General features: G+C 42.3%; 10 protein-coding genes and 1 pseudogene across 13 annotated transcripts; 3 read left to right on the plus strand and 8 right to left on the minus strand.

Annotated features, from left to right (window-relative positions):
• Window positions 1-8136: 8136 nt before the first annotated feature.
• Window positions 8137-8313, minus strand: LOC139328067 (U2 spliceosomal RNA; annotated as a pseudogene).
• Window positions 8314-15160: 6847 nt separating this feature from the next.
• Window positions 15161-22564, minus strand: LOC139352115 (ETS translocation variant 5-like). Of its 2 annotated transcripts, none has more exons than XM_070994204.1 (13): window positions 22452-22564; window positions 20890-20955; window positions 20695-20779; window positions 20410-20457; window positions 20149-20199; window positions 19024-19132; window positions 18668-18934; window positions 18305-18582; window positions 17295-17360; window positions 17133-17201; window positions 16879-17033; window positions 16604-16705; window positions 15161-16347 (listed from the first exon to the last, which is right to left on the minus strand). In XM_070994204.1, the coding sequence occupies exons 2-13, from the start codon at window positions 20935-20937 to the stop codon at window positions 16141-16143; spliced, it is 1485 nt and encodes a 494-aa protein (XP_070850305.1). In that variant the 5' UTR covers window positions 20938-20955; window positions 22452-22564; the 3' UTR covers window positions 15161-16140. The 2 variants fall into 2 exon arrangements, with proteins under 2 accessions (XP_070850305.1, XP_070850306.1); XM_070994205.1 differs by having other exon boundaries at window positions 15162-16347; window positions 16879-17030.
• A 3905-nt stretch (window positions 22565-26469) lies between these two features.
• On the minus strand, window positions 26470-28600 carry LOC139352117 (gamma-crystallin M2-like). Of its 3 annotated transcripts, none has more exons than XM_070994208.1 (3): window positions 28583-28600; window positions 27539-27781; window positions 26470-26742 (listed from the first exon to the last, which is right to left on the minus strand). In XM_070994208.1, the coding sequence occupies exons 1-3, from the start codon at window positions 28598-28600 to the stop codon at window positions 26470-26472; spliced, it is 534 nt and encodes a 177-aa protein (XP_070850309.1). The 3 variants fall into 3 exon arrangements, with proteins under 3 accessions (XP_070850309.1, XP_070850308.1, XP_070850307.1); XM_070994207.1 differs by having other exon boundaries at window positions 27521-27781; window positions 28583-28591; XM_070994206.1 differs by having other exon boundaries at window positions 27521-27781; window positions 28568-28591.
• Window positions 28601-29581: 981 nt separating this feature from the next.
• Window positions 29582-30592, minus strand: LOC139352118 (gamma-crystallin S-1-like). Its single transcript, XM_070994209.1, has 3 exons — window positions 30584-30592; window positions 30204-30446; window positions 29582-29854 (listed from the first exon to the last, which is right to left on the minus strand). The coding sequence occupies exons 1-3, from the start codon at window positions 30590-30592 to the stop codon at window positions 29582-29584; spliced, it is 525 nt and encodes a 174-aa protein (XP_070850310.1).
• Window positions 30593-32891: 2299 nt separating this feature from the next.
• Window positions 32892-34432, minus strand: LOC139328053 (gamma-crystallin S-like). The gene is made up of 3 exons (XM_070958166.1): window positions 34394-34432; window positions 33899-34141; window positions 32892-33167 (listed from the first exon to the last, which is right to left on the minus strand). Exons 1-3 carry the CDS (start codon window positions 34430-34432, stop codon window positions 32892-32894), a joined length of 558 nt encoding a protein of 185 aa, XP_070814267.1.
• Window positions 34433-35967: 1535 nt separating this feature from the next.
• Window positions 35968-37357, minus strand: LOC139327849 (gamma-crystallin M3-like). Its single transcript, XM_070957856.1, has 3 exons — window positions 37343-37357; window positions 36941-37189; window positions 35968-36246 (listed from the first exon to the last, which is right to left on the minus strand). The coding sequence occupies exons 1-3, from the start codon at window positions 37355-37357 to the stop codon at window positions 35968-35970; spliced, it is 543 nt and encodes a 180-aa protein (XP_070813957.1).
• A 600-nt stretch (window positions 37358-37957) lies between these two features.
• Window positions 37958-38977, plus strand: LOC139327851 (gamma-crystallin M3-like). Its single transcript, XM_070957859.1, has 3 exons — window positions 37958-37996; window positions 38235-38501; window positions 38699-38977. Exons 1-3 carry the CDS (start codon window positions 37988-37990, stop codon window positions 38975-38977), a joined length of 555 nt encoding a protein of 184 aa, XP_070813960.1. The 5' UTR covers window positions 37958-37987.
• A 1949-nt stretch (window positions 38978-40926) lies between these two features.
• Window positions 40927-42108, plus strand: LOC139327850 (gamma-crystallin M3-like). Its single transcript, XM_070957858.1, has 3 exons — window positions 40927-40938; window positions 41193-41435; window positions 41833-42108. The coding sequence occupies exons 1-3, from the start codon at window positions 40927-40929 to the stop codon at window positions 42106-42108; spliced, it is 531 nt and encodes a 176-aa protein (XP_070813959.1).
• Window positions 42109-44010: 1902 nt separating this feature from the next.
• LOC139327853 (gamma-crystallin M2-like) lies at window positions 44011-44828 on the plus strand. The gene is made up of 3 exons (XM_070957861.1): window positions 44011-44040; window positions 44208-44450; window positions 44559-44828. The coding sequence occupies exons 1-3, from the start codon at window positions 44032-44034 to the stop codon at window positions 44826-44828; spliced, it is 522 nt and encodes a 173-aa protein (XP_070813962.1). The 5' UTR covers window positions 44011-44031.
• A 355-nt stretch (window positions 44829-45183) lies between these two features.
• On the minus strand, window positions 45184-46150 carry LOC139327852 (gamma-crystallin M2-like). The gene is made up of 3 exons (XM_070957860.1): window positions 46124-46150; window positions 45774-46016; window positions 45184-45459 (listed from the first exon to the last, which is right to left on the minus strand). Exons 1-3 carry the CDS (start codon window positions 46130-46132, stop codon window positions 45184-45186), a joined length of 528 nt encoding a protein of 175 aa, XP_070813961.1. The 5' UTR covers window positions 46133-46150.
• A 3827-nt stretch (window positions 46151-49977) lies between these two features.
• On the minus strand, window positions 49978-54013 carry LOC139328054 (protein boule-like). The gene is made up of 11 exons (XM_070958167.1): window positions 53990-54013; window positions 53000-53128; window positions 52605-52696; window positions 52397-52451; window positions 52201-52291; window positions 51883-52043; window positions 51017-51088; window positions 50885-50920; window positions 50702-50800; window positions 50470-50562; window positions 49978-50118 (listed from the first exon to the last, which is right to left on the minus strand). The coding sequence occupies exons 1-11, from the start codon at window positions 54011-54013 to the stop codon at window positions 49978-49980; spliced, it is 993 nt and encodes a 330-aa protein (XP_070814268.1).
• Between the last annotated feature and the right edge of the window lie 15317 nt (window positions 54014-69330).

Genomic DNA, 69330 nt, shown 5'->3' on the forward strand with positions numbered 1-69330 from the left:
TTCACTTACCAAGGATAAAACAAGACAGATAATCCTTAGGAATGTGGACAAGCCGCAAAACGAGTAACAAGGATTCAAATTCCAGCCACGCTGCGCTCAGGTGAGCCTGAAACGTCACACAATCAAGCTGCGGTGGTCACTTCTAAGAATGCACTGAAAGTTAAAGCTCTTGAAGGTTTCTGTGGAAATATAGTGGAAGAGTGAGAAGCTGTCATTGTGAAGAAAAGCGGACAGTTTTGTGCAACCATAAATAACGGAAGGTGCGGCGGACGGCCACAAGAGGACGCCCAAACCCTCGGCAAAGGCCGCGGGGGGAAACTGAACAGGCTTAAAAACGAGACGAAAGGCAAGTTATCTCTGCTTACTCGTAAAAGGAAAGAGATAGAAACCCTGAAGAAAAACAGAGACAATGTTGAAGTAATTAAAGAGGAAGTACTGTTTATCTGTGGCAAGTGTTATGGACAATTTAGAGAGATTAATGCAGAACTGTTACCTCTTCTTGAGGAAGAAGATAAAAAAAGAGGATCAGGAAAACTGGTTTAAGCCCAAATGTGTGCAAATTGAGAACTTTTTCCAAGAAACGGAGGATTGGATAGAAAGGATAATGACACATCTTGAAGAAGAGAACAATGATAACACAGTGATGATGATGATGTACAGCCAAATGATAGCATTTCGGAGGTTGTCACACATCCAAAGGAAGGAGAACCGGCTCAGTGGTCAGTCGCTCATCACGAGTGTCCAACACAAGCTCTGCTCGCCTAAAGCATGAGGCAGAGCCTTAAGAACTGTTTGCACATGCTGTCTTCTTAAAGCAAGAACAAGAGATGGAAGACGAGATGGACGATCCTGGAAATATGAGGGCTGTCATCTCAAAACTAGCCTTCAAGCTAAAAGAGCAGTGGAAAAATCAATCATATGAGATCCAAGCAAGCCGGGGAAGAAGAGCCAGGTTTTCTGATGTGGTGGATTTTATCAAGTGGCAAGCAAAAGTTATTAATGACCCGCTGTTTGGTGATATCCTGGATGTTAGTGTAGAAAGAAAGGGGAAACAAAAGATAAACATTAAGAGAAGGAGCGCCAAGAGTAGTTATGTGACAGCTGTCTGTCCAGCGGAGGGACAAAATGTTGCTCAACAACCACAACAGAAGCAGCAGGGTCCAGACAAACCAGCTGACGCCTTTCAAGGTCCCTGCATTTACTGTAAAAAGAGCCACACTGTAGAGGTCTGCGAGAAAATAAAGGAACAGACTCCCAAGGACAGAATCAGGCTTCTAACAAGTAAAGGACTCTGCTTTTGACACCAGGTCATTGTTGTATAACAGTAATTTGACACAGAAACTTGAGAATGTGTTATACTGCCCTCTACTGGCTTCCTTTGAGTCTGAATAAAAAAAACAACGGGTTATGGGCCCAGAGCGTTGCTAAAAAGCTGTGACACGGAGCTTTGTGGAATACAAACAGTGTTGTGGGATTCACAATGGAAGATAAGCTGTTAATTGACAAGCTGAGCGGACCAGAGAACTGGGCAACATGGAAATTTCAGATGGAACACTTGCTGAAAGCCAAAGGACTGTGGAGCATGGTAATGGAAACGGAGGTGCTAGCAGCAGATGCTAATGCTATCGCACGAGCAGAATTTGAGAGACGGAGAGAAAAAGCATTTTCCAGCTTGGTGCTGAATGTAAGTACCCCCCAGTTGTACCTGATAACAAGTTGTCAGACCCCAAAAGAGGCGTGGAACACGCTGAAGGGACATTTTGAGAGAGATACTCTTGCAAATAAACTGTTCCTAAAGAAAAAGTACTTCAGATGTGAAATGAAGGAAGGAGAAATCTTAACTGATCATTTAAAGCGAATGAAGGAACTTACTGATCAGCTTGGAGCAATCGGTGCTGTTATTGAGGAGGAAGACCAGATTGTAATACTCCTGGGTAGTTTACCATCAAGGTATGCTACAATTGTCACTGCACTGGAGACAAAGATGGACAATTTAACATTGCAGTTTGTTCAGCAAGCATTAATAAATGAAGAGCAAAAGCGTTTGCAAGCTGATCATGATGGTGCTGCATCTGGTGGGGCATCAGCAATGTCAACACAGGTCCGTGGAGATATGCAGCCTAATTTAAAGGCAGTTGGAGCTGACAGACCCAGCTCATTCAGATGTTACAAGTGTGGGGAAGAAGGTCATATAAAACGTGACTGTCCAAGCAGAAAAAAGAAAAATAAAACCCACAAGGCCAAAAGCACGATGTGTGAAGATGAAGACTCATCTGAGAGTGCTTTTGTAGCTAAAGAGACAAACCAGGATGAGATGTCACAACAGGCTGAGTGGTTGATTGACTCTGAAGCATCAAAGCACATGACTTGTCACAAAGAACATTTTCAAGTCTACCAGCAGTTTCCAGAACCACAGTCTGTGAAACTTGGTGATGGCAGGGCGGTGGAAGCCCTAGGACTTGGAAACATCAAACTGGGAATGACATTCAAATCCAGTGGTGTAAAAACTGTCCCAATGTATGATGTACTGTATGTTCCCAAGTTATCCGGGAATCTTTTCTCAGTGGGAGCTGCTACCAGAAAAGGAAATACAGTGCAGTTCAAGAAGTCTCGCTGCTACATTCGTGGAAAAAATGGATCTCTTCTAGGGATGGGAACACAGAGATCTGATGGATTATATCAGCTGGACGTTGAGGGAAGTTCACCTGTTTGTCATGGTGCATCAAGTGCAACAGTAGCAGCCAGCCTGTGGCATCAGTGCCTGGGTCACACCAGCAAGTTGAAGGAACTCAAAAATCTGGTAACTGGAGTGGATTTTACAGCAGAGAAAGAAACCCCCTTCTGTGAAGCGTGTGTGGAGGGCAAGCTGTCTAGAAAACCACACAAGCCAGTGGGAGACATTCGCTCCAAACGTAAGTTGCAGCTGATCCATAGTGATGTCTATGGTCCCATGCAGACTGAATCTATAGGTGGAGCAAAGTACTTTGTGACTTTTATTGATGATTATTCAAGATGCTGCAAAGTTTACTTCCTGAAACAGAAGAGTGAAGTCCTTAGCAAATTCAAAGAATTTGAGAAGACATTCTCAAATGAGTGTAGGCAGAGAGTCACAAGACTGAGAACAGATAATGGTGGGGAATACACATCAAATGAATTTCAAGAATACTTGAAGGCTCAAGGTATCCACCATGAGATGACTGTACCCCACACACCTCAGCAAAACGGTGTTGCAGAAAGAAAAAAATCGAACACTGATTGAAGCAGCAAGAAGTATGCTATCTCACGCTAAGTTGCCAAAGATATACTGGGCAGAGGCCATAGCAATGGCAGCTTACATACAGAACAGGTTGCCCACATCTGTTTTGAAAAAAGAGACACCCTACCAGAAATGGTGTGGCAAAAGGCCAGACATGAGTCACATGAGAGTGTTTGGTTGTGTTGCTTATGCTCATGTCCCAGACACAGAGAGAAGAAAACTGGACAAGAAAGCTGTGAAGCTCCGTTTCATGGGCTATGCAAACAATGCCAAGGGCTACCGTCTGTGGGATGAAGAAAAGAGAAGGATTCTCATTCGTCGTGATGTCATCTTCAATGAATCAGACTTTGGTTGGAAACGGGAAATGGAGTCCTGTTCAGAGAATCAAGTAACCATCAACACAGATGAAAGGAGAACACCAGCTGACGAGACCACTGTCAACACACCTGCCAGAGAAAGTGGCAGAGTCAGAAAGCCTCCAAAGAGGTATGGATATGATGAGTTTGCTGACATGGTCACTGCTGATCATTATGCTAATATGTGTTGTGTCACAGAGCCAAGCACACTGAAAGAAGCATTGATGAGTCCTAATGCAAAGGAATGGCAGGAAGCAGCTGACTTGGAATATGAGTCGCTGCTGGAAAATGAGACATGGGACTTGGATTTACCAAAGGATCGCAAGGCCATAGGATCAAGGTGGGTGTTCAAAGTCAAGCATCACAATTCAACTCAATTCGTACATTGTTGGCCTTTGCTGTCCAAAACAACCTACATGTACACCAGATGGATGTAGTAACTGCATTCCTAAATGGACACCTGGAAGAGGAAATCTACATGGAGCAACCAGAAGGATACGTTAAACCAGGACAGGAACATCTAGTGTGTAAACTGAATAAGTCAATATATGGACTGAAGCAGTCTCCTCGCTGCTGGAGCAAGGCTTTCACAGCATTCATGAAGAACACTGGCTTTACACAGAGCACATCAGATCCATGTGTGTTTGTGAGATTTCGACAGGAGCTGGAGATACTGGCGGTGTATGTTGATGATCTGATTTTGATCACAGAATCAAAAGAAAGCATGGATGAGTTGAAAGAAGCTCTGAAGAAGCACTACAAGATGAAGGACATGGGTGAGTTGTCCTATATCCTGGGCATCTCAGTTGTCCAAGACAAAAGCAAACAACTGTGTCCTTCTTCATCAGAAGCATTACATTGAAACCATTCTCCAGAAGTATGGAATGAACAATGCTAATCCCATTGTGACACCAGCAGATGCAAATGTGAAGTTGAACAAGGATGATGGTGTCAGTAAATCAGTGAACCCAAGTACTTATCAGTCTATGGTAGGTAGTCTGCTGTATGCTGCAAGAGCCACACGACCAGACATAGCACAAGCAGTGAGTGTTGTGTCAAAGTTCAACGCAAATCCAAATGCTGCACATTTGACAGCAGTGAAGAGGATTTTTTTGATACTTGAAGGGTACAGTGAATCTCGCCCTCAAGTATGAGCAGTCAGAGTCAGGAACTTTGATTGGATTCTCAGATGCCGATTGGGCCGGTGATCAGGATGACCGTCGCTCAACAACTGGGCATATATTCTTGCTGAGTGGAGGAGCAGTGAGTTGGCTCAGCAAGAAACAGGCAACAGTTGCACTTTCAACAGCAGAAGCAGAGTATGTCGCACTCAGCCAAGCAGAAGTATCTGGCTGAAGCGATTACTGAGTGATCTTGGAATGAGTGATTCACCAACAGTGATCCTGGAGGACAATCAAGGAGCCATCGCGATCGCAAAGAATCCTGTCAATCATTCAATGACCGAGCACATAGACATTCGCTACCATTACATTCGTGAATGTATGCAGAACAGACAAATACAAGTTCAGTATTGTCCAACAGTGGATATGAAAGCAGATATCTTGACAAAGCCACTGACAAAACAGAAGTTTGAGTATCTTAGGAGAGAGATTGGACTTTGCCATGTTTAAGTATGCTTAAAATGCTTACTACTGTTTATTGTTCAATATGTTATGTTATAACTGTAAGCAAGGTAAAAAAAAAGGGAGTAAGAAAGAAAAAACTCATGCAAGTTTTTGAGTTGAAAGGATTTATTATCTTGACATTATTTGGAGATAGAATACTGATTTTTGGTTAAAATTCCTTAAGTGCTTTTATGCCAGTGTAAAATTAAGTGGGAGTGTTGTAAAACAGTAATTTGACACAGAAACTTGAGAATGTGTTATACTGCCCTCTACTGGCTTCCTTTGAGTCTGAATAAAAAAACAACAATAGTCATCTGGGCAAGGATTGTCGCAAGAGGATGCAATGCAGGGAGTGTTCAGGAAAACACCCAAGTATCTTGAATGTCACAAAGGATGCTCCAGCCTTGCCAGAAAAGGATGAAAATAAGACACACAGAAGTCACTAGCAAGGTGACTAAGTGCCTTTGTAGAGGCGGAGAATGAAAGCAGTAGAGATACTGGGGCAGGTAATGGGGAAACTATTCTCCCCATTGTTCCAGTAACGATTAAGTCCAAAAGAAGTAACCAAATAATGTAGGTCTTTGCATTTTTATTCTAAGGAAGCACGGCAACCTTCTGCACTAACCAGGTTGTGCAGCAGCTTAATCTGCGAGGAAGAAAAGCAGAGGTCCTACTCACGACCGTAAGATCTGAGAAAAGGGTGAGCACTCATGTTCTCTCAGATTTGGAAGTGTGTGGCTTGGAAGAGGAGAACCACATTGATCTTCCACAGGTGTTCACTCAACCAAGTATACCAATGAAAAAGGACAACATACCTCTGCAGAGAGATGTAGACCAGTGGCCTTACCTTCAGGAAGTTCGTATTCTTTAACACTGAAGCAGAAGTTGGCTTGCTTGTAGTCGCTGACGTCTATAAAGCCACGGAACCTCGGCAGATAATAAACAGTAGAGATGACGGGCCGTATGCAGTAAGGACATCCCTTGGATGGGTTATCAACGGCCTGCTCAGAGGCTCTACTACGGTTAACCAAAACATCATGGGTCACTCTGTAAATCACATTTCCGTGTCCTGTGTGGAAAATCTGTTGACTCAGTTGTACAATGCAGACTTCCCAGACAGAGGATACAGTATGATGACAAGTCTGAGATGTCACAAGCAGACCGTCAGTTCCTCGACTCAGTGAAAAAAATAACACGGATAGTTGATGGTCACTACTGCATCGGACTACCATTGAAAGACATGAAAATGCCTGACAACAGACCTCTATCTAAGCAGCATCTTACAAGCCTCAAGAGGAAGTTTCACAGGGACCCTGACTTCCATGAGGAATATGACAGGTTCATGAGAGAGCTGTTAAACAAGGGGTACGCCACCAGGGTACCGGAAGAGGAACTAGACCGCAGTGGTGGGAGAGTATGGTTTACTCCTCATCACGGACTATACCATCCTAAGAAAAGGATCTCAGTTTAAGATCGAAGTACAACAAATGTACTATAAGAGGAATCTTGTCTGTTGTAAGTTCAGCTTACGACCCTTTTGGGTTCCTGGCACCTTTTATCCTACCTGACAAGCTTCTCCTGAGGGAACTCTGCAAAGAGAAAAGAGCATGGGATGATGAAGTGTCTGAAGAACAGGCCAAAAGATGGAAAAGGTGGTTGGCAGACTTACAAAGGTTGTCATCTTTTTGTGTCAGCAGATGCGTCAAGCCTGCAGGATTTGGCCCCAGCAACAACGGTTATGGTTCTGTATCATACCTTCTGCTGACCAACGAAAACAACCAGAAGTTCACTTCATTCCTGATTGGGAAGTCAAGAGTGGCACCGCTCAAGCTGGTCACCATTCCCAGGATGGAACTGACTGCGGCTGTAATAGCTGTAAAAATGAACAGGATGCTTCAGTGTGAGCTCCAGCTACAGCTTGATGAATCCATCTTCTGGACAGACAGCATCACAGTACTTAAGTACATTGAAAACGATGCTGCACAATGCAAAACGTTCCGAGCTAACAGAGTTTCACTCATTTAAGAAGCTACAAAGCCATCGCAGTGGAAGTACGTGAGCACAGCAGACAACCCTGCAGATCAGGCTTCAAGAGGGTGAAGCGCGGAGAGTCTGCTGCAGAGATGATGCAGAGGTCAAAAGATCAGCCTAAGTGTCTCTGATACAAGCAGATGAGAGGTTGGATACAATGACTCATCACTTTTCAAGCTGGTACAAACTCAAGAAAGCAACGGTGAGAGACAGAAAAGAAAAGAGCTTCAAGATTAAATCTGTAACAGTGAAAACAACTCATCTAAAGCAGAGTCATTGCTCCAGGAAAAGGATGCTGAAGTACAAATAAAGCTTTGAAAAACAAACGCTCACAATGGAAGATCTTGACAAGGCAGAGTTGGAGTTAATTCGCCTGTGTCAGAAAGGGAAAATATGCAGAGGAGCTCAAAGCCCTGCAAGAAGAGAAAGATCACGTAAGGAAAGATAGTCATATCTTTAAGTTGGATCCACATTTGAAAGATGGAGTACTCAGAGTAGGAGGACGGTTAAGTCGAGCTGCGATGCCGACGGATACCAAGCTCATCCTCCGTCAAATACATGAAGAGACAGGACACTCAGGCAGAAAGCCTGCTCAGCAATACAAAAACTAATCTTAAGAGTGTAGCACATGCAGAAGATTACATGCTAAGGCAGGTGAGCAAAAAATGGCAAATTTGCCAGAAGATCGGTTGTTGCCAGATAAGCCACCCTTCACCAACACCACCGTGGATTTCTTTGGCCCATTTGAGGTCAGTAGAGGTCGTGGCAGAGCGAAAAGATATGGTGTGCTTTTCACATGTTCAACCAGTAGAGCAGTTCACATAGAGGTAGCACACTCACTCACTTAATTCAATTCAATTCAATATTCCTTTAATCCCTCGAGGGGAAATTCCCAAAAATGGCTGTGACAAGTTGTAACTGGACTGGTACATGCACACATCACCGTCAAACAACAAATGTTGTCCCCTTATAGAGGACATATCAGATATTAAACTGATAAGAACAGATACTACACTTGATCTTAGCCAAAAGGCCGGGAAGCGGCACACCAGCTCACGTATTAATACTCTTTGCTGCTTTTCAAGCAGAAGAGAAGAGTGTCTGTTCTCCGGTCAGACAACAGCACTAACTTTGTTGGTGCTGAAAGAGAGTTGAAAGATGCTTTAAAAGACGAGTTAAATGGATATTTAATACTCCGGCAGCATCCCACCATGGAGATGTCTGGGTGCGCCAAATAAGAACAGTTAGGAAAGTGATAAGTCCCGTTAAAACAGCAGATATTGGATGATGAAGGACTGCAGACACTCTTATGTGAAGTAGAAAGCATCATAAATGACAGGCCCATAACAACGCCCTCAAATGACCCCAATGATTTGGAGGCTTTGACCCCAAACCATCTGCTACTGATGAGAACACAGCCAAATATTCCACCAGGTGTCTTCTCAAAGGATGATCTCTATGTGCGTCGCCGCTGGAGACATGCAATATATGGCGGATCTGTTTTGGCGCAGGTGGACACAAGAGTACCTACCCCTCTTACAGGAAAGACAAAAAAAACAACGAGAAACACAATGAGAAGGAATTTCAACGTGGGAGACGTCCTCATTGTAGACTCCTCCGCACCATGAAACTCCTGGCTGATAGGAAAGATACAAGACAATGGCAGACTCAAAGGGGGCAGTCCGCAGTGTCTGTGTCCACAGTGTCTGTGTCCAGACGGAGACAAGCACATTACAGAGACCCATTACCAAAATAGCTCTCTTGGAAGAGGCATCATGAAGCTCAAAGGAGACTGAATAAGATAAAGACATTTATCTGTTGAATCGTATAAAAATGTAGAAATTTGAAAGAACGATTTGTAGTTTACTCTTAAGAAGATGAAAAGTGGCTCTATGTTTATGTTGGTAATTGATAAGTAGTTAATCTCTTCAATTAGGGGCAGGTTATGTTAGAGGCATTTGTGCACTACAGATAACTTGATAAATAATTAAGATTTGTGTTACTTGACCTGATTAGAATTTGGAGACATTGAAACAGTCCTATGGTTTTATTGTAAATGTTTATTTGTAGCTGATAATTACTGCAGCTCTCCTTTTCGATGAGACATGTAACTCTGATCTTCTTCCTGGCTATGGAGCCAATGGCAGGAAAAATAATAGAATTTAAGGAATATAGATCGGACAGGAGGAGCACAAAATAGCAATGTACGGGGATGATGTTATCCCTTTTTATCTAACGTAACCCAGTCAATTACTGAAGTGATGGATGAGATCAAGCAATACAGTAATATGTCAGGATATAAACTGAACACAAATAAAACAGAGGTAAAAGGTCAAGCAGTACCTCAAGACATACAACTAAAATCTAAACTCAAATGGGAAGAAAGCAAGTTAAAATATTTGGGAATGATTATCCCCTGAGAGAAATCGCAACAGAGATTCATTCAAAACATGGGCTGACAAAGGACTGGTCAGATTTAGCCAAATAATCACAGATTAGGAGATTGTGACATTTGAGAACCTCTGGAAAACATTTAACCTTTTAAACTCTCAGTTTTACAAATATCTACAGGTAAGAAGTTACTTGATAAAAAATATGGGACATAATAAAAATTTAAATGACGTACACCCTCTAATTAAATACACAATAAACACACACAACAAATTTAATCCTAAAAATGCATTGGGGCAAATCTATAAAATTATCGAAGGTGAGGGAAAAGGGGAGAGAGCAAAAGCTGTGATTAACTGGGAAAATGAATTACAAATATAACAGAAGAAGAAAGGATGGATATGTGCACAAACTGCTGGAAAACTACAAACTCTCTAATTTGGAGGGAGTTTTCCTGGAAAGTTCAAAGACGATATTTTAAAACACCTGTTATTCAGTCAAAATATAATCATGGAATCACAGCAAGATGTTGGAGAAACTGTGGAGAAAATAAAGCTCACCACACTCATATATTATCTTCATGTCCAGTCCTAAAAGAGTATTAGTATAAAGTAACAAAGGAAATGATAGATAGATAGATAGATAGATAGATAGATAGATAGATAGATAGATAGATAGATAGATAGATAGATAGATAGATAGACAGACAGACAGACAGACAGACAGACAGACAGACAGACAGACAGACAGACATCAATGTAATATCACCCTGACTCAAAAACACTTACTTTTAGGAAAACCCCAGATGCGCTCTCTCTACCATCAGACAAATAGCTTTCTAAAATATTAAGAATAACAGCAATTAAACAGATTACTAAAAACTGTCTGAAACCAAATACACAAATAATAAAATGGAATGAAACAATAAAGGAAACCAATACTATGGAAAGAATAACATGTAGGATAAGGAATGAAAGTGACTTATTTGAGAAAAATTCTAAAGACTGACACACTATGAAACAAAGAGGGAACTTAGAACTTTTGCTAATTTGGGGTTAGAAGTAAGTAGTGATAAATATAAACACAAATAGGGGGAAATAATATATACATACACACACACACACACACACACACACACACACACACACACACACACACACACACACACACACACACACACACACACACACACACACACACACACACACACACACATCCAGGCCCAACCAAATATCAACATAGACATTGCTTTGGGGAGGATTTGCTTCTTTATCTGCACTCTATATAAATTTATAAACTATATAATTCATGTCTGGGAGTTGCGTTCAAATGAACTGGTACGAAAAATATAAACAGACAAGAATATTTGTTACTTGTTTGTATTTTCATTATAATTATTACTTTTATTAGTCTACTTGTGAAGATTATGAATGGACTCCTCAGTTTAACTCTCCAGATGGAAACTATAAGCTATTTTTTTACTTTATACATGTTATGTTAATAACAATGACACTCTGAAACTTCAAAATAAATAATATAAAAAAAATGAATCGGCACAAAGCTGGATCAACTGAATTTTAATAAAACAGAAGGACTACACTACAGCCACAGGATACGGCGGTTGTGCATCTCGCATAGCTGCTTTTTTTCCAGTTTCTAAAAGCAGGTGCTGAAACAATAACAGTGTCATCATGACATTCATTCAAGCCTGAAGCTCCGTCTTCTGTCCCCCATCAAAGCGGCTGGGAATATACTCAAGGCGGGCTGCACTGGTCCATCATCGTTGGACTTGCTGATATCTGTAGAAAGACGTACAGTAAACAAAGGGCGCAGCTACAACATTTATTGACTGATGCAGGTATATCTGCATGTATTTCAAAATGCATGACAAGTATTCATTTCAAAAAAGAAACGCTGGAGCCGCATTGACACAAAAGAGAATTCACAGCTATTTTAAGGACATACAGTAGGCCTACAGTGAAATTGTACTTAACGTCACAACATTGTGTAGACCTAGCAAGGATACTGCTTCGATAAGTTTGCTTAGATGTGATTAAGTTTAACATATCGAGAGCAGACATTTCCAAACTTGATTTCATTATCAGTGAGAGGAACAACAGTAACGCGGTTATATGCAAGGACAACAAGTCACTTAGGACATGAAATGGTTTTGCTTACCTTCGATTCTTGCAACTGGAGAAATTGTTGTTCCTCTCGACAAGACTCGTTGCTGAGCTCTCCCTCAGTGAGCAGAACCACACCTGACAGGCTAAAATGTTTGGGTGCGCCGCTCTAATTTACCCGTGTAGAACGTTGCGTCGCATTAGTTCTGCTTTTGGCGCACGCGTGTAAAATCAAAATAAATTCACATTTTTTAATTTGGTCAGCACGGGGGGCACACGGGTGGCCAGGAACATGTCTACAGATGCAAGGAAATCCCTCGGCCTCCGTGTAGAACCGCCGCTGATTATGCATGTGAAACGTTGTGTCTGGTTGGAAATGTACAACAGCGTACGTGCGGTGTCCGAGTGCACCTGAACGCAGCAGGAGACGTGTGATGGACATAAGGCGAAAAATAGATTTCATCTTGCTAAAACTAGAACTAAACAAACAGCCTCGCCTCAGTGAGGTGCCAGCAGCCTCCAGAGGCCACAGGTTGACAACTGACCGACTTGACGCAGTTTTCTCCCGCAGCTTCTCCGGCCCAACCTCTGCTAACATCCACCGACGGACTGTGAAACTCCTCGTCCTGCAGACAGACATGTTCAGACTTCACGTCAGTCACGCGAGGGCAGCAATAAAGTCAACTAACAGTCGATAAAGATACACAATTGAGATTACCTCCATTTCAAGCACAAATGTTTGACGAAGCGCTGAAGTTCGCTCCATCGTTGCCGCGACCGACTGAGCGTTTCACGTCCAATCAGGAACACCTGCGACCAATCAAGATGTTCACCTGTGGAATGTTCCAAACAGGCGGGTTTGGAACGTTCCACAACTTTCCCAGTCTTCTGTTGCTCCTGTCTCAACTTGTTGCTGCATCTAATTCGGAAAAAACACTTATTTCCAACAATGAGGTCAAACATGACATTTATTGTATTGTGACTCAAGTACCTGAAATCTGCTCTTCAGATGAGCACTTGGGTACTTCCTTAGATTCCACCAGTTTGCACGATATAAAACCGAAAACCAGCACAATTCTGAACTAAATGGGTTTATTCCAGCAGACATGAGACGAACTCGTCCGCTCATTTGAAACAGTGCAACAGCTCAGCACATCTGGGACATCGCATTGAGGGTTCAACGTCCCTTCAACCAGGATTGTACACTTTTTCTACTGATTCTGCTGTGAATGAGTTGAAGGGAATGAAGCGGAGTGAGCAACCTTCTCCATAAAGCAAAAGGAACTAGCCTAACATTTTGTGTTTCTATGGTTTGAGAAAGCTCCCTTTGAGTAATTAATTTAAATAATTTAATGAGAAAACAAATACTGCACTGTGTGTGAGAGCTATATTTAAGGATGCATAGAACATGTTTGCATTTGATGGTTCGACACAAGCCGCGGAAGACAATTCAACCTCTTTAAAGCGGAATAAAAAAGTAACTGGGCAGCTAGAATGACAGAATACTGTCGTTTCCTCTGATAGACTGTGACAGAAAGTGTGTGACGAGAGGAACAATATTACCAAGTCAAACAGCACAGTGCTGAAACCATAAACCACACACCGAAAATATACGGCACACACTCAGCAGCCACTTTATGAGCTGCACAATCCACAGCAGGCCAATACAACAGCTCTGCCGTCAGCTTTTGTTGACCTTGTTAAAGGCAGTGATGTGCATTATGTTGACAGGTGCTTCAACTTTTTGTCCTTTACCATTTCTTTACATAAGGGGGATAGAATATGAGAACCCCCCCCCCCCCCCCCCCCGAATATAATGCAGTCAAGCTGGCTTTAAGATGGAAAAGTGGAATTGTGTCAGAGTGTGCATTGTACCTAATAAAGTGGCCACTGAGTGTATGTATGATTCTGTCACTACACAGCTCCCAGAGGACAAAAATAAAAATATAAAGTGTTCTGAAAATTCCTCTGTAGTTCATAGTGGAGGGTCTCAAACCACAATACCTCACAAAGTCCCAACAGTCAGTTCACACGTGTCCTCGCTGCCCAGACCCTGAGTGCCAGAGGCGCACAGAAATGTGGTGGTCAACAAAGGCCTGAGGGAGAGCACGGCATCCTCACCAGAAATACAAACACACCTCATGCGTGCGCTGCTCAGGGTGGTCTGGCTGTAAGCTCCAACCACTGTGGCTGACAGAGGGGGAGTCCTGCCAAAAAGTGATCTTCAGCCAAAAACTGACTGCTTGATTTGATTTAAAGACATTTAAACACGTAAGACAGACTAATTCCAAGCTAAGCAGGTAAAAAGATGCAGGTGACATCATGTAGGATAATTGTGCCTGTGAGCTGATTACAAAGGATCTTGATTTTACATAAAACCCAACTGTAAATCATATTAAATGTAGTCTCATCTCCAAATGTAGAACTAAACGAGTGAGATGCTTCATTACACTGTTTGGCCACAATTCTTCGGTTCCAAGAAACATCACCAAGTTTCCCAAAGGCAGACCTTTGCTATGAACGTGCTCATGAAGTTTTTGTCAGACGATCACTTCCTGGCAGGACGGCCACCCTCGCTCTGTAGAGATGACCCAAATGAAAATACACCACGCACGAAGTGATGAAGGGGAAATTTAGACTGTTTATCTGATTGATAAATCTGATAAATCTATCTGATTGATAAACAGTCATGGTTGAGGAGTGACGGTGGCTTCGCTGGTGAAGAGGAGGAGTGTGGCTGGTACTCACATTGATGACGGCGGGTACGTTTCAGTGAACAGGTGCGTGGCTGTCTTGCAAAAACAGGACAAAAAGGTCATGAGTGAATCTGCCAATGACTCATATTTTTACAAATACCAAAGACAACTTATAAGAAATTCAAAGGTGCTGTCAAACAACATGCCAAAGTTCTATTATTGTGTGTATTTGGTTATTTTTCTGTAAGCAGATTGTTGTTTGACTTGTTTGCTTCATTTCCTTCTTTATGCCATTAATTTAATTACTGGCTTTGTTATCCAACAAGGCAAGCAGGTAGCCCCCAGGAAAAATTTACTTTCCCAGGATTGCATTGGCGACGTATGACCTGCCCTACTCTATCTCTGATTGGTTTACCCTGATATTCTTACGCAACCGACCAACAAAGGCAACAACAAGTGGTAGCCAATCAGAGGCAGGGTAAGGTGGGTCATGCTTTCGCTATCCATACTAAATGGTGTGCATCAGAGGGGATTTGTCAGTGGGTACACACCGTGTACCCTGCACGACACCACTGACTGTCAATTACAGCAAGTGCAGTGAAGTACTGTAGGAGAGAACATGCAACCCCACACCTCCAGTGTCCTGAGCCCCTTCTCGCAATCTGACAAAAATCTGAACAATTAAAGAGTAAAATAGTTTATTGTATCTGTAAAAATCAACAGAAGGCACACATATAGTATCTGAGGGTCGACTCACACCAGTGTCAGTATCTTTCACCAGTCGCCAGCATGCACTATCTCCCCCATTCAGACCACCATGTGGTCTTACAGCAAAATATACAGTACCGTGACAACCAGTTTCTTTCTGCACGACTCAGAGGGTACAAGTCAATCCACCTTGTGGAGGCTGAAACTGATGCAGTACGTTAGCAGGCTAAAGACTGCAGCTCATAGTACAACATAAAGCAAATGCAGCCTTTTGAAAAAATATATTCATATATAATTATACACCTCTTCTACACATTGAAGCGAATCAACTATACAAAATGCAGAAAACTATCTCAGTACAACAACCGGTGAGACGTTTGTAAGAAAGTCCATGCTTATTATTATTAGCGTTTTAGTGGCAGTGTTACAGAATCAAAAATAGGAGTAATACCTTTGTCATAAAACAGTTTAGGAAAAATAATGCCAAAAATATTAGCTTTGAAAACAAGTACACAAAAAAAAAACACATTTCAATATACACGTTTATAGGAGGACAACGACGTCTGGAAAATACAAGTGTGTCCCTTTCGAGCAGTATAAGTCAAAAAATGATGATAAGCACATTTTTAAAGGAGTGCCATGGCTTCGAGATAGTTTTTGGTTGAAATACAGATCCCAGAGTTCACGTGCATGGGGACCACGGCGACGGCCATGCTACTGAATTACAACTGAGCATTTGAGCCACTGTGACAAAACACAAAAAGAAAAAAAAAGTCAGTTATTTTGAGAAAAATATTTAAATATTGACCAAAGAAAAAAGTGATGATTTTTAAAAAATCCCCAATCTTTTCTGTGACACACATAATGCGGGTAGACAAGGGGAAAATCTCAAACACCACTCAGAAATTGTGGTTACTCCTATTTAAAAAGTCTGTCTGTTTAAAAAGGCGGAGTCTAGTACGGGTAGCCGTCGGGGAAAGCCAGCCCCTGGATGCACTGCTCCCCTCCTTCAGACAGGTACAGACCCTCCTCCTCCTCGCTGGGAGGCAAGACGGCGTCCGGGTCGGCCTTCAGGGTCAGCCTCTGGTTGTCGGGGAAAGCCATGGAGAAGAGCGCCTCGGGGTTGCATACAAACTTGTAGACATACCTTTCCCCGGCCACCTGTGGGATGAGCCAGTGAGAGAAATGAATGACGCTCTGTGGGAGATTAATCATTTGAGCATTTTAATGGAAATTTCAGCAAATTTCAAATGTGTATTTCACTGTCTGTCACATGAAGCGCTGAAGATTGCAGATAGTTCTTTACCAGCAGGCCATCATTACACCATGCACCGTAATAGCAGCTCCAAATATAAAAAGAAAACCCTTGGAAAGAAAGATAAAATCCAAATTTCATACTAAATTTGTCTGCCTTTACCTTCTGCATGATGCCCTTCTCGTAGTAGTATCTCAGTGAGCGGCTCAGCTTGTCGTAGTTCATGGCCGGGCGATTCTTTTGGATGCCCCAGAGCCGAGCCACCTGAACACCAGACAGGGGGGGGGGGAAATCCAGCCGGGTTCATATCAAGGTTGGTCTTTTTTTATTTGATGTCACACAGCAGCCAGATGCTGACGTCCAACACTGACCAGCTGCATCAGGATGAAATCCCACACTTTTAAAATGGAGCCACGTGGGGTTCGGCGATGACTCACCTCTTCGGGATCGATCAGTTTAAACTCCATGTTTCGGCCCGTCCACACAATCAAGTGTCCATTGGCCGGGTTGTCCAGCAGTGTGAGCAGGAACTGCCAGAGCTGCAGGGAGCCGCGGCGCTGGTACGGCAAGCCCTCCTGCTTCACTTTCCCTGCTGCAGAGTCAAACGGGACACAATGAGGACGTCTCTCACTGAAAACAGGTCTGTGCTTCCTTTACAGCTCAAAGTCACGCTGACCACATGCAGTCTCACCTTCCAGCCTTTCTGGCACAACACAAGTGTCGTCGTAGTACAAATGTGGCTCTCTGTCATGGCCGAACCCTGTGAAGTGAAAAATAAAATGTTATCAGACAGGCTAATGTGTGTTTGACTGACAAACATGATTGGAAAAAAAGAGCGCACACACAAACTCACCGACACTGTTGTTCTGATACAAGACTGAAGACTTTCCGAATGACGGCGGCTGGTAGGTCTGGACCTCTGGAACACACAAGGAAAGTCATCATAAGCAAAGTTTTGCTGCTGATGTGACTGATTTACTGGGATCTCCATTGGGTGGCAGTGTGACAGTGTGAAGAACCACAAAAAGTCAATCTTGGTCTAAGGCGTAGTCCTGTTTGTCCAAGTACTGTGGGGCACATGCATGCACGCCTGCACGGGTAAGCTGTGGCCTGTTCAAAGGTTATTTAACCTCCAACGGTGGCAAGTTAGCATCCATTACAACTATAACTGACCACACAGTCAAATGTCATGACTTATGAGAGACTTTTTTCATGATGATTTTCTTCTGCACATTCTCACAACCTGCATCTTTTATGAGCTTAGTATATTTAAACAACCTCCTTTAACTTAGAATAAACAGTAGTGCAGCGCCGTCTGAGGCGCTCACAGTATAATCTCTCCCCTCCTCCTCTCGAGCTGTGCGCAGGTCGGTGTGTGGATGTGTGTCGTGTGGAGGACAGGACGCTGCAGGAGTGGGAGTTCAGTTGCAGTGAGGTATGAGCGAAACAGAGAACCTACAGAGCATCTAAAAACTTAATACAACAAACACCGGAAAGCTGAGTGGTCACTGATTCGCTTGTTGCTGATAAACCCCCACCACCACCATGACTGCCAATAGAAAACAATAATCCAGATTGCATAATCTTTACTGAATATCAGACACACTGATGATCAGTTTGGGATCCTAAAAAGTTAAATATCATTCAATAATTACCCAAAATGTATCAATTGTGAATAGATGACAGATCAAGATGACACGCGCGCGCGCACACACACACACACACACACACACACACACACACACACACACACACACACACACACACACACACACACACACACACACACACACACACACACACACACACACACACACACACACACACACACACACACACACACACACACACACACACACACACCTGAATCAAAGCCAAAGTCTCTTGGCTCTTGTTTGATATTGACGTGGTTGAAGGCGGTTTGCGGCTGGGCCAGGCCTGGACCAGGTGGCCGTGGATCTGGGTACCGAGGATCCATCAGCTCCTGCTTGAAACCCCCGGGGCCGCGGGGAACCATCGGCTCCGAAAGGTGGCGCTGGTACAGCGGCCGCCCACCCCGGCTCGAGGGCTGGTACGGTGCGTTCACTCTTTTCTCCAGAGGGAGGAAAGGCAAGCAGGGCTCTGACAGCTGCCGCTGAAACCTGAAGCGTGGACGGACACAAGAGGAGGTTTGAGGGTTTGAACTGACTCCAGCTGAAATCACTGAAAGTATCAATGAGAACTCACCTTTGCTCTGTGCTGATAGGTCCACCGGGGCAGCCAATGGGGGGGTGCGGCAGAACAAACTGCTGGCTTTGGTTGGTCTGTGGGAGGCTGTGGTGGTGGGAGGGGCTCGGGGCAGGAATGTGGCTAGGGGGGCAGTTATTGGTCAGATGGGGGGCGGGAGGGTGTAACTGCCTCTGTTTAGGTGCAGGTCCAGGTGGATGGGTGGAGCCACACTGCACTGGTGTGGGAGTCAGAGCTTTGACCCCAGGTGGCTTGTTGTCGCAGGCACTGAGGAGAGAAGAGGAGACAGGAAGGAGCTGCTCAGTCCCTGACCATGAAGTGAAAGAGTGTCATCATGTCACGCTCCAATTTTCTACCTGTAACTGTAAAGGCACATGTCAGCGTGAGGCGTTCTGCAGGGAGACGGGTCTTCAGACGGGCTGGGCTCTCGCTTCACTTTGCTGACAGGCAGTCCATGAAGCATCACTGCAAACACACACACACACACACACACACACACACACACACACACACACACACACACACACACACACACACACACACACACACACACACACACACACACACACACACACACACACACACGTTTGAGCAGAAGAAAGACAGCCACCTATCTGATCTCAGCAATCCTGGAATCTGCAGGTTGTCATGGGCACACAGCGCTGACGCCAATGTGCCAATAGCGCAATCGTCACATTTATTGGGAGCACCAGGACTCATTCTGTTGAGCCAGTGATCAAGTAGCAATAAATAAACGCATAAATAAATAAATACACGTGATTGGAAAGCAGCACTAAAAGTGCCATCATTATTTTGAAGGGACAGATAGAGCCACTGGAAGTTGTTTTATAGTCATTATTTATAGCCGTCATTTCCTCTGCTGTATGACTGCTATCATTGAACTGACAGACCCACTGCGAGCATGTGTGAGGCTCATATACTGCGTTGCCAGTCACATTGAACACTGTAAACATAATTGTCTTCACAGCACTGGCCCTAGATACGAACATTGACTGTGCTCATTCACAATTTATCTGTTGCCCACATGAAGGCTGGGTGGAACCGCAGACCGGAGGGAAAAAATGCACAAAGCTAATAACGTCACCGTCGCGCCGCGAAGGCGCCATTTGAAGGCTCGACGTGTTTTTCCACTCACCTCATTTCCATTTTATCCTACTTTACACTTCTAAGGAGAATATGATCTTTCCTTTGTACGCTCTTCCTCCACGACATTTCTCTGACAGCTATGTTACTTCACAGAGTAAGATTTTACATGCAAAACACGTGATCCGCGAATCAGATATGATTCGTTATCGTTCATGGTTGGTGCTCGTCTTTTCGTGGGATTTACTGAGTCAGAGCGTTCAAATGAATGCCATCAGAACATTGAGGCATGAATAAAGAATGTGTGTCATTCCACGACATGTCTGCGCCCTGTCGTACAACCCTTTATGAATATTAGAGGAGAAGCAGCTACTCACAGTTATTGGACTGGAAATCTGGAACAAACTGTTCGTCATCGGGGACCTGAGCTGTCAGACGGGAAAAGACATGATATTACGATGACTCATCAAGCCTTCACCCTTGAATCTCTTATCAGTGCATTCTCAGAGTTACATATTGGAATTTAGTGCTTCATTTCCCTTTAACACTGCCTGTGGAAGGGGCGTGACCACACATCTTAAAATCTGAGGAGTGCACAGAGTTCAGTGGTGGTATCGCATGATGTTTGCAGGCCTCACCTTCTGCGATCCAGATTTCCTGGAGCTGGCTCAGATCTTGAAAGAGCTCTGCAAGACAGTTATGAAGCTATATTAAAAAAGGCCCCTCTGATTTACGCTTTCTTCAAACTCGCAGTTAACTGAGCGCACACGCTGAGCAGAGCTGCGCGCTCTGATCACATAAAGACAATAATGGATGCTTCATTTAAAAATTTTAACTGTTATTATGCGTCCAGTATTTAAAGGCCAAATGTCACCCAACACCTCAAATCACGAGCTGCCTCGAGGATGCCGTGACGAGCCTACCTTCTGTGTCCTGAGCCAGCTCTGTGTCCATGAACTTCCTCTTCCGGTCGCTGAGACATCTCTCAGCTTCCGCTACGGGACATTTCTGGAAGTGCAACAACAACACTGCTGAGCGAACGCACACTGTAAACCTAAACGCAGTCACTTCGAGATCCGCCTCGTATGCAGGATGCTAAATGCATGTTTCAAACTCACCTTCTCGGGGACCACAAAAGGGACCTGCTGATCATAAAAGCCATCCATGTTGCAGGAGGCTTCACCCTGGAATAAAGAGCACAGCAGTCAGGGGAAAAATATATACTACTCCATACTCCATGCATATCACTATCATCTCCTTCCTGTATCTTGGTGTGTTTGTGTTTGTTCTACCCTCCATGACCCCACAGCTGGGTTTACAGTGGCTATAAAAACCTCTTCAATGGCAGCGTTATGCAACCTCCTGTAAGTTAATCTCACATGAATAGGAGCTGCAGGAGGAAGAATCCTTCAAAGGCTTTTCAGTGGGGGATGCTACTCTTGGAGATAATCAGAAAACAGCTGTACAGTCTCATAAAATGTGACATCTAATTCCTTTCCTTCTGTCTGTGGTGACCTTACAACGAATTTCATCAGCAGGACATCAGAAGTCATTCATGCATTTTCAGGTAATCTTCGTTTTAATGTCACAAAAGCTTAACGCATAAACATAAAAACCACCACAGCGAGCAATAAAACATGACATAATGCACTGCTGAAGCATGCGTGGCTGTGACACGTCAATGTAAATGAGGATAAGTGAAGGGATAGTCGTAATACAATAAATAAGTATATTAATAATTAAAAGATTGAACATCATTTCAAACCTTATTCCAAAGCTCTGAATAGTGATACGGACTTTTCTGTGTGTGTTTTGTTTACCTTTAGTAACTCACTTAGCATAGTTACCATTGAGGAAGTAACATGAGTAACATGGGTAAAAATGTGGTAAATTTAAAATTATTCAATTATGATCCAGCAAGATTTGAATTTAACGACTGTAATTATTCCTGCTAACTTAAGTTAACCAACCTAAAATTAGTGCAGTGTGTGGGTTTATTACAATATGAGCAAACAGGTACAGGTCTCATAAGAAAAAACAGGAAGTCATAATTACGAGAAAATGACTCTTATAGAAGTCAAGACTTCCGTAGGTAAACAACACTTCTCGCCACAGCAGCTTTTGTTTCAAGAAGAGCGTGTAAATAACAAGCGACAGCTCATTTTTACGTTTGGTAAATTTTCTGTAACACAAACCCAACATTAAACCATGTGGTTGACTCAGCTTAGTGCTGTTGTCAACCTGGTCGGCTGTGTTGACAATAAAAGACTACAGCAGTAAAAATGAGGGATTTGTGAATGGCGTTTGGCGTGACGCACGTGAGGGAACAGTACGCATCGTGGGACCTCCTTGTTTTTCTCAATGAAGTGCAACCTGATCCTCGGAGAGGGGGGGCGGGGGTGCGGGGGGGTGGGTTGAGAAGTTAGCCACGGAGCACGGAGAAAGATTCACGATGCTAACAGGCGGACAGACCGCTGTGCAAAGCTGACAGATGTTTGAAAATGGACGCAATGTTGCCCGTGATATTCAGAAAATGGCGTTCGTCTCCAAACAGATATCTGCACAACTCACTGCCTCACTGCCGCCAACACACCGCGACGCTGCGGCTGGTGTTTAACAAAGAGCCCACGCATATGCGGCCATTTTTGTTAAAATTATCGAATAATAATACAGGACTCACTTGACAAGTGAAGTTTCTTGGCGGTGTGAAGAATTAACTCGACGAGACTTCCTCCCCTACATCCCCTGCAGCTCCTCGAATAAAAACTCGGCTGTGGATTTTTCTCAATGAGGAGCTCAAATCACTGGGGCTAACCGAGCCTTTTGCTGCTCTTCTATTGGCCAGAATACAAAGTCAGTCAAAGGACCAGCCAATCGTCTTTAAGACTGCTCTGACGTTCGTCCCTGTGTTTTTTATGAATGGCTGGGTTTCATTCATGGAGCCACAGATCTCTTAAAGGGCCAAAGCTGCCAACTCATTCAATAAGAAGGTAAATAAACGAATTAACAAACACATCCACATTAACTTCTCAGCTCTAAACGTAAACAAACAAATAAAACAATAGTAAAAAAAAATAGCAATAAACTAGTTCAGCTCATCTAAAGTTATATGTCACAATTACTGAATTCTAACTCCAATAAGACAGTTTATATTTATTATTATGGCATTCATTATGGAACTGATTTGTTGCTTTTAGACCATCACTCATCGGTCATAGACATGGATTTGCAAATATGCTTTGCCATAATCATAACAATGACCACGATGACATCAGTGACACTTGCAGAGGACACTTGCAGTATTATATTTATTTTCATCTACATATGGGGCCCAGATGTAGATCCATGCTATTAGAATTAAATACCTACTATTATAAGAACATTACTATTATGAATAGGATTATTTACTATCATTACTAAAACTCATAACACCAATCATCATCTATTTTGATAATCAATTCATAATTTAAGTAATTTATGGAGAAAAAAAGAACAAAAACAACAACAAACAAACAAAAATTCTCTGTCTTCAGCTTGTGTGAAGTGATGATCTCCCTTTTTCCACTCTGTGTCACGATAACTCAACAGTATTTTGTTGTTTTCACTGTTGGGTGAACAGAGCACGGCATTTGAGGATGTCACTCTGTCACTTTTCGCAGTCTTTAAATTATATTCAAATACGATAAAACCAGAGGAAAAGTTGGCTAAGGAAGCTGTGTTATCCCTCCAAGTTTCACCATTCACTGAGTAACGAACAAAAAGGTTTGGAGGGTCGACATACACACCTTTTGACGAGAGGTTGTCGAGTGACAATCAGGTGCCATAGCTACATCCACAAACTGTTACCCTGTGAGATTTCCTTGATACATGCAAATCAATTTAGACAATCATTTATTAAATACATTCAAAGGGCACATTCCTATCTTTGATTGAGAGGAACAAGTTCAAACCTCTTCTCTGAGGGATTTAGAAATGCATTATGGGAGACGTTAATTGATAACTTAAGGTTTGCTTCTACTTATAAACACAAGTTAAAGTACACAACCCAGGATAGGTGATAGGATAGTATTGACTGACAGAGTACACAACATCCCAATGTAGCAATGTGGCTGTTTTTCTGGTTATTCCTTGAATGTCCTTCTTGGGATAATAATTTTGATCTGATATGAAATTAAATCCATCCAGTAATTTCAGCTCAGTTTCAATTTTCATCTCAGCATATATTTTTGTGAGAGGCAGACATCACGTAATAACATTTCTTCTGGAATATATGAGAACACTGGTTATAATCCACAATGTTTCCAGAAAATTATACACGACATTGAACAGGACGCTTTTGTTGACATGTAGAAATACTACACTACCTCTCGATATGCACACACGCAGTTTTGTAGCTGTTCCATCTTTGATAGATTTAATGAAGGACCATGAGAAACATGACCGCTTCAAAGTCCATTCATCTCAGTGGGTGGCGGAGCAGTTTCTCCCCTTTTAATTCGACTTTGATCCCTTTCCACTTCATTACCAGTCGCTGCAGAGGGATCACAGTGTCACCTGATCATGTGTGAAATTGGGGTATTTAGTGCTTTTATAGGCCCGCAGTGAGGTTTTCATACAGTACCTCTTTGATAATTGATGGCTCTTGAAGGAATGAGATGCACAGCATGCAAACACTGCAGTTATCAACACTTTATTCCTTGCTGAACACTGCAGTTGTACAATACCGTCCCTGCAGAGAAATAATGAAGAAAACAGTGACAGTCCTATAACATCCTCAACCTACAGTGACCTTCACTGACAATACATTCAATGATCCTTTCAGTCACGCTTCTGTGCTTTTTTTAACCTTGACACCCAAAATTATGTGAACTTTTACTCATTTTTGGCCTTCACAAAGAAACTTGTGAGTGCAAAAACTGATTTGCTCATTACAAGACAACCGGCAGAGTAAACCACCCTCTGCCTCCCTGAAACCATCATTTCAAACATGGTTTCAAATGTTACTTTATTTGCAGTGATTGACGGAAACCTCATTGGCTTTTCAAAGTAAAAGTGCAGTTTTATGACTTCAGACCCAATGACCTGTCCAGGTGGGTGTTTTTTTTTGTTTTGTTTTTTTTGTTTTGCATGGTGCAGTGACTGTTTATGTTCTACTTAGAAACTGCTTGATCAGCGTTGGGGGATGCCGGAACAGATCTGTACGTGATTAAAGTTCCAGTTCAAACATCAGCTGAGTTCAGCAGCTCTGTTACTGATTTGCAGCCTCTCCTGTTTGCTCGGCCGTCACATGGGAACAACCGTGTTCATATCACATCAGTGATTTTTATTCTTCCGTTTTGGCAGATCAACAAGCGTTGATATAATGTAACACATCCTGTGTCAGGAAATCAGACTTAGGTACAGAGGAAATCTGTTTCTTATCAAATGCACCAGCAGGTTGTGTTTATGAGTCTTTCCTTTGGTCCTTATTGGAGATCTATTAGCTTATTAGCTGTATCTTTTTATGCTTTCACTTCACTTGCTTATTCTTTTTTGATTATAATACTAAATACCATGTTTTTTTTATTATTGCATTTTCTAAAGGTTGCACACAGCAATAAGGCAAAGTTACAGCAGAAGTTACAGCTCTCCAGTACATGGTGTCAACAAATTATTAGGGAGCATTCATGCATACTATCTGATGAATTGAAGTTACAAATTGGAGGGTAATATATCATAATCTGAAAAAAACAGAAAGACAGATTTTGACTGAAAGTCTTGATATGAATACTCATTACTAAGTCGTGTTTATATGAATCTTGATGAAGTCGATTTGATAACATACTGATAAATTTTGTTTGTTGCTTCAGCACCTTTTCATCAATCTCTGTGTTTTCCTTCTGAGCTTCCGTACAGAGTCAAAAACATGCTCTTCTGTTCTGCCCTGTGTAATAGAGCTCTAACACCACTAGGTGACTCTTATGCCTATATTCTGCATCCTTTGGATCATACCACTTCCCTTATTACTATGAGTAGTTTGTACAGATCATATGTCTATGAAGGTAGTTCTAACTAATAGCTTTTTAAAAAGGTTGATAGGTAATTTAGTAATACTTTTGAGATCAGCTATCAGCCATTGATTAGATCAATCTTTAGCTGATGAGTCATTCATATTCAAGTCACTAAATAAAGTCATCAACTCCACTGTCAGATGGATGTTGGATGTGGAAGATCCTCCACCATATCTGTGATACAGTAGATGATTATCTGTCCAAAAGTGGCTGCAGCTGTCCAACACACTGCACTTTTGTTGTTGTTGTGTCTGTGAACCAGCTGGGTCGTGGATTTTGTTGGACTGCTCTGTTGTTTTTTTCTGCAGCCTCTGGCACAGGCTGCCACCTCAGAACAATAGCATGCTGGCATACCGTGTTCCTTGTTGGTGAATTCTCTTGAATCATCAGTGCAGCCTTTCTGTTACTGATGATCCAACATCCAACTCACAATCGGGCACCTTTTGTCTACAACCACGATCAGGCTAAAATGTCTCTTTGACCATCAGAGGTTACTGTACCATAATGATTTAGTTTATGTTGTCCCAAAAAATGACATCACTCCAATTCTGCTGCAGTTGGTGTGCTTTTATTTGCAGGTGAGTAAAGTTAAGGGTAGTGAGTGGTGGAAGGTGAGAAACAGGAAGTGATATAAGTTTAAGATGCAGTCTACAAGTCCAAAACCCGTCTAATGGAACCTACAGACGGATGAAGGGCCCCCCACTCTGCGTGCCGTCTGTATTCACCCTTCTCCAGCAGGTACTGGCGTCCCCTGTAGTTTGGTTGCTCATAGAAGACCCAGATGCCTTCCTGGACTTGAGCTGAATGGACGTCCCGGAAGCGCCAGCGGTCCATCAGGTTGGGCACGTCGTCGCTGAACTCAATCATCTGGCCGCTGAGGTCAGGATGTTCGTAGATGCGGATCCTGTGCCGGTTGGGAGGCTTGAACATTAAACAACCAAAATGTAAGATGTTCATTGGTGAGATTAGAGGTGCTGGTTGGTTGAATTTTTAACCTTTGGAGAAAGCCAAATTAGCTGTTTCCCCCCTCTTCATGCTTTTTGCATTTACTATGACTCTGTCACGTGTGCTGGAGAAGATACCTCTTGTCTTTCAGTAAAGTTAGGCTAACTTGAAGTGGGCTACACTAAACTGACACATCAAGCACTTTTCACTTGTCATGTCATGTTTTCAGTGTATTATGCTGCCATCAAGTGGCCAAAAAATACTTTAAGTCAAGGTTTCCTGACTTAACTAGTGACAAATAAGAAACAATTAATTCATCTTGGCCTCATTAAATAAAAACTTTAAATACATTTGAAAAGACAAAGACAAAAAAAACAGTGGAGTTATGAAGGCACTGCTTTATTTCTGTAGTTCCAGTTTTTCTACAGTGCAGTACAGTACACTATATGTATTTTAAACCTACACAGACCATTTCTGTACTACACTGAACAATGCTAGCTCAGATTTTGCATTACTCTTGAACCTCAAGCAGCAAATCCCAACTGAAAACACAAGTTGGAAAGACTAAAACTTGATGTTTTGTGACAGTTTAGACTGAAATACCCAAACAATTTGAACTTGGACATGACCCCAGAACATCAGCATTCGGAGATAACAAACTTTGCAAACCAAACAGAAATTCTGTTCACATGCAGCTATGAAACAGCTTATATGAGTGATACAAACACGTTGCGGACTGACTTTGTCTCAGAACCTGTTTTCCTGGACTTACATGTCTGATGAGGCGACATGAGCGGATGGTGTCATTGAAGCCATTCCAGCTCTGGTAGCTGGGGTACTCCCCTCTCATGAGGACGTACTGGTAGCCGATGTAATGGGGTCTCTCATAGATGACCCAGGCCCCGCACTCCACCCGGATGGAGTTACAGCGGCTGATGTGGGAGCTGAGCTCAGGACAGTCACTGCTGCATTCATAGTAATGACCCTGGAAGTTCTTGTCCTCATAGAAGAAGATCTGCAACCAGGGCTCTGCATTAGACCGCTACATTTACTACCAGAGGACCGCAACTGCTTTCATTGTTACTTCATATGCTAACTACACTACTATTAAATGGTCAATGGACTGTATTTATTTACAGTACTTTTCTAGTCTGCATTCACCCATTCACCCCAACACCAATTTTGGGTTCAGTATCTTGCTCAAGGATACTTCGACATGTTGACTGCTGAGTCCAGGGACTAACCACCGACCTCTTGATAAAAAGCCACCTAACTCTAGTTTATCACAGCTTTGGGCTTCTTTTCACACCGTCATAGCCATCGCTACTATCAGTAATGACACTACAATCACCAAAATATATATTTGCTAACATCTGGATCAACAACAACACAACAAAGTCTGACAGGGCAAGAAACGGTCAGACAATTTATAAGCAAGTCAAATTTGAACCAGGCAGCCAATCGGTAATATATGGACGATGTTTACTGCATGCAACTGCTCATTTTTCTCGCCCCATTGAACGTCTTTTGATGCCATAATATCAGATGCTGTGTTTTCAGCATGTTATACTGCTCCAGTTTAAAAACATTTGACCAATTAGCTCATTTTGGCCTAATTAAACAAAGTCTTTGAACAGGAGCATCAAAAAATGAGGCACTGCTTTAAGTCTATATAGCTCTTTAGATTATATACACAATAATTTGCTGTAAAATGACGCCACCATCAACATGATTCTTGGAGTACATTTAGAAACAGTCCATCAGACAGTATGAAGTGCATCATGGTATCACTGTGTTGAACAGTCACAGTACTCACCTTTCCCATGCGCTCCATAATCAGCTTATGTTCTTCCTCACCCAATAAAATTAAAGCCCCTCATTTGCAGCGCATCACTGATGCTCCACCTTCATATAAAGCCTGATGAAATGCAGCGCCAGTAGAATTATTGTCATTCAAATGAGCTCTCCACTAACTTTGGTACATTAGCTGATGCTGCAATTGTAGTAGTGCAGTGTCTGATTGCTCTTGTGTTGATGCAGAAAATTTGAATGTATTGAATAATGCTGGTTGTTTTGTTTCTTAGTGGAGCTTTTGCTCTGTTTCACTGCTTCATGCTGTAATATTGTGTCTTATGCGCTGTGCTGTACATAATATCTACGTAGTTTTTGTAGCATTTACTTTCAGACCCTGATAATTACAATTTGCACCTATTTAAAATCACATCAGCTTATTATAAGCTCACATTATTTGTTGTTGTGATTTGAACTATTTACAGTATCACCAGGCCTATAAATCCATCTGAAAGGTATAGCCAGGTACAGTTTGTGCATATGAGCAGCATGGAGAATATACACAAACTGAGATAAAATGGTTGCATTTAAAAAATATATATATTTCATGATAATGAAAACAAATGGATAAAAGTGCAATTGTTTTTGGGATCTCTGTTGTTTCAGTTGTGTTAGTTTTGTCGTTTATGTAAAATCATACCAATCAGCAATAAAAAAAAAAAAAAACATAACAAACACCTATTTAAGGCTATTTGAGAATGTATCAAATTACCAACTATATTATTGAATATCCAAGTATGCATTATGTAAATGTGCCTGTATTTAAGTGGCAGACTAAATGTTGTGTTTAAAGTCTGAAAGACATTAAATATGTGACATCAAATTTGTTTCATTATGCAGATTTTTAGTGAAAAAGATGAAGATGGCACAGTAACGAAGTAACAAAGGCAACAGTGTGTCATTTTGTATCATGACTTTATTTTTCAAGGTTCAGACTCTTTGCCCTTTTCTGATATTTTCATGGCTAGTGCTCTTTCACCCGGCGGATGGACCCAACAGTGGGCTGCACGCCCCCCCACTCAGTGGACCGCCTGTACATGCCCCTCTCCAGCAGGTACTGGCGCCCCCTGTAATTGGGATGCTCATAGAAGACCCAGGCTCCGTCGAAAACCTTGCAGGAGTGGACTTCTCGGCTGTGCCAGCGCTCGTGGAAAGCGGGTATGTTGTCTGCCACCTCCATCGACTGACCCTCAAAATTTGGCCTCTCCCAAACCTTCAGCCTCCACAAATTCCCCACCTGGAGGAAAGAAATAAAGGACACTGAACACTTTATACTATTACAACTTGTAGAAGGAAAACTGCGTGTATTGTTAGTCTCTGATTACTGTTTTGAGCTGGAGGGAAGAGCTGAGTGACATGACAGATGACAAACGCTTACTTTTTCCAGCTTTCAGCTAGATCTCATGGTTTTCATCAGCAGATGAGTTCAATGTTACGACCACCCATTATGACTTGACATGATGTAGTGATTACAGAATTAAAACAAAACAATCCTGGATTATAATACTGTGACATGCTTTGGAAAATAGCTGTACATGACTCACAGGAAATGTCTGGTCTGGCATTATTTATCTCTTCTGACTTACATTCCTGATGATGCGACAGGATCTGATGGTGTCATTGATGCCCAGCCAGCGCTGGTAGTCCGGATACTCTCCCGGGTTCAGCACATACTGGTAGCCCATGTAGTTTGGTCTCTCATAGATGACCCAGAATCCTCCCTCCACCCTGATGGAGTTGCAGCGGCTGAGGTACGAGTGCAGGTCGCTGGAGTCACTGTCGCACTCATGGAATCGACCCTGGAAGTTTCTGTCCTCGTAGAAGATGATCTGAAAAGGGAGTAAAAGCAAACTTTTAAATAGTTTTGTCAACTGCAAAGTGGCTTTATGAAAGCTAGACATTTTATACACACGCACATAGTCTTAACATTAAATATGTGGCACTAAATGTGTGTACAGTAATCTACCTTCTCCATAGTTAATCAATAGCTTTGCTGTGATATAAAACATTAACGCAGCCACTTCCAATATTCTCTTTATACAGACCAAGAACAATAAAACTAAGCACATGGTTTGCTTTGTGTGAACTGGATTATTCAATCAGAGGTTCAAATATTTATCCAGGCTTATCACATTGTTCCGAAGCAGTGAATCCCTAAACAATGCAAATGCAAAGTGGAAAGCAGCCCAAAGCCACTGGATGCAGCAAAGCGTGCTGACAAAAACAAGGCCACTGCAGGACATCTGGTTTGATATGAAACGCTTTGAGCTGAGTCAGTGACACAGCAGGAAGGCAGGAAGGCACCAGATACTTTACAGGAGAGGGACACACACACCACAGAACTAATTCAGATTAAACAATGTGCATGCATGGCCTTGGACACGGCAGCTGGACAAAAAAATCTGAACTCATGTTTCACTTACAGCTACGATGGAGATAATGTTATTCTCCAGCAAAACGACAAATCCTCTGAATGAAATGACAGCACCATAATGTTCGGTTCAATGCCAAGAACAATCGTGAACGTTGCAGACAGAGTGCCAAAAATGATTTGAAATGCTGTAATGAAAGAACAAAAGAGTAATGACGGGTGTAGCCTTTGTATTTCAACAGAAGGAAAATATGAAAAAATGGAAATGTTTAATGAAGCTTTTGCCTTCAGAGCTGCTTTAATTCTTCATGATATAAACACAAGAAGGTCTTACTGACATGACAGCATTACGCAGTAGCTGCAGACTCGTCTGCTGCACATTCCTGATGCCAGTCACCCATTCCACATCCAAAAGGGGCTCTATTGAGCTGAGATCTGGTGACTGTGGAGGCTGTTCGAGTACAGAGAACTTGTCATTGTCACATTGAGCTTTGTGACATGGCACGTTATCCTGCTGGAAGTCACCATTAGAAGATGGGTGCTCTGTTTCATGAAGGGATGGACATGGCCAGTAACAATACTCAAATTGGCTGCATATCCTTGGACTATCTCTCCTTTCCCCATTACCTGAATGCCCCACCCAACCACGCAGTTCCCTCATTGGCCACTAATTTGCTATATCGCTTGCTTTGTTCTCTGCCAGATCTTTAAGTTGCAGTGCGCTTCATGCCTTGCTTTCTTCTTCTGTTGTTCCTGCCAATAGTTTCCTATATAGACCTTGCCTGTTCATTGAAGCATTATCTGCTCTTTGTCTTATTTCTTCGCCCTTTTGGACCTTCTTTTCTGCTTTTTACCATCCCATAAGCCCTCGTACCTCATTGTGCGAATAGAATCACTGACCTGCATTAGCTCTGTCTCAGGCATCTGCATTTGGGTCCTATCAGCAGTTTCTGAAACACTCAAACCAGCCCAACAACCATGTCACATTCAAAGTCATTTAAATCACCTTTTTTCTCCATTACACGTCTCTGCTGGAGCCAGTGACCATGTCTCGCTGATAGCAAGATTTATGTATATTCAAAATTTAAAGTGATCCCAGATCAGGTTTATCACAGGAATATTATTCTTTACAGTTACAGTAATAAGCTTCCATGTTCACATGCTTGCAAGAACAGGGTTGTTGGCTGCAGGGGAATCATGTGACAATGAGGTCAGAGTCAATGATTCCACTGATCTCCTCTCTGGTAAGAGTTGTACAAAGCATTGAAATGAAGTGCAAAGGTGTTTGTTTGGACTGAAAACCTTTGGTCATATTTAGCCAGTTTTCTTGAGATGGCATTGAGGTTCATTTCATTCCAAGTTCAGAGTCATCAAACAACGACGATGAGATGTACGATTTAATTATCTTTATTAGGCCGACCTTCACCTTTCTCCTTTGTCATTTTCTGTTCGCCTCATTTTGAGTTTGGAGACTGAACATTTGAAGTGTGTGTTATAAGTTGGGGACATGGAGTTAAAAGGTATGGCTGTATGACAGCTTTCAGGATGGGTCTCATGAAAGAAGCTATATTATGGGAGGCGTAAAATTCAGGATATCTCGGCCCCTGTTGATTTGATTTTGATCTCAGTTTTATGGAAAACTACCTCGTGAAGTTGTGATTGTGAGAAAACAATATCAGTGTTTGAATTCCTAAATTAGTTGAATTAAATTATCAAATAATATATGCTGTATTTAAAATTTCATTTTCTAGTAATTGCAAACCAGTGGTTGACACATTTCAAGAAAATCCATAAGAACAATCAGATCAGAGTTTGCTTCTCATTTATTGGTGGTGTTATGTCAGTGTAGGTGTCTGGAAAGGTCTAGAATGACTTTCTGATCGAGGCTAAAGCTGAGGTAGAGTTAAAACTCTGTGATCCTGCGGAAGGAACCAACACCGGGCGAGGATGCCCCCCAATCGCTGTGCTGGCGGTACTCGCCCCGCTCCAGGAGGTACTGGTGCCCCCTGTAGTTGGGGAGGTCGTAGAGTACCCAGGCGCCATCAGTCACCACGCAGGAGTAGGCCTCACGCAGCTTGTAGGTGTCATAGACTGAAGGACAGTCCTCAGAGCACTCCACCATCTGCCCTTCAAAGTCGGGCCTTTCGTACAGCCTCAGCTTCCACGCGCTGCCATAAATCTAAAAACATAAGAAACAAAGCGCTCAAGATGGTGGCTTGGCCAGAGCTATTTCTGGTCCAATGGGATGATCCCGAATGAGATGATCCCTTACAATATTTTCAGGGCATACACAACCCAAAAAACTACAAAACTTGCAGGTTTTCACTTTAAACTCTTGGTTCAACCGGATTTATTACATTCATTTTGTATCTAATGATCACTAATTGTTTAGCTAACATTTTAATCCACATATACGGTAAGTTTGCTGTTGTCTCATTTTCCTTAGAATTATCTACATGTGGCATGAAATTTTAAGTGGGTTCTTCTGAGTCAGAAAGTATTACTTCTTATTATTTGAGGTCAGAAGCTCTAAAATGCTCTGTCAAGCTGAGGGTTACTGCAGAGCTGGGTGATAATTCTCTCTAGATTCTCTCTAAGTGACACCCTTGACACTACTCACTTGGTCCTTTGTTAATATAAGTACTGATTTCAGATTTAGCCGTGCTTTTTAGCTTGCATTTTCCCCCTTTAACATCTTGGCGAAAACCTGCAAATTGCTGCCAAATATGCTTGCTATTGTCAGCTTGTTCAGTCTGTTTGCTGAAAAGGGTTCACAGAGCTCAGCCCTGTGCCTTGTTGAATTCCTGTGCCGCTGTTAGCTGCCCAAACACAATGTTGAAACATGACAAACCTAAAATCTTATCTGTATTTGACAGAAATGTCTGAAGACACCTGCAGGAGGACTCTTACATTCTTTATGGCACGGCAGGATTTGACGTTGTCGCTGAAGGCCATCCACTGCTGGTTGTCGGCATACTCTCCGGGGCTGAGGATGTACTGGAAACCCTTGTAGTTGGGTCTCTCATAGATCACCCACACACCGCTCTCCACCCTGATGGAGTTGCAGCGGCTGAAGTATGTGTGCAGGTCGGCACAGTCACTGCTACAGTTGTAGCAGCGGCCCTGGAATTTCTTCTCCTCAAAGAATGTGATCTGTGGCAAAGGTAAGAGGGAAAAGTTCAGTTACACACTGTGAGCATTTTATCTTCAACCTGGTTGTCTCAAAATGAGCAAATAGATTATATCTTACCTTCCCCATTTGGATCCACTGTAAACCTCATTCTTTGCTGCAGCCCCATCAAAGTATTTATCGATAAACAAAATGTGCAGAGTGTGGCAAGTCTTTGATACCCAAATGAGGTAGATTTACATATCAGCAAAATGGCTTGGTGCTGTTTGATTTGCCTTTGTTCCAGTCTGATGATGACTCGGTATCAAACGCATGCTGGAACAGTGAAGGCAGAGAGGCTGCGATGGAGAGAAGTGATTTGGCAATGTTAGATTAGCTCCTGTATTTTCATGACATCTGCAAATGACCTGAATGATCATCTAACTGGAATAAAACTTGGCTTTTACTGGTTTTATTTTTCATTGATTCTTATCCTGGATGTAACTAGCTGAGCTTCAGGCAGTTTTAGATACATGTTTTACAGATGTATTTACAGATGTAAATACCAGTGATTTAATGTGAATGTGCATAATGTTTCTTTTTTTTTTTTTGTTCATTCTCTTCTCATGTTCCGACACTCAGAGCTGGTTGTTCACTGTAACGTGTCTGGCAAAAAAATATGTACATCACCGCTTTAAAATGTGCACATCTACTGGAATTTCAGAATCACCCCTTTCAGAGTTCAGTAAGATTTTCCAAAAACATATTTATTCGACAAAAGCATATTGATTCATTTCAGAAATGGTTTGAGTTTTAACAAACTCCAACATTTTGGTTTTGCACCAGATTTGCTTTGGTGTTTTTTTTTTTGCATTTGAGGCACAGCAGGGGGTCATGAGGTGCTGCATGTAGTCGAAACCATTTGGCTGCGACAAATGAATTTGGCAGCAAAGGTGCAAACATTTATCAAACAATTCAACTGATAATCCCTGTGAACCTATAGCACAGGATATGTGACAGGTTTAAAGCCGCAGGTGAATGAGGAGTTTTCCATGAACGCATGTAACGCATGCAGGAGCAGCATGTCATTTCCTTATAATAGTACGCAGACGGTTTGATTCTACTTATTGTGTCGTGAATTTATTGTTCTCAACAACAATACTAATCTGCATCTGTGGACAGTATTTTTGACACTTTTTCCATAAAAGCTCAGTTTGTTCAGGTATTGCATGAAAGATTTTCTGGAATGACTAAATAAACGTGCTTAAAGATGAGTTCATCACCTTTAAAGTAATGAACCAAACCCAACAATTGCTGCAACAATTTATCCCCCTGCTTTTGTTTCTTCTTCTTCTTCTATGGTTTTTTGGCATCGTATCTGTAACTTAGTCACTGTCCTCTGCCATTAATGGACAGACATGGTAGGAGTTTTACCATCTAGGGCCAGTTTGGCTCAGCACAGTGTGCTTTAGACGTAAGTCTTCAAGTTGCCATCAGTGCAATCAGTGAACATTGGGAACACCTGTTGGTGTGTTCAAGTGCTTATGGGAAACTCATTTGAGTCCTGAGAGTCAGCTGCTGATCCTTTCACTAACTTCCTGTTTGCTTACTGTTGCTCCTGATTTTGGAACAACGATGCTTTTCATACCTCACTCTCAAACACTGAAGGTCCGAGCTTCCATAAATACTTAAGCAAAGACACATTTTCAGAACTGTTCCTGGCTACAAATGCTTTACCATTTTGATAACATGCTGACATGAAGTCACAGATTTAAAAATGGTTATTTTACCATGGAATGACAGGCAGGAATCAGAAACATTGGATTTCAGCTTGCTTTATTTTTTCCAGGCTGCGCATTGAGAGTTTGAATTAACAGGAGTCCATGATGCGCCTGATGGAGCTGAACCTCATCATGTTGCTCATCCCCATGTCTCTGAGGTTCCTGTACTCTCCTGGCCTGAGGTACAGCATCCTGCCTCTGAAGTTGGGCTGCTCGAACATCAGCCAGTGGCCGTCCATCACGTTGCAGGACTGGCAGTCAGACATGCGCAAACGGTCCATCATGTTGTCACAGTCGTCCGTCAACTCGTGCATCTGGCCTCCGAAGTTCTCCCTCTCGTAGATCCTCATTCGGAAAGGTCCCCTGTGCTGTGGGTGAAGAAACATCAAATTCACTCATTATCAAGAAAACAACCTTTAATAAAAGGTACTGCACCATTCTTGGCCCCCATACCGGTGATGTTGGAATAGGTTTGGGATGTAAACAAACTGAGACTTGTGAGAAAATATACTAAAGGTCAAAGTCCACCTGCTAGCTTTTCCAGGAGCTGTCAACCATATCTCACAGACTTCCTCAGTGAGTGTAACCTGCTTTAAGTTTGGTACTTAGATTTGTGCACACCTGAGTAGGTTCCACTTGCTGAAGAAGGCTGTGCGTAAGGCCAGAAAGTGGACCTTGACTTTAGTATATTTGATCACAGATGTGTTTTCAAGGTTCGGGGTGGACCTCAATACATATTCAGATATTTGTAGTGCATTTGGTCATTTTACCAATTTGTACTGCCAACCAGTAGAAATGCTGCCTTTAATGTGTTCACAATTAAATGAACAGTGATTAGGAGTCCAACATGGAGTATGGTGTCTTCTCAGTCAAATTACAGAATCCCTATATAGCAGATTGAAAATTGCAATGCAAATTATTTACTGGAAGTCATTTTAGATGTGCCATGAATGCACCAGTCCTTCAGTATGATCAAGAATCAGAACCTCTCTTGTAGTTTCTGGTTTAATTCAGGCTTATTCAGGCTTAATGCAGCTGAGCGTGCTAAACACATCCACCTACCATGGGGATCATGCGACTGGACCTGATGCAGTCGCTCATACTCATTCCCATCAGGCGCTGGTTGTCTGGATATTCGCCCCTCCTCACCAGCATCTGGTGGCCCATGAAGTTGGGCTTCTCATAGACCATGAAGAGGCCGCTCTCCACCCTGCAGGAGTTACATCTGCTCAAGTAGGAGGTGAGCTCGGGACAGTCATTGCTGGTCTCATAGGAGCGACCCTGGAAGTTCCGGTCCTCATAGAATATGATCTGCAAAGAACAATGAGAACACTGTGAAACGCCTAACAGGAATTTCATCTTAAGGTTGTTTTCACTTCTTCCATTGACATTTTATTTGTGAATTTTCATTTGAAATGTCTCTCATATTAATTGTGCCTCAGATGATTTGAAAGTTTCACTTACCCTCCCCATGGTCATGATATTTGTGAGCTAATCTCAGATGTACAGCTTCAACATCGACCCTTTTCCCTTTTTATACATTACACAGCCATAGTATTTCCACATGGCTTGTGCTGAAACCTATGAGTCATCACTCTATATTGTGGCACAGGGCAGCACTATAGGGTGGCAGACTTTACTGTATGTCAGAATCTGCAATAGTTATTGTGAACTGAATATTGGGTTTTATGCTGGCTTCCAGCAACTTCAACTATTTACAATCATATGTCTTCTATAAAAATCTAGATGGTGTGAACATAAGAAATGAAGATGAGACTGAACTTTACGATAACACTAAAGGCATTTAACGAATGGAAGGACACGCTCCACTAAACCCTCTTTGACTTTTTGAAAGGTAAAAAAACAATTCATATAATGTTATTTGAGAAAATGTTTTGCTTCTGTTGTGACCTGACCTGACCTCCCAAAACTACATTCAACATACAATAATAACTATTGAGGTGTGCTGTAAAAAAATGAATGCAGGCCCACGTGAACCTCGTGATGAGTCATGATGTTTCATACAAAGGTGTGCAAGGTGGTCTGTGGCTGATTCTATATAAAAGTGGAGCTGCGTTGGCATCGTTTGTAAAAACTAAAACTGTCACCATGGGCAGGGTACTAATTTGTCATATATTTGTATAATGCTGAAATATCTGGTGCTGCAGAAGTAGTAAGAAATTGACGGATAGCTTACAGATGCAGTATGTCGACGTGCAAGGGTCCTTGATTAGAAATGCATTGTTCCACAGAAACAGAAAGTCTTTTTCATTTAAATAATAAATCTTCCAAGAGTCCTGCTCTTGAGTGTTGCCATGTAACCACTGTAAGTTTCCTGTATGTTTTTTGGCTGCAGATTATTTTCTATGAGGAAAGGAACTTCCAGGGTCGGTCCTATGAATGCAGCACCGACTGCTCCGACATCCACATGCACCTGAACCGCTGCAACTCCTGCAGGGTGGAACACGGGTGCTTCGTGGTGTACGACCGCCCCAACTTCATGGGTAATCAGGTCTTCTTGAGGAGGGGGGAGTACTCCGATTTTCAGCGCATGGGGAGCATGATGGGCATGATGGGCATGGCGACGATGGATAACATTCGCTCTTGTCGCATGATCCCCATGGTAAGACGTTCGGTTGTTGCTGCGGCTCAGTGGTCCTTCTCTGACATGAGGTCTCCCAAGTTTGAATTAGCTACCTGTTTGCATCTCATGCTGTATTTTGTATTATGTTATGTGACTTGGAAAGTAAACTGCCTGTGATCGACTGTTGTTCTAGAAACCTTGGTGGACTGATGTCATGTCTTGTCTTCCTCCAACAGCACAGGGGACAGTTCAGGATGAGGATCTATGAAAGGGAGAACTTCGGAGGCCAGATGCATGAGCTGATGGATGACTGTGAGTCTCTCCAGGATCGTTACTTTATGTCCGACTGCCAGTCCTGCAATGTGATGGATGGCCACTGGCTGATGTTTGAGCAGCCCAACTACCGAGGCCGTATGATATATGTGAGGCCAGGAGAGTACAGAAACCTCAGAGAGATGGGTATGAGCAGCATGACAAGAATCAGCTCCATCAGACGCATCATGGATATGTGCTGATTGTCTTTCATTAAGAACGAAACTGTGGGTCAAAAATAAAAATCTGATTTGAAGTGTCCCTCTTGCCTTTTGCAGTTTTCTTACTATGGAGTAAAATGACATGATTTGCAACGTATCAGTGGTGCAAGTTCAGAGGGAAGTGCTGACATTTTGATTCCTAAATAAAGTCAGTGATTGAACATCTTTTGTGAGAACTGAGAGCAGCCGAGTCAGTCTTCCACACTATTTAACTTTATGTTGAATTGCTATGTAGTGTTATGCATATATCATGTAAGCCTCAAGACCCTGAACATTTTCCCACCATTATTGCAGCTGCTTATTCAGTACCAGCTAATTGAAGTGAACCATTTAGACTATACATTGTAAACATCCATTATAAATCATTGCATGAGCCAGGGAGTTCATGTAATGGCTCACATTTGACCACATACTTTTACTGTGGAAAAACATAATATGTAATAATTCATTATAATAATGCATATTTTGTATGTATTTTGTCTTTGCCAAAAGCTACAATGGGTTGGTACTGACGTTGGGGTTTTGCTTCAATCTCCAGTACTGAATTACTATGAAAGTATAATGGTACAACTGATACCATTAAAGGAGCTAAAAATGCTCAATTTGTCAATGAAAAGTCCATCCATCCATCCATCCATTTTCTATGCCGCTTATCCCTTTCGGAGGCCAGAGCCTATCTCGGCTGTCAACGGGCGAGAGGCAGGGTACACCCTGGACCAGTCGCCAGCCGATCGCAGGGCACATACACACACCATTCACACTCACACTCACACCTAGGGGCAATTTAGAGTCACCAATCAACCTAATGAGCATGTTTTTGGTCTGTGGGAGGAAGCCTGAGTGCACGCATGCACGGGAAGAACATGTAAACTTCACACAGAAAGGCCCGACCCGGGAATCGAACCTGCGACCTTCTTGCTGTGAGGCATGCGCACTACCTGCCGCGCCACCGTGCAGCCCTCAATGAAAAGTCATGTGGTTAAATTCAAAAGGTCTGATCCCCACAAAGCTGACATTTCACCGACTTTTCAAAATAGAAAGGTTTCATCCTCCGAGGAGCAGAAAATATCCCAACTATCTGCCAATTGCATTTTGACTTCATAGTGACAGAGGAGGAAATATAAGCAGGACAGTAAAAATATTGGGATTCTTCTTCCAGGAACAAATGAGATGTTGTTTTGCACAAAAGTGTTGCATGGAGTTTGACACAGAGCACGGCGTCAGTACTGATCTGTGTGTGCGAACCTTGAAGAGAGACTATGTAATTGCAGGATAGTTGAATGAGCATGTCTCCTCATGAGGTACACTCTGTTTAACTTCTATGTCAAAGCCATTTAAAGGTTTATTTGTAACATCAATTAGATTTAATGCTACTGTTGCAAACGTATGGATGAGTGGTAAAGTCAGTGCATTGACTAATAGCTGCTACAAAGAAAAAGTTAGCCATCATAAGCTACTGGTCATAGCAGACCAAGTGAGGCTCAGCAGCAAAATGTGAGTGTACTGAACTGCGAAACGTGTTTTATTTATTCAACTATTCATTTGTAAGAGGATTATGTCATTTCTTCCTTCTAAAGTTCCGTATTTTAAGAAAAGCATTTCATTTAATCTTGCATCTGTCCAAACATCAATCTGTTGCACAACTCTAGCTATAAACATAAATGCGTCCTGCAATAAAGATGATGGTACAAAAATACAAAAGTAATGCAATAACCAGAGTTTGCTTTGTCATTGTGAAATCTGCACCACGACTGTTTAATCGAAGTGACTGCAGTGTTCACAGCTTTGATGTATAGTACAGTAGGGTCTTCCATGCTGATGAGCTGACTCAGTCGTTTTGTACAATCGAGGGGCAGATTCTTTTGATGTCACATGATGCATAAAAGGCAGCACGCCAGTGAGAAGAACAACAGAAATCAAATAGCGTGACCATGAGCGGAAAGGTAACGAAGGGTACAGATCACTGCACCAGCCAGTGCAGGAGAGAGAGACCGACTGATGCATATGCTGCTCCAGCTTAGATCATTATTTTATAGGTCTACTTCATGTGGACCAAAATACTGCAGCACATAATGTCTGCCATGAAACACAGTGTAATTTGTATTAAGATACCTGACAATCATCACAGAACTCAAACATTTAGCTCTGGATGTTCTCTAACGTTGGACCCAAACACAATTTGTGTCTTTCTCTCCAGATCGTCTTCTTCGAGGGGAGAAACTTCCAGGGCCGCTCGTACGAGTGCATCACTGACTGCTCTGAAATCGCCTCTCACCTGAGCCAATGCAGTTCCTGCAGGGTGGAGAGCGGGACGTTCGTGGTCTATGACCAGCCCAACTACATGGGCCAGCAGTACCTCCTGACCACAGGAGAGTACCCCGAGTATCAGAACACCATCGGCTTCAATGACTGCATCCAGTCCTGCCGCATTATCCCTGCGGTAAATATGTGCACCGTGTCACCAAGCAAGGACAGACAAGGCAGTCAGTAATGTAAAGGGAGAGGGATTTCACCTCTGCGTGCCCAGTAGTGATACTTCCAGGACATGTTTCAGATGTCTTGCACACTGTAGCTTGTTAGCTGCTGGCAGTACAGTAGATCTAAAGGTTTTGTCAGCACTGGAGCGAAAGCATTGTATTTTCATTCATACAATGAGATATGTTGGAAACTCACAGATCAAACTGATATTCAGCGTCTGATTCTTCAATGGAGTTAGCAAGTTGCTATCCGCTAGCAGGAGCTCCATTGTTTTTTGGCACTCGTATTAACACCACAGCAGCTTGGTGCAACTTTAAATGCACATATTTCATTTCATGTAACATTCTGTACTTCAACAGCACAAGGGACCCTTCAAGATGAGGATCTATGAGAGACTGGACTTTGAAGGACAGATGCACGAGCTGACGGACGACTGCGACTCCATTCAGGATCATTATCACATGTCTGACCTGCAGTCCTGCCATGTGATGGAGGGCCACTGGCTGATGTTTGAGCAGCCAAACTACGAGGGCAAGATGTTTTATTTGAGACCGGGAAAATACAGGAACCTCAGAGAGTTGTGCAGCGACGATATGAGGTTCAATTCCATCAGACGCATCACAGACACCGTCTAATGACTTCTATTCAGCTGATAAGTTTTGCAGATGCTTTGTTTTATCAATATAAACGAGTTGTCAAAGTGAAAGGCAAAAAGGAGCCTTGTTTTTATCCTCAAACTGTGATTTGTGCACTGTTTGCATGTAGTTCCAGTTGTAGCACTGTGCAATCCAGCCACAATGAATTTACCTCTTTAACTGTGTGATGCGCACAATAAACTGATTTGCTGCATATTGGTGTCAATCATTTGTTTGTTTTGCCCATTCAGTGGTATTTAGTCACTTGAATACTGCAGGTTAAAAAACAGTGGGGTCCAAACTCCTGAATCCTTGACTATGAAATACAGAAAATAAGGTTCTTTTCCTGAAACTTGGCTAATATACAAATGAAAGCAGCAACCCAAATGTGAATACATGACATTTCAAATTGGATTACACAGCAAAGCAGGTGACTTTTAGGTAACACTACAATCTAATACCTTTTGTGGGTATATCCAGCCAATGTTAAAGAATGATGTGATAAGTTTTAGTCAAGGATGATATTTGGGCAGGACTACAAATACATCTTCTTCACCTTTTATCACTGTGGCGATACCAACCTTAAAATGTGACCTTTACTGCAATGAGAGTCAGGTGTCGCACAGATTATGTCACATCTGAAACCAGTATCGGCATTTAATGAGGATTTTAGTTGTTAATAAGGACTATTTGTATTAATGGGGATTTTATGCCATTATTAGAGAGTTGACAGTCGAGAGTTGACAGGAACACCTAGGCCACACAGTCACCCCCAAAGTGTCTATATATTTGTATAGAGTTGAACATATATAGAATTTCCAAGCATGATAAACCTTGGAGAGTTGCACTTTCAGTTGAATGCAAGTGTTAAGTTCAAGTGCAAACTGCACAGCAGATAGATATGGGCCAACATGTGCATGCACGTGCATGAGGCAGCACTACTTTTAAACGTGATTCCCAGATGTACTGCAGAGCAGAAACTACTCTGATTAGTATGGAGGAGTTTTACTTTACCTTTACCTTTGATTTACTGTATTTAATGTGCATGTAGAATTAAAAAGCTTGTGCATTCAACGTCTGTTTACAATTGCTGTCACTGCTCTTTGTCGAGCAGCTCCATTGTATGAAATTGATCACGTGCAGACTGTATTGAAAAAACATTTGTGAGCTCAGTCCACAGAGAATATGACAATATGGGATGATTGGCAAGCAGGAACAAAACTGAAAGCACGAGTGAGTATGTAAAACAAGTTGTCATGCTGACATGAGGGAAATAACGGCGTCTCAAATGCAAATCGCATAAAAGCTGCTGCCATGCACACGGAGGCAAGGCAGTGGCTGAGTTCACTTCACAGGATTTCTGAAAGGAGCAACATGTTCTTTTTTACAAAGCAAAGTTAAATTCAAAATGTGCATATAAAGTGCATCATTTGTGGCCAGCATCTTTGCAGTATTGCTACTTTATGCCAACCTTGGCCGTACAATATGTATGTAATTTGCATCGACAAGATAAACTGGATGTGACATGTAAAACATTATGTGTTCCACTGTACAAAGATAAAGATGTATATAAACTGGAGATGGAAAAATAAAGTTTGTACAAAAAAATACGAGCCTTTCATGATTCCATGTAACAGCTTTCCATGTCTGGAGATGTATTGGTTTTCTGTCTTATTTTTGGTTTGTAGGTTCTCTGATTGTTCCACCATCAACCAGAGCAGATTCAAAGGGACGCCTCAGCTCAAAGGAAAACAGCTGATTTGCTTCACTGACCACACAAAACAGAAAGAAATATTGTTCTGTGAGAAAGAGCTGACAAGTCTGCTCATTGTTCTCAATTACAATGACACAGGTCATCCGTGGGTTATAAAGGCAGCATGGAGCCCATGGCTGCTGCGAGTGTGACGAAGGTTAGCCAACACAATGGGTAAGGTAAGGCTGCTTGTTTTGCTGTGTGTCTTTTGTGCTTGTGCATACCTGCGTGGATTGTTCAGCCCAAACTGGTGAGCTGGAAGCTTTTTTCATCCGGTATGTACATTTCTCCTAATTTGAGGAAATATTATCAGCGTCTTTGAATGTCCCTCGACTGATCTTTCCAGATCATCTTCTACGAGGACAGGAACTTCCAGGGCCGCTCCTATGAGTGCAGCAGCGAATGCTCTGACCTGCATTCCCACTTCAGCCGCTGCAACTCCATTAGAGTGGACAGCGGCGACTGGATGGTCTATGAGAGACCCAACTACATGGGCTACCAGTACTTCCTGAGGAGGGGCGACTATCCGGACTACCAGCGCTGGATGGGATTCAACGACTGTGTGCGGTCCTGCCGTGTGATCCCTGTGGTAAGCCTCAATTGGACGGTTTCAGTGAGCGTCGCGTTACAACAGGCATCTCTTTAGATAATCTTCCACCAAGCGAGGGGCTAATAAATCACCTTATATTTTCTGCAGAACCAAGGAACTCACAAAATCATGATCTACGAGCGCCCAGAGTTTGGAGGCCAGATGATGGAGCTGACTGACAACTGCCCCTCCCTGTATGAACGCTTCCACTCCAATGACATCCAATCCTGCAACGTCATGGACGGTCACTGGATCTTCTACGAGCATCCCCATTACAGGGGACGCCAGTACCTGATGCGCCCCGGTGAATACAGGAGGTTTAATGAGTGGGGGAGCATGAGTTCTAAGGTGGGATCCATCAGACGCATCACTATGTGAGAAATGCTGATGTCCAAACTGTCAATTAATACTCTCAATAAATTTATCCAGTAATTGCTGTTCTGTCAACTGCTTCTTGAGGGTCTTTGAGTTGAGGGGCTCACTGGGTCGAAAGGTTTACTCTGAAGGCAAAGTGGTTCTGATTGCTTGTGCTTTGACGGTTGCTATAAGCCATACTATTATATCTTTATATAGTAGATCAAATATTGTAGGAGAAAGGACGAGAGCACAGGCAAAGCAACAAAGAACACATGATAGAAACACACCATCTTCATGTCTTTTGCATACAGACACACACAATATACGTCCAGCATGTTTATTGAGAATAGAGAGAGGAAGAAAGTTGGAAAGACTTCTAGTTGAAGTCAGTGATTCGCCTGAGCGAGCCGATCCTTGGACTGGCGCCGCCCCAGTCGCTGTATCTACGGTATTCGCCAGGTCTCAGGTAGTAGGTTCTTCCCCTGTAGTTGGGCTGGTCATACAGCAGCCAGTGGCCGTCAACCACATTGCACGAGTTAATGTCAGACATACGGAGGCGGTCCTGGACGTTGGGGCAATCCTCGCTCACCTCCTGCATTTGGCCGCTCATGTCTGGGCGATCATACAGTCTTATTTTGTAGGAACCACGGTGCTGCAGGAAAAACATTGACAAGTCAGCCAGGTTTTATTTGGTCTTGCTAACGTGCTATATAAGTGCAACAAGATTACACCTAGCTTCCTAGGCTTCCTTTAAGCCTCCTGAGTTCAACCAACAGTCCCTGAGTCATCCTGTGCTAAACCTAAGCTAATCTTCCTCCACAGCTCAGAAGGATGCTTTTAATTTGGAGAATCTCGAGCCAACATGAGCTGTGGAGGATTGATGGATGCTCCAACGAGCTCTTCTGCCAGACATTTCATCAGCTCCTCTCTGACCTTCACACTTCTTTCATGCAATCATAGGCTTACCGTGGGAATCATGCGGCAGGAGCGGATGCAGTCGTTGATGCCGATCATGCGCTGGTTGTCAGAGTACTCCCCCCTGCGAAGGAAATACTGGTGGCCCAGGTAGTGGGGTCTCTCATACACCATGAAGCAGCCACTCTCCACCCGGATGGAGTTGCAGCGGTTGAAGTAGGGGTGAAGGTCAGCACAGTCGCTCATGCACTCATGGTGCCGACCCTGGAAATTCCTGTCCTCGTAGAATATGATCTGCACGTTTGATGAAGCGCTGATTAATTCTCAGCTCCCGTTATGTTAAAAACATCTTTTACATGTTTTCATTCTGTATTTCCAGTAACAACACATAATAAGCTTACCTTTCCCATTGTTATATTAGTGGGGGCCAGACTGACGGTCAATAGACACTCTCTGTACCGCTGCCCTTTTATATTAAGTAGCTGTGTGATGGCACAGCATAAAGTATTGTCATCCAAATAGGTTTTATAAACACAAATCTGTTTACGTATAGCGACACACCAGTCTGATGAGTTATTGTTGTCCAGTTTTCACATGTTCATCACTATTGATCAAAACACCACAGTGTGCTAGTGACCCAGAGGTCAATGTCCACAGTATCAGCAAAACAATGGGCGCTATTTGCATCCTTTTCATTCAGAAAGATTCCATAGCACCCCCCCCCCCACACACACCACCACGTATATCAAGCGGACACAAAAATTTAAGGAGCTGCGAAGTGTTGTGCTTTAAAATTCTTTCAGATTAAAAAAGAGTTCTGATGCGGCCACCGCTGCTGGTCATGTGGTCCAAGCCAGCGGAAGTAGTTTATACTTCAGGCTGCTCCTGTAGACTTTAATCAATATTTTCCACAGTCAACTGACATTTGTCTCGTTTGTGCTGGTTTATTATTAATTTATTGTGTTAATTTAATTTTTTCATTGATTGCCATGAGTTGGATTGAGCTAAAAACATGAAACAATCATTTGAAATGATGCGCAAGTGCTTTCCAGGAAAATATGAGCCCAACTGGCCAGATGGTGGCGCTGTATATATTTTCCAAAGGCTATGCCTATGTGCCTCCAAAAACGTCTCTTGTAGCATAAAAGCCTGCCATTTTGAATTTTACAGGAATAGAACTTAAACTTTATTGACACCAAAATGGGTTTTCAGTATTGTGGGACTGAGATCCATGTTTCTATTGAAAACGATCAAGATTGGCTGAAAATCCATCAAAAGCCATCAATCAAAAAGGTTTGCAAGGGGCGGGGCTTAGTGAGAGAAGTGCCATAACTCTTTCATCTGATGAGTTGGGGACACATTTTGCAGAATTTTGAGTGCACTGTTAATGAAATGCTGCAGGCTTAGTGATGACGAGGAGCGTGTGATTGCTCTCACTCCTTTAAGCCGAGTGGACAGAAGTGACTTCGCTTTACTTTTTATGGACACACATATTACTGCATGTTTTATTGTTCCCACTTCAGATGAGAAACATGTCTTGTCAGTGTTTGCTGCAGGCGACGTGAGCTCTCTTTTGCACTGCATCCATGAAAAACTTCATGTAAAGGCAGCTTTGGAAAGACGCAGCATCAACATTCAATTAGCCAGATTCATGAGAATATTACCCCTATTTTCTGCTCTGACATTTTTATAGGACAGTGGAGATTCAGAAGCATAAGAATACACATCTGAACTGTAAACCTGTTTTTTATGTGGTATATAACAACTTTCCTCATGTAGCTCTCATAAAACCACTGTCATAGGTGTGCAATCAGCAGTTCAATTTGGACTAAAATCGAAGCTTGAATGTGCCCTTTTGTGTTGGTTATATCTATTTTGGATGGACATTTTTCCTCAACTGTGTCAGCCTGATGGTAATAAGGATAAAATATACAGTAGCAGGCAAATGTACTGTTGATGGACCCTGCGCCTCATCAACTTGAAACTGCTCATACATGACGAGGGAGAGACATACAGCTTACTATATGATGGCCTTAAAAGAAAAGTTAATGTTTTTGAGATTAAGCTTTTGATGAAGAGGAGACTTATGGAATACTCGTGCATTACAGTCCAACATCACACACATCTGAGAGGTCATATTTTTCACATCACCTCGACTGTAAAGCAGGCTTCGGACACTCAAAGTCCGTCCAAAAAGCATAAAGCTCGTCAGCACAGACAGCTGACACAGAGACGTGCAGCTGCTTTATAAACCTCAACTTATAAACCTCAAAGGTCATGAGATTCAATCTTTTGTCATTCTAATGAGCAGGCATTTGGTGCTTTTGCCACCCTGCCAAGGTCTTGATCCCATTCATACACATAAAAACCCTGATTCATCACATTGGCAAATGATTGACCCCCCTCCCACCCCCACCCCCACCTCTTATTATACCACAGGATGCCCACATAAATACATTTGGTAATGTTTTATGTTTCAAATGCTCATGATCTTTTCTCACTTACATAAAAAAAAAATACTACAATACTACACCACTTTTCAGATCACAGATTTTGCATGCTGGGGACAGATTTTACTTCAAATCACATGCTAACCTTATTTTTTTCAAAACATGCACTAACATAAAGTCCATCTAATGCAGAACTGACGCACACATAAGCAAAACACAGCCAATACACTAAGAGGAACATTTATTTTAGGAACTGGAAACACATCGAACTAAAAATCAAACAGGTGACAGGTGGTGGTCTTGATGCACAGTATCATAGGCTTCAATCTACACTGCATGCATTTCTTCAACAAAATCTAAAGAAATCACAAAAATATTTCAGCTTAGGTTATTCTTGTACCCTGAGAAATTCAAATGTGTTCCTGCAGATGTTTAGATGTTTTATCTGAATTATTCACAAATTCAAACTGAAAAAACATGCTGACGAATAGTTCTGCAATAAAATATACAAGGAAAATATTTTACAAAAAAATCAACATAATTTAAACTAATATAATTGACACTGAACGTCATATGGGCTCGCTTTAACATATTTGGCAACACCCTATTTGAACTTCACAACATAACCTGCAACTCCAGAACATGAGCGCAATAAGAACTTCTCAAACAGGCTTAGTCTCTTTTTACAGTGTTAAAAAAATGAATAAGCCAAGAGGGAACACACCTGATGTGGTGTAAATAGCACGCTTTAACAGCGTGACGCTTCCAGGTCAAATCCAGTGGATTTCACAAGTCAAAAATATGACGAAATCTGGCTGCAAACAAAGCCCAACAGACAGACTCGCTCTCAACATGTTCTGTGATCACATATCTGTCCCTGCATGCTTTCATATTTACTACTTCTCCAATTTGCTCAATGCTCCTGACATAGTTTTGGTCTTACACATAAATATATACTGAATCTATAAAATTATGTTTTTAAGAGTGGCTCTAAAATGTCACAAGCAGAGGACCAGTCAGACAGTGGACCAGAAGATCCTGTAAGGTCCCAGCAGTGATAAAGGCCAGCGGAGGCGACAAGATGCGGCATCCCACATTGTTCACATTCACCCATGAGCTCACTGAGCCTCAAGTGATAATACTGCTGCGTAAAATCAACATTGCTGCTGTTTTCACTTCCTTCTGAATAAAGGTGATCATTGATCCACAGAGGATGGAAAGCTTTGTTTCTTTGTACAGTAAATTAAAGAGAGTTGACATGGTCACGGAAAAAAAGATCTCTGAGCTACATCACGGTGCTTGTGTGTATGTAGCTAAGTTTAAGGCAAACCATAAAAAGTTAATGTTTACAAAAACAAGAAAAGGGTTCAAGTCAAACTAGAAAAGACGGTGGATCCGAGCTCAAAAACTACACTGAGTTGACATTTTGGTGGCACATTTGAATTTCAGCTTTTCAAATTTAGCTTCAAAATTTCTGAGAAATGCAAAAAAAATCCCTGAATCACAATGTGGCACCTCCTGCATCACAGATCATTCAGTCTCAAGCACAGACTGCAACATACAGTTTAGTCATCGCCAAGTTATGGTGTTATCGTAACTACAACAGCTGATGTTTGCTGCACGTCCAGTGAGTCAGACAAAGTGAGAAGTCCTCTCATGTGCTATGAAACGTAGTGAATTATGTTGTAAGGCACAAGTTTTAAATGCTGACGGATGAAATGTGAGTTCAATCCAGTGAGAAGAAAGACTCAGCTGACACTGGAGGTTGTGCTGCAGGTCCCTGAGAAGCTGTCTGTAGGTTGAGTCTACATGAGAGTTTGGGAAGTGTGAAGCGTGGAGGAGTCTGGTGGCTCTGTTGCTTCTGGCAGGCAGCGATGGTCCTTGTGGTTGATGTGTCGGCGATACTTTGGCTGCGGATGGACATGTAAGTGTGGAAACGTCTGATTCTGCGGAGAAAAATATGACATTAAGACTCAGTGGATGTTTGCAGAAATGGAGAGGAATGTCCAAACATGACAATCCAGTCCAAAAAAAACACACACAACACAATGTCTCAAAGGCAGGACAATAACTTTCTCATCTGGAATATAACACTCCTCCCTTGTGATAACCAGTTGACACTGTTTGCTGTTCTGCTAGTACAAGATTTCCATCATTTTAACTCTTGTCTTTGCAATAATGTAGAAGCTTATAAAAGGAGCATGTGACTGGTCAATCTAGGTTGGCTTGGTGATACTGTTACTGTCAATGGTTTCCCCACTGTGGACGGCTCTGTTATATAACAAAAGGTCCTTCACCTTTGCAGGGTCATGCTGCAGGACAACGGGTCTCATTCCTTCGGCACTCTGAGGATACAGTGGGTAAATCTGCTGCACCGTGGGATCTAAAAGCTGCATGAGAAGAGACCAAAGTCAGCTCCAGTGCAGAACAAGTTTACTGAACACATGGCACCAGATTCACAGCTGTGCAGTAACAGTATTTGACTCCTGTCATGGCGGTACTTATGTTCTTTCCCTGGTGAAACTCTACCTCTTGTGTGGTGTTCTCCAGGACAGAGCCCTCGTTAGGGGGCTGGTATAGATATTCTGACGGATGGGAGTACATGACTGGACCTGAGGGAACCAGCGACTGGACAACAAATCATTGACAACTGGTGAGCAGTTGCCCAACTTCTCCTGAACTACTAACAATGAAGGGCTTTCTCTCGCCTACCTGGGTGACATTCCACTGATACTGGTTTGGGACATACTGGGGAGAGAGACAACAGACTGTTCAAACTCCTGCTGTACTTGATAAATGATGACATGGTGAGAAATCAGTGAACTGCTAAAGGGCTGAGCTGACCTGGTAGAGATGACAGGGCGGCTGCTGGTACACAGGCTGATGGGCCTGAGGATGCATCACTGGAGGAGCAGGCTGCAGGAGGATCAGCATTCACAAATCACACAGTGGTTATTCATTTTGGTGCTCACCTCACTCCCAAACCCATCTGTGGTGTGTGAAACATTCTTGCTTTACCCCCTGAGCTCCACAATAGTTTGCATTATTTTCTTTTTAAATCCGACTGATCGATCAACAATGAGTTTAATCTGCTTCCCACTACCAACTCATTCTGGGAAATGCTCTAATATAACCATATATAACAGTGGTGTCTCCTAATGAAAGCAATAAAGGCTGAAATAAAAGACAGCTTTTGGAGTGGGGCAGCCTAATATGATGGATTCAGTCTTGAAATGTGGACTCATCAAGCTGGTGTAGCTCTGTCTTAATACTTATTTCCATTTGTTTTTTTGTTTTTTATTTCAATTTCCTTTAGTTAAGCAGAAACACTCAACCTCTTAATCGGCCAGCTGCCTTAGCTTATGTAACTGACATTTCCGATATCTGGAATTTATTTGTGGAGCCCACCTGCATAGATTTTACCCCACACAGAGATTCAAATAAAATATTTATTTGTGGAAAGTGCAGGCTGATGGGAAAGTCTGCAGAACGCTGCATTCTTGTGCAATGCTGCTTTGCTGCTGACTTGAACCCACCAGCATCCCTCACAGTCAATCAGCATAAATAAATCCTTAGTCTGTAGTAAATGTTGAGCCATACAAGTGGATCCTTGCTTTAACAGAGGAATTCAATGGGAGATACATTTTTGAAAGCTCAAAGTGAACTTTCTTTTGAAGTGTTATGTGTGTGTGATACCAGTGAGAACTGACAGGCCAGTGGTGAGGCAGATGGTTCGTGGTGGGGCAGTGAAAGTAGGCCACTCCGTTTTGATAGGTGTATGGATAGCCTGTGGACGTAGTGTGGTATAGGGTCCCACAGGACATCGGCAGAGGTACGGTAGAGTCAGGGTTGGCAACAGAGATGCGCTTAGCTGTAGGAAGAAGGACGCCACTGAAGAGTAATCCTGTGCCTTTTACTTGGTATTTCAAAATCATCATCATCAACAAATCATTGTAACTGTGTTACCAGAGAAACGCCTCATATCACGTAGGAATTCAAACAATTGAGCCACATGTTAAAGCATTTACAGTTTATAAGTGTCCACTTACTTGCTGTTTGCTGCTTGCGGACAGCTTGAGCAACGCTGAGCTTCCTGTCTTTCAAATGTATTCCATTAGCCTTCAACATAACAGTTGAGGGAACATGCAAACACATTAGACAACAAATCCGGTAGATATACGTTATAGAACTAAAGTTTAGTTGCAAATGGCCTGCTTTACTTACATCATTAAGAACTTTCAGTGCATCATCTTCAGTCTCAAATGTCACAAACCCATATCTGTTCAAACAGACAGAATCAAAACAGCCCATGCTTTAACTGCTTAACTCTAAATCTGCAAGTAATGCTCAAAATTTAAGGACTGAGTCATGGCTGCATGCACTATTCATCAGTCACTAAGTGTATGTGACAGCAATGATGCAATTAACTCACCCCTTTGACATTCCTGAGCGATCTACCACAATCTTCACCTCTTTTACTCCACCATACTGAGAGAAGACGTGTCGCAGGCTGCTCTCACTCACCTTGTTAAACAAACACAAACGCTTTCACCTGTGTCGTCTCCCCAAAAGATGGTACAGGCAACACGACAAAGTAACAAAACACAGAGTGCCGCTCAAGTAGCTTCAACATTACAGGGTCAAGAAACACATGGTTCCTGCATGTCACTTGATGAATGATTACTAGACGAATTTAGACAATAGTAACAACAGGTTTCCTATGAATTGTGTTCATTCTTGTCTCAAATTTCTTGTGTCTAACCTCCTACAGTTAGACACACACATGGCTAAACGTGCACTCATCCTGTGCAAATTTTCAGCTCTTACCCTGCGGTCAATTCCCCCGACAAAAATCCGGCTGGGGATGACAGTGCCGAGGCAGGGGTTATGGTGGGTCATGGCATCATCGTGGTTCTCTGAAGGTAACGCTTCAGGGGTGTAGGAGCTGCGGCCATTCTGAGATGGAAAGCAGGATGTGAACTTGAATAAAAGTCAGACACAGCTGATGCACCTGCGAGAAGATTAAACCTACAATTCACAACAATAAGTCACAAAACGTGGCCAAAGTTTCATAAAACTGTCTACAGTTTCTTCTTCTGTCTCTGTGGTGTCGTTAAAGATGCCAACTGTTCATTTCTGTACATTTTCACCACAGATGTAAAATGGACATATGGGTAAACAATGGCAATGAATAAATGAGCATCATAAAAAAAAAATCAAGCACCAAGAAAAACAAATATCTAATATGTAAAACGAGTTGTTGCTTCTTTGTTTTAATTAGCTTATCTGCAAGATAAACTATGCCAACTTTAACTCCATTATAACCAAAAGTATTTCCCAGTCAAAAAGCGCCACTCGTTCACAAAATGTGAATATTACCCATTACCAAACACTGAAAATATAACTTAATATCCTCCAAGTATTACTCTTTGGTTGGCTACTTAGCTAACTTTAACGTGAATAAAATTCCTAGCTTACCCTCCAAACAGGTTGACCCTCTTAACGCTTTACAGCTTATGCTAGCATTTTCTTGCCTGGTTGATTTTTTACCAAACTCCGCTAGCTACATGAAAACAGATAAAAAAAAGAAAAGAAGAAGAAGTAAAAGTAAAGTTCATGATGAATGTACGTATGGATGAACTGACTAACAACAAATTCACAATTAAGTGCCACACTGACATGAGAAACCAACCCTTGTTGAAGTTCAAATGACTTGGCCCTAGCGTGACTTAACCTAGCTAACTACCATGAAAGCTGCAGTGCTAGCTAAAGGACTTAGCAGCGCTGTGCTGAGGGCGGACTCGGCGGTCCACTCACCGCGTTTGGTTCCCCCACCTCCATAGCCACATTCAACTGGTTGACTTCTGTCTCTAAAACACGTATGTACACTTTAATGGCAAATTAATTATCGCCTATTAAGATTTGGCAAAGATGTTGCTGCTGTGCTTCATGAGTCACCTCCCGTCCCGTTAACCGAAGCTCCCCCCGCCCCCCTCCGTTTCCCCGCCCACCGCGTGCTGCTACTGAACTCTGGTGCCACTCACGAGCTCATACGTCACTTCGTGTGCCGGACGTTAGCGACAGGTTTCACCTGCAACGGTATGTCTTTGTGCCGGGGATGAAAAAAAAAAAAAAAAAAAAATGGAGTCCAGTATTTATTACTGATGATGTTCAGTTTTCATATTTCATTGGAGGCCACCGCGCTGTGGTTTCTGAAGAGTGTGTCGCATCTTTCTCACATATTTTACCTTTCGGTCCCGGTGTCCTCTAAATATTTTCTCTGAGATAATTTTTTAGCTTTCTTAAAAATATTAATAATAAAACAAAAAAAGTTGGCATAACCGCCAGATGGCAGCATGAAGAAAATTAGCTGCAACATCCATTGATGAGGATAATAAATAACATGTAGAGAAAGAAGAAGAAGAAGAAGAAGAAGAAGAAGAAGAAGAAGAAGAAGAAGCGCGATAGAGTCACTTACCTGCTAAAAAAAGAAAAAAAAAAGCCTATAAGTTTGTGAAAGCGTCTCACCAAATGGGAGTCCTTTATGAAGAGCAACATCACTGAAAGTTATGCTTTTGTAAAATATGAGCGAAACATTTTAGTGTATCAGACAGAGGAAAAAGACATGCTCCACCAATGACTTCACTCTGTGTACCCTTGTGTAAATGTAAGGGGTATGTGTACAGTGGCAATGATGGAGAGAATACTATTTATAGGCACTGTATAAGAAAATTAAAATTCTGGAAATATACATGCCAGCCATGGTTTCATCGCAGTATCAGTGGAAGACATTTTTCTTTTTAATTTTTACTTAAATTGTGCTAAACAGTTGAACAAATTAATAATTATAAAGAGAAGAGATTCAGTATTCAGTATTCAGAAAATTCAGTAAAGATGAAAGTATTACAGGCCAGATGTGTGCACTACTACATACTGTCCACATAGGGGCGCAATTTCTCTGCGAATAAAAATGTCTCATAGGGATGGTCTTCATGCTGTCTGTGTCATATCAAAATGAAAAATAAGATGATGAAAGTAAGCTCTGGAGGTATTCATAGAGGTTTTCTTTGCTCTTTTTATACTTGACACACGAGTGATGGTTCACGCTTTCAGTGAGGTCAAAGTTGAATGGTATGGCGACAACTACAAACTGCTTTCTTTTTGCTGAATTCAACATATTTAGTCACGTCCTTCACCCATTGAATTCAAGAGTGGCAAACCACTGCACAGTGTTCTGCTAGATCTTAAAGCAGTAACTGACTTCTAAATAGTCTATTAATCACAAATGGTTTGGGTAAATCTACTGGACTTGTATTTCAAGTTAAAATATGTTTGTTTTTGTTTTTTTTCAATACATTTCCCTTCAGTTTATGAGATTATGATTACGGACAGACACATTTCACAGGCAGGAAAATCCTAAGAAAATTCTCATAGATCCATGTGACGCAGTCAGAGCTTCAACGCGTCTACATTTCCACTCACAGTCCTTCAAGTAGCCCATGTGGATGTTGCATACAAGCCTCGTGGAGGTAGATTTTCTCTGTGATCGGTGACAAAGTGCTCTGAAATACTGCCATTTGCTCTACAAAGCGTCTCCAACAGAGAGAAAAGCACCTGATTCACAGCTGCTGATATCAGTAATGAATGATCAAGACAATACACAGACAGCAAGATTTAGGTTTTCCTACAACACATCTGTAATACTGTGGATAGATTTGCAAACACTTTTTCAAATCCTCTTCCTCTCAACAAAAAAACTCCTGTTAGCTTCAGTGTGTCATTCCTCTCTGCCTGTCTCGCACGTTTCCCATCATTATAGCCTCCTTTCTCCAGATTGTTTGTCCTCATCTGAGTAATGTGGACCACACCATTACTTGTCATTCATTTCCAGTTTTTGTTAATTGCCGGGTGAATTTGCCAACGAGGTCTGACTGTGCAAAATGGGAAGGGCATGTTTGATAATTACAGCAATTTACCAGCTAAAAATCCTTTTATACTCCACAAAGTTCATTTAAGACACAAATGCTGTCAGGGCCACTCGCCTGGCAGTTTGAGTTTTCTCTGAAAACAAAAGAGCAAAGTGTGACAGGTTTATTTTTTGGCTGTTTTAGCTCTGCTGTTTGTATTGACTAGTGCTTACCGTGATTTCCTCCAATATTATACTCTTCTTCTTCTTCTTCTTCTTCTTCTTCTTCTTCTTCTTCTTAGTATTATTATTATTATTATTATTAAATATTTCTTTTGTGATCACACATGTAAGGTTCTGCCGTGGCAGTGTGTTAACTTTATTTCATCTCAAAATCTAATTAACTTAAATCAAAAATGACCACAGATGGGAGTTGCATGGCTAATTGTCCTCCCATGTATTTTCTTCCCGTTGGACACAAACCCCTGAGCTTTACTTCATGCTACGATACAACATTTGGTCGGTTGTTTATTTTGTCATCTGCATTGCTTCCCTGAAATGTCAGGATCTGGGTTATTTGGGCTCTTTGTGCTGCAGGAAAAGGACCAGAGCAGACCCGCCTGTCAGCCAAACGCAGACCAACAGGTCTGGGAATGTTATTCCAGAATTAGGATCTGGATAAATCTCAATCAGCGCCCCAGCATTTTGAGAGGCGAGCAACGAGTAATGTCTGGACTGATTGATGCAGCTGTGACACTGAGCAAAATGTACCTAATCCATCACAATCCATTACAACGTGACGCAACAAGGCATGCAGCATTTGTTTTGTTCTGATTTGCCACTTATGTAACACTATTTTTTCACGGACTCCTTCTGATTGAAAGTTTCAGGTATGAAGTCTCAGAAATGAGCTCTGTGGTTGAGGTGGCGTAAGGTAACAAACACAGTGTGTTTGGGCAGGTCTTGGGTTCTCTCCTGATCGTACAAATGGTGCTCCCGGCTCCTGCCATTTAGGGTTTTGGACTTGAAGAAAAGTGGTTTCTTTGTATCAATAGAGCTTTAATTTTCTCTCTGTTTCCAGTCTTTGCACCAAGCTAAGTTCTGCCAACTTTACGCCAAATTGTGTCATTTGTCCTCATTGTCCAAACTGACACAACTGATCTGACCTATTGGCAGAATGTCATCAAAGCCTTTACAAATGACGCCATAAAAACGTCAAACAACAGCATTTGCCATTCGCTTTTGTCAAACCACTCTGACCAAGGTCGTGGAAAACAAATGCCGTTTTCTTGTGAGGACCGTTTTGTCTGAAACTGCCTAATCTTCTTATTTAGTGACAAACAAGCAGAATTCCCCAAATGTTGACTGTGCCTTAAAACCGTGAGACTCACAGAGTAACTGAAAGCAGATAAAATCGGGTCAAATATCAGGTCAGACATGAATGTTCCAGAGAGAAAACTGCCATTTTATCTCAGTCGGTCAGTCAGTCAGACAGTCGTGGAGACAGAGGTTGATGAAAAATGAGCCATAACAGAAGGGTTTGACTCTGGCTCTGTAATTACTCTACAAATCTCTGATTTCCCCTCCTTCATCTCCAGACTATTTATAGCTGCTGCATTCCTCTTGGAGAATAAAATGATCTCTTTGAGACAGTACAATGCCAGAAATAACAGGTTTGGACAAACATTTGCTGAGGCGTGGTGGGCCTGGCTGACCATTACCGAGTTCCACTGTGGTTTCAGTGCACTGTTTTTCCCCTTCATCCATTTATTCATCTGTTATTGTAAATGGCAGTGGGTTTGCTGGGGGTGGTGTCGGGGGTGGCAGCGGAGAAGATGTGATGGTTCAACAAAAGAGCTCGTATGAGTCGAGCAGAACTCGCTTTGTAGTCTGAGCACAGAGCACGGCGAGGTCAGCCTTACATGTGAGAGAGCAGGCAAAAGACACACACAGGCACAAACTCACAACCACACACCTTTCATGTCTGCAAATACTCAGGTGACTACAGGGCTCAGACCTCCCTCTTTGTGCTCCATTTTGTTTATGTTACAATCATAGGACCTCACCGGCAAATATGATCAACTGCATGTGGCTTTGAGTGTGAATATGTGTATATGCAATCATGTGTGTGTGTCTTTGCATGCGAGTGTGTTTAGGTTATCAGAGGAGGAGGGCTTTCCTACTGACTGTGTTTCTTGTCAACTTTTGTTTATCACGGCAAAACACAGATCATATAGCCTGCACAGCATCCAGGCTTCACATCCAACTTATTCCCACCAGTGTTTATGGGCCGACCATGCTGCAGTGGGAAAATACATCTGAGCCTTAGACGAAGGACCAGATGACTTGCAGAATTCAAGTCAAGTTACATTTATGAGTGCATTGCGTGGAATCATCAGTGACGTTTTGGCCGTCCAGATCTTCCTCTTCCACTCCATTTTTGGGATATCCATTTGATTGAACAGACTCAATCAAATGCATGAGGAGTTCAGACACTTCTTCCATACAGATGGTGATAAATCAGGTATTTGAACAGTGTATATTATCAGCGTCTATATAACGCACATGGAAAGTGGAACCAAAGGCTGCGTTACTTTTCTTATGCACGTCTAATTCATTCTGTCCAGACCCATTCTTTTCTTCCATCCTGACACATTATTTTTATTACTTTGTGCCAGTTTGTAAAGCAATTTGCTATGTTCTCAGTGCCTGATAGATGGCAGTGTAGCACGGCTGAGGTATGATGACTTTTGTGTGTCTGTGGGACACGGTAAAATCTGTGGGTGGTCGACCAGTCTCTTACGCTGAGGAAGGTTCCCAACTGAGTGAAATGACCTGGAAGTATCGAAGCAGCAGCCACGACAAGAGCCTTTTGAATTCTCTACATGCCCAGGAAAGGTGCATCAGAGCTTCCCTTCGTATCTCCTTTCGCATAGAATACACTGGAGCATCCTTTACGAAAGGAAAGGAGATAATGCTGCCCCACAATGTGGCGAGCACATTATGCCCATCTTGCATAAATATAACAATTATTTTCATGCACTCACATTCGTTTGAAAACATTTTACAACAGCCAGCAAGCCTGCGCGAGCTCCTTCACTTTACATCTTCCCTCACTAAAATCATTAAAATGGCTTTTTTTCAGAACAAGACATGAGGAGAAAATTATCTTGTCTCAGCAACAGATTCTCCGGAAGATCCGTTCGTCTCAGCAACGTGTTCTCACGAGATCTGGACTGAGCAAATTCAGCGAGTGTCGTGGTGAATTAGCATGTGATATGAAATCCTGTATTGAGTACAATAACCTGATGCTCTGATTTGATTACACAGGCACTGAACTTTCAGTGACACTCTATTTGAACCCCTAAACTGTCGATGAACTGTGTTTTCCTCTACAATGCTTGACCAAACTCACACATGCACGTAATTCAGATGTTTGTTTGTTCTTAATGTCTCGATTAATGTTTAATATAGCAGGTTTCTTAACTGAACCACCTTTGTTCTCATGAAAACAAGCCACAAACGTTGACAATGTCTTAGTAAGTATTATATATTAGTATCTAGTGTTATATTGTTCAGACATGGAGAGTCCAACAGTAATGTGTTGGTGTTGAAAATGCAAATGCTTCAATTTAATATTTCTGTATTCTAATATGGTTCTGGAGGTTTACACTGGAATTATTTGAAAGCCTGGTGCATCTCACACAGACACCAAAGGGTACCTTGTGTGTCTGCGTGAGACACTGAGGGCCGTGATGAAGCCGTTCTCTGGGAATGAAAATAGTTTGTTGAGAACAGCAAGGAGATGAAGAGGGAGACACAGCGCCTGGTTGCAGGTTGGACATGTGTCCCAGGACTAGTTCATCACGGTTTATGATCATGCGGCGCTGTGAGGATACAGATGTTTCAGGGAGGAGACGAGCGGCGCCTGAGCACAGATCTGTCTGTCTGTTTGTCTCTGGGTGTCCATGCTTTCATAGCCCGCATCAAACAAAACAGTCACATCTTCACATCACTGTATCTTCATCATTGCTGTCGGATTCTCTCAGTACTCTCTTTTCCTCAGTCTAATGAATTCTCCTTCACGTCTTTCCTTCACCTCGGGATATTTTCTGTTCAGGACAAGAGAAGTGGTTTGGGAAAGGCACAAGAATTATTTTTCTTCGACTATTTGACCACACTCCTGAGTACAAGCCAGAGTGTGGTTTTAATTCACAGGTGTGTGACAGTTAAGAGCGGTGATGAACTTGTCATTGGAGGGAAAGCACAGATGTCACTAATAGAGGTTTTATAGTAATGTAATGTAATCGATAAGACGTTGATATGAAGGCCTGGAGAGAATCAGAGTCAGAATGATGGCGGAGGGGAGCGAGCAGGGAGAGCTGAGGAGCTGGTTGGAAGGTGGATTAGCAAACACTGTAAGAAGCAGGCACACAGAGAACACAGAGTCCCACCAGATTTAGACACGAAAACAAGCACAAACACAAGGAAAGTACTAACAGGACTTGCCATCGTGCTAGGCGCATACTGACAAACTGAAGCATTTGATGAAGCCTGGAGTGCAGAGCTGGGGTTTATATACTGCAGGAGCTCAGTGAGTGGATGGGCTACAGGTGTGCAGGCTGATTGGCAGCATGTGGGAAAACGAAGCCACACACACAAATGGGACAGCAAGAAACCTAAGGGAGGGACACGCAACAGAAAGAATAGGAATCAGAGAGAGATGCAATAGATAGATTTAGCATATTAAGCTACTCTCACTGATCAAGTTTACAGATTTTACTGTCCCACTTCGACTGTCATCAAAGCACATAACACTTGCAATAAAACTGAAGTTCAGTGTTTCCTCCAGGACAATTTTTTTCAAGCAACAACCAAGAAACACGCTCTGCATTACAGTCATTATAGCCGTTTGCATGAGTCAGCCAGAGTATTAGCGATTAACGCCATAAAAGATGTGTGTCATCATATAGACAGAGCTCCAGTATATTGTCCTTTCTCTGGTTTTCCCCAGCGGTTGTTTGCTCTTTTGTGAAAACGCTTCACCACAATGGTGTTGCATTCCACAGCGACACCCGATGATTTCTCTAAATGTAGACATATTATTTACGGTTTTATATGCTGGGGCCCTGGCTATTTAGTGGGTGTGCACACACTGACCTACAATAAAGTAAACACACTCAACTGGGCTCTGGCCAGTGAACTAAAAGTGAAGCCAAGTCTCCATGCTGCTTTTTTTTTTTTTTTTTTTTTTTTTAAATCTAACTTAATTCCTTTATTGGATGTAGCAGGTATAAAACTGGGATGATTCTGGGAAAGAAACCTGCATCCAGCTGGTCTTACTTTAAAGTATTTGTGAGCTTTCACTGTAATATTGACTGGAATATTTCATCTGGGAACATGGTGACGCTTATTTTCTGAGTGCGACACCTGATCATTCCTTCCTGAAGTTTTGAGTATGTTGCACCAGAGGCATTGCAGCTGCTTTGTTCATTTAATTGTGCTGATTCAAAAGCAAATAAATCAATCAATGAATCAAAAATAATCATAATACTGCGGTGTCATTCAGCAAGAAAATTTTTAACATACCCATGTTGTAGTTGTGTGTTGTAGATCTGCCTCCAGTCAGTTTTTTACATGAAAAACTGTATCTGTAATCTATTGTGTTAGATGAGGGATTTTGCAGTGTAAAACTGCAGATTTTATATAAGTCAGGGTGACGCCGCTTCCGTTTATTTACCATCTATAGCTCGAATCACGCCTAAAAGCCATTAGGGATCAAACCACAGAATTGGCAATTGCAGCTGTACTTATTTACTAGTTTGTGCTCTGTGTGACATTTTGAATAAATCATGGTTCATGGGGGAGAGTGACAAAGACCGAGGGGATGACAAGTCAAGTCATTCTGCAATCATTTCGGATGCGGGATCATGAATTATTTGGCAGGAAGATAACACTAATTTTGCATTAGATTCATGGCCCAGTGCACCTGCAGATTTTCACCCCCCAACACACACACACACACACACACACACACACACACACACACACACACACACACACATTTGTTACCCTGCCCCTCCTGACACCCTGTTGTTTGTGTATATGAATGTAGGTCAGAAATGTGTGTATGTGTGTGTTTTCTGTCTCTGTGTGCATGTTTACTGTATGCGGCAGCAATGGACGCACAGTGCGCTCTGGAGGTCTCCTGACACAGCTACAAATATGAATCTGCACACAAACACACACACGCACACACGTAATCCAGCGGTAGGTCAGTTTAATATTTCATTTGGCTGATGGACGGCGTCTGCTGCTCTGTGAGCCAAACATCATTACAACACACTAAGTGACTTAACTCTAATTAGAGCTGAAAATCACATTAAAGCTGCTCTCTGATACAGAAAGTAGCTCACCTTTTCCCATCATTGATTTGGGTTTGGTTTTTGAAATTTGTGCCGCCCTTTCTGCTGCAGTATCAAACATATAACTATAACCGATTAAAAAGTATTACAAAGAGAGTGCAGACAGTGAACAGATTGCATTATGATAAACTAATAGCAGAGCAGAAGTGTGGGGCACAGGCATGAAACAACTATTATTGCTAACTTAAGTGCATTGGGTGCCTAACGCACATAATTCACGTTTTGGTACTTGGTATGTCAGATATTTCCTTTCTGTCCGCTGTTGCTGCTTAAAGTTAATTCTGAGCGCTGAGCACTAATAATCAGTGATTTTTGTGCTATCATTTGGCGCCCGTGCAACACTGAAGAAAACCTAAACCGCAGCACTTCCGTCAGTGATCCTGTGCATCCTGTGTGTTTGAATGTGTGTGTTTGTGTGTATAATTTATGAATGATGTGGGAGTAAACAGCTTCCACTTTGGTAACATGGTTTTGCACTTTGAATGCATGTGTGTGCAGTTCTGGTGTGGATGAATTAACAGCCTGTTTATATGTATTCTGTTTCTTTTTGTCCCGTCTTTCTTCACCTCTTTCTTTCCTTGCCTTTCTGTTATTGGTGAAAAACACAAAGGTGCTACAGAGAGCGCTGCAGCGTTTTTGAGATTTGGACATGCACGACAAGGTGAAACAAAGCTGGGACAAGAACCAAGAAAATATAGAAAGGTTGAGTCTTACAGCGAAGCAAACCACACAGAAACACTTTGATTTAAAGCCCTGGGTGCAATTTTGGGGCAGTGACTGGCTAGTTTTTCTGAAGACAAAGAGAGTCCGATGGAAAGTATACGGCCTCAAGACTTCTGAAAAGTTTAGCTCTTTTTCGGTTCCTTAGTTTCCTCTTCTTATACTTGCCATGGTTGCTCTAATACGATCATACTCTCTCCATCATGCATAGCATCTTTGCTCCAAACGCAAACTTATAAAACCCCACCAAGCGCCTCACCTCCTCCACCCCCATCCCTTCCACTGCACAGCACCATGCTTCACCCATGGCAGGAGTCAGAGATGTCCTTGTTTTCTCCTCCCTCCATTCCTTCATCCCTCACTGTGTTTGTGCTGAACAGATGCCAGCGCTGGGTAAAGTCCTCTCCAGAGGGGCTGCCAGCAGCATATTGGTTTATAATTAATGAAATTAGGGCCGCTGTCTGCCGAGGAGGCTTCAGTCCCAGTGTTGGATAGACCGCTGTCTGCCAGGAAGACAGACGACTGGAGAGATCGAAGAGGACAGACAGAGAGAGACAGATGTAGTTGGATCATTGTCGATCCACTATAAGGCCACGGTGGTCGACTGAACACAAACTGCCAACAATTAGAAAGTTGGAGAGCTATTGTGACTCACGAGCATCTTCTTGGTTGGCTAGCATACTAGCGGTTAGCTCTTCAGATACAGTCAATTACCAATTTGTACTGTAACTGTATATTCACTGTGTCCAGACATGCACATAATTGGAAAATCAGAAATGTGTGCAGCCATAGTGGATGGACTCAAGCTCATTCATGATGAAGGCTTGGATGACTGGTTGACATGAAAATGCAGGGCCTCCAGCAGTGTGCACCATTCTTCAACATGAGGCCACCTTGCATCTGTACAGAAGCTCCCCTGAGACAGAATGGATGGACTTAAAGCAAGCGGCAGCGTCCTCTGCGTCTGACTTGGTCCAAATATTAAATAGAAGCAATTCAGATTGTTGCTCGAGCAATTTGGGTTCTACGTCTACAGAAAGAAAGGCAAACAGTCAAAGTTTTCTTTATTATTTGTTTGCTTGATGCAACAAAGCTGCACATCTGGACTTATGAGCTGAAATAGCGAGTGGATTAGCAGTGCTGTTTCAATAAGCAAGAGGGGAATAACGTCTGTCACTAATCTGAGTCTCTCAGGCCTGATGCACATTCACATGTCAGAGAGGACCACAGAGGTGTTTATGTGTGGATGGAGACAGCTAAGAGTCTCAGACAGGGACTAATGCTAGTCACTTCAACGCTATCCATGACTCCTGAGATACGAAGACCCCATAACCCTGACCGAGATGTAACTGCTGACCGGAAAATGTTTTCATCTAGCTCTTAATACCAAAGAAGTAACAGAATAATAAACAGGTTATTTGTATCTAAAGGAACACACCAAAGCCCCATGGACTGCAGAATAAATTCAAATAGTTGTGCTATACAAACATAGATGCACATTAAATATTGATACTTGAATTAATAATTTGGTAAGTTTTGAATTAAATATTTAGCAGTGTTTTGTGCAGATTATTTGACATTTATCAGCTGAAGTCCCACACACACACTGCTGCAGGAATAATGGCAACAGTCAGCAACCTGAACAGAGAAGCTGTGAGGAAACTAATAAGAGCTCTAATAAAAGAGTGTCGTCGCGGCTCAGACGGAGGCCTTTTCACAGCAGACATTTTGACTTGTCACAGTCAGAGAAGCGGTGCAGGTGTTACTCACAACATTAACGATGGTTTCATTCTATTCAAGTGTCGCAGCTACTCAGGACAGTGTGACAGTGAGCCAGCATGGATGACCTGAAGCTGAAGCAGCTAAATGGAACTCAGGCATTATTAATTTTATCATTTATATCTTTGCTTTTCCTACCATGACATGTCAACACGTCAGCTGTGCAAAGGCCTATTGTGTGTGGTCTCCAGAACTAAAGTTACAGAGGCATGTGTGTGTGCGCACGTGTGTGTGTGTGTATCTGTGTGTTTTTTAGGGTTTCTAAAAAAAAAAAAAAAAAAAAAAAAACCTTGTGCAAGGCCAGTTATGGTGCATGGATAATGGTGCATTAATGACAGTGACCATGACACACACACACACACACACACACACACACACACACACACACACACACACACACACACACACACACACTCCAATTCATGTCCACTAACCTTATTTTAGCCACTTGTGAGTTCTCCTCCCCCAGTTAATCAAGTTAAAGCTGCTCAAACCAGCAGCAGCCGTTCAGCTCCTGCTGAGCCTTCATGCAGCTGAACCTTCAATCCACTTGAATGTGACACGATATTGCAGTCACACCACAAACACTGAGTATCACACACTCATTTGACCTTAACGTGCTTTTTTTTTTTTGTGCTCCACAAAGCGAAGTCTCCATGAATGTCAAGTTTTGACAGCCAGGGACAGGACTGAATTGCATACACTCAGACAGAGCAGGTTGAATAAAAAGCACTTTTCCAGAATTTCTAGTCAATAAATAGACTCCTCGTTTTGGTAGTGATATGACAGATTTTGTGATGTTTTGCTGTAATGCACACAGGTGTTACTAATAACTTTAATTATGGTCCTGTTGTATTCAAGTGCCGCAGTAAGCCTTGACAGTGTGGAGATGAGCCAGTACACACAACAACAGCACCCTGAAACTGAAGCAGCTGAATGGAATTCAGCCATCGTTAATTTTACTCTTTACACCTGTGCTCTTCTTACTGTGCCATGTCAATGTGTCTTCTGTTAAGAGGACCTATGGTGCGGTCTATCTGTTGCTTATATCATGGAGCGGATACAGGGACAGCTCTCGACAGATCGGCATTTTCAGCGAGCCTGACTTTTTGAGTTTGCAAGTGCCAGCTCTTCAGAGTCCGCCTCTGCATGTCAAACGTGCAAACCAATCTGTGGAGCTGCTTATAAATATTTCACTTCAGTCCCTTCAAAGCAGAGGCAAAAATGAGCATTTGTAACAGTGCAGACAAAGAAAGAAAGGGACAATGAAAGAAAGTTGGTTGCAGCAGATTCAGTAAACTTCCTCTCTTTGTGGCCTTGATTACATATGTGCTGCACTCTATCTTTTCTATAGTCTAGTGCAGTCCTGACTTTGAGCTATCATGCTGATAATGCATCTTGTTTGTCTCAGAATTTCACTGTTATGACATTTGTGTTCGATCACATTATAAACAGGCAGTGTGGCTGGCTGGCAATGCCGAACCACTAATTGTTGTAATTGTTAGCAGTTGTCTGGGCTGCCTGGTCGGAAGATTGCGTCTATTTGTGTATATGAACATGCTCATGGAGTATATATATGTGTGTGTGTGTGTGTGTGTGTGTGTGTGTGTGTGTTCATGTTCTTTGAATATAATATACACCTAGACTATGGTTGCATCCGTGTGTGTACCTCTGGGTGTATATACTGATTTATATACATGATCTGTGTGTGTGCGTGATTACCAGACCTCCTCTATCTGTTTACATCCCAGTTAAGCTTCAAACACTCATGATTAGATATCGGAGAAACATAAGGAGAGGGAGGAAGGAAGAAGGACATAACGAAAGGAGGGGGGAGGAAAGGAAATTTGCTGAAATGTCTGGAAACTGTGCTCCACTGCTGTGTCACCACGGCAGCCACCCATGCTGCAGAAATGTCATTTCCACGATAAGGTTGTTTAAACACATACCTAATACATTTGTCATGCATTAACAAGTATTCCCGTGGCACGACAATCCATTATCCTATGTCTTATTCTCATGCTTTATCATTTAATGCATTCAGTGTCTCATGTTTAAGAGGTTTGGAAGAATTTTCCTCGACTTGAGAACGGTGCCTCGAGAGCAGAAAACAGACGTGACTGACTGCTCTGCAAACAGCTTGCGCTCCTCACCAACGCAAGGTTACAAAATAGAGCGTCAAAGTAAACTGACATACTCTATTCTGTCTTGTGTGAGGGAGACGGGGCACCAGTCGACAAGCAGCGAAGAGCGCTGAGCGATGGGCCCATGGCGGCACTGTGGAGGAACAGCCGGTGTTAATCCAACCCAGTAACGGTTCAGCAGGCTGCAGTGGGAACCAGTGGAGGAGGGAAGGAGCGTGAAATCCCCGACACCTGGTGGCTCTTTCTGCGCAAGAGTCTGCAGCTGGTGTCGAGAGCCCACAGCCACCCGGCCAGCTGTGCTTCCTCGACGGCTCTGCTGGCTTACACTGAGGTTATGGACAGATACTGGCCTGCTGAAAGAGTGCAAGAATTCACCTGTGCTCCACTAGCGTCAGACTCACTCAGCTGTTAAGGAAACACATCAAACTTGTAAACTGGAAGAATTTGTTGGTTTGGTAAATGGTCAGGTTTGCCATTTAGCTTCAGCGGCTTCAACCAAAAACAAGGTTAAGCTTGAGTTTATTGCCAGTCTCTCCATGTGAAGCGCTCAGTATGCAGCCATTAATTCAGTAAATGAAGTTGTGCTTGAGATTTGTACAGTAAAATGATGTCAATCTTTTCAGTAAAACTTAACCTGAATAACACAGAACAATAGTTCAAAGTAGTATCAAGAGTAACCCTATAGCAGTCTCAAACCAGACTTAACCATGACATTCTTTGGTACGGTCCAAATTGCGACTGCAAAAACGTATTTTTCTGTTGATAACAGTTTTATGGTTTTTAGGGGACTCTTTTGTGTCCCAGAGCCTAAACACCGCATTACCACTCTGAAAATTATAACCTTCTGGGGGATTTTTGCTCAACCTTTTTTTGTTTTGCTGTTTCTGACACACTATAATCAAACCTATACGTAGCATAGCGTGCTACTAGCTTTTAAGTTAGTTCGTGTGCCTCTAAAATGCATGTTTTAGCAAGGTTTAGTTGCTGGTGACAGAGGAGAAATAGATTTGGAAGTTTAGAAAAGACTGCTCTAGGTTATAGTAGAGTTTATTAGAAGCTTATTTCATATATTATTATATTATATAAAATTGTATCTATGCAACGAAATTAAGGAGTAAAAACATTACCAATAACTATTGTTGTTATATAACTGGACTTTTTCCATAAGATGGTCTCATCACTCCTGTGAATTCAGTGCTTCTTATGACTGATTGTTGGTCTTGAAGAAGGTCTGAGGGCTGAATTAAAGAGAAATACATATTGACTTCTTTCCTACTCTTGGGTTTCTTTTTGGATTGGTGGATATGGAGTGTAATCCAGGGTGGTGAAGCGAACTCGCTGTGCAATGACACAATTATTTACAGAGCGTGAATTAAGCCACTGCTGCCTTACATAATCACAGAATGCCTCAATAGCTCATTGACTCTTATTTTTGCTAGTCAGTAGGCCGGTGCTGTGGTCAAAGCTCAGGGATGCATTAAGGGGGACGATGCTGGCGGCTGTACTGATCGTGATATTTTAAAAGCATTCCACAGATAAGTAAAGTTGTGTGTTTCTTGGTTTGGACAAGACAGTCCTATTTTCTACAAGTCACCAAACTGAATTTTTAAATCGGATGCCTCTGCGAAATCTCGGATAGCACCCAATGGCTTTTAATTAACACTGCTTTATCTTTACATGATGTAATACACACAGAAATCAAACAGGAGGCAAAGAATAGCACAGTAGTATGACAAAGGGCTGTGTTTCCTCTGCCAAGTTCAATATATTTTTATGACACGACATTGTTAGCCTCATGATTACAAGTAAAGGCCAGAAGCAGCTGAAAACAGGGTGTCAACAGGGGGCCCAGTACACTCCCCTGGTGGACTCAACATGTTAAGGATGGCTTTTAGGTCAAATCCTCTTCATGTCAGTGGATTAATATGAAGCAAAGCATTTCAGTGCTGGTAAAAACTCTCCCACTCCTGACAGCTTCTGTAGTAGCAGACTGTGGTTGACAGCATCAAATACTCTTTATAGGTCAATTAGAATCATTTCACAACCTTTTCCAGCAACAGCCGGCAAGAGTGTGTTGAACGTGATTTCCAGAGAAATTAAAGAATGGAAAGTTTCTCTCATGATTCTGAGCTTATCGTAATGTCAATCAGTTGTAAAGAGACAATTGTAGTAAACCACATGCAT

The sequence above is a fragment of the Chaetodon trifascialis genome, chromosome 24 (genome assembly GCF_039877785.1).
Source record: "Chaetodon trifascialis isolate fChaTrf1 chromosome 24, fChaTrf1.hap1, whole genome shotgun sequence".
NCBI lineage: Eukaryota > Metazoa > Chordata > Actinopteri > Chaetodontiformes > Chaetodontidae > Chaetodon > Chaetodon trifascialis.

Bases quoted from the DNA above. Each gene is read 5' to 3' on its own strand.
- LOC139352115 (XM_070994204.1), bottom strand. From the start codon at position 20,937: ATGGATGGCTTTTATGATCAGCAGGTCCCTTTTGTGGTCCCCGAGAAG. The intron at 17,202-17,294 runs GTGAGTTTGTGT...TTCACTTCACAG, and splicing joins GTATCAGAACAACAGTGTCG to GGTTCGGCCATGACAGAGAG. The intron at 16,706-16,878 runs GTGAGTCATCGC...TCTGGTGTTCAG, and splicing joins AACTGATCGATCCCGAAGAG to GTGGCTCGGCTCTGGGGCAT.
- LOC139352117 (XM_070994206.1), bottom strand. From the start codon at position 28,591: ATGGGAAAGGTGAGTACTGTGACT. The intron at 27,782-28,567 runs GTTCAACACAGT...CCCTGGTTGCAG, and splicing joins GAAAGGTGAGTACTGTGACT to ATCTTCTTCTATGAGGACAA. The intron at 26,743-27,520 runs GTTCTGAGACAA...TTAATGTTCAAG, and splicing joins ATGTAAGTCCAGGAAAACAG to CCTCCCAACCGGCACAGGAT.
- LOC139352118 (XM_070994209.1), bottom strand. The intron at 29,855-30,203 runs GTAAGTCAGAAG...TCTTTCCTCCAG, and splicing joins CCTGTCGCATCATCAGGAAT to GTGGGGAATTTGTGGAGGCT.
- LOC139328053 (XM_070958166.1), bottom strand. From the start codon at position 34,432: ATGCGTTTGATACCGAGTCATCATCAGACTGGAACAAAG. The intron at 34,142-34,393 runs GCAAATCAAACA...CCTTTGCCACAG, and splicing joins ATCATCAGACTGGAACAAAG to ATCACATTCTTTGAGGAGAA. The intron at 33,168-33,898 runs GTAAGAGTCCTC...TTATGTTTTTAG, and splicing joins CCTGCCGTGCCATAAAGAAT to ATTTATGGCAGCGCGTGGAA.
- LOC139327849 (XM_070957856.1), bottom strand. The intron at 36,247-36,940 runs GTAGGTGGATGT...CTTCACCCACAG, and splicing joins CCAGTCGCATGATCCCCATG to CACAGGGGACCTTTCCGAAT.
- LOC139327851 (XM_070957859.1), top strand. The intron at 38,502-38,698 runs GTAAGACGTTCG...TTCCTCCAACAG, and splicing joins CTTGTCGCATGATCCCCATG to CACAGGGGACAGTTCAGGAT.
- LOC139327850 (XM_070957858.1), top strand. The intron at 41,436-41,832 runs GTAAATATGTGC...GTACTTCAACAG, and splicing joins CCTGCCGCATTATCCCTGCG to CACAAGGGACCCTTCAAGAT.
- LOC139327853 (XM_070957861.1), top strand. The intron at 44,451-44,558 runs GTAAGCCTCAAT...TATTTTCTGCAG, and splicing joins CCTGCCGTGTGATCCCTGTG to AACCAAGGAACTCACAAAAT.
- LOC139327852 (XM_070957860.1), bottom strand. The intron at 45,460-45,773 runs GTAAGCCTATGA...TTTTTCCTGCAG, and splicing joins CCTGCCGCATGATTCCCACG to CACCGTGGTTCCTACAAAAT.
- LOC139328054 (XM_070958167.1), bottom strand. From the start codon at position 54,013: ATGGAGGTGGGGGAACCAAACGCG. The intron at 52,292-52,396 runs GTAAGTAAAGCA...GTTATGTTGAAG, and splicing joins CACTGAAAGTTCTTAATGAT to GCTAATGGAATACATTTGAA. The intron at 51,089-51,882 runs GTCAGTTCTCAC...ATCCTCCTGCAG, and splicing joins ATCTGCCTCACCACTGGCCT to CCTGCTCCTCCAGTGATGCA.